The sequence below is a fragment of the Lissotriton helveticus genome, chromosome 1_2, assembly GCF_964261635.1.
Source record: "Lissotriton helveticus chromosome 1_2, aLisHel1.1, whole genome shotgun sequence".
Taxonomy (NCBI): domain Eukaryota; kingdom Metazoa; phylum Chordata; class Amphibia; order Caudata; family Salamandridae; genus Lissotriton; species Lissotriton helveticus.
The window spans coordinates 287,276,113-287,348,201 of NC_136058.1; positions in this window are offsets into that span (position 1 = coordinate 287,276,113).

A 72,089-nucleotide genomic window follows, 5' to 3' on the forward strand; every position below is an offset into this window, starting at 1 on the left:
CAACCGGCGTCAAAGTTATTCCAAATAGAATGTTGCAGATTTACTATGGAAACTAGGTCCTAACTATAACTACCCACTGGCGACTGCTAGTAGGTAATATATATATACACACATGCATATATGTATATAGGTATAAGTATATATATGCCTGTGTGTATATATATATATATATATTTATATTTATATATATATATATATATATGTATATATATATATATATATTACCTACTGGCGGTTGCCAGTAGGTAGTTATAGTTAGGACCTAGTTTCCATTCTATTGGGAATAACTTTGGAGCTGGTGGACGAATGTTTGCAAATTTCTCAAAGAAGATGGCTCGGTGTGCTGCGCTTATTCTGTGAAAGTTTTGGGGGGATTGGTGAAGTGGGGGCTGAGATAAAAGGGGGGTCCCAAAACGTGTTTTTCCCATGTTATTTTCCATAGGACGTTTAGACACGGCTACAGCTCGAACGGCTGAATGGATTTATAAGAAATTTGGTAGAAAGGTAGAGTGTGGGTCGCAGATCACGCTTTTGTTTAAATGGTGTAAATCCGTTCAGTAGTTGCTGAGAAAATTAAAGTTGAAATCAGTTATATATCTGTAAGCGAGCACGGGTGCGCACACCTATGCGGGTGTGCGCGAGCGGCATTGTGATTTGCTGTTTAACGTCTGTCAACATTCGATTCGGAGGAAATCAGGAAGTGTTGTCTTCCATTTTGTTAGTGCGAGTGAATATATAATACAGAACAAAGGGTTAGTACATGGAAAGGGGAGAAGCTAGAGATTGTCTGGCCGGGTAGGTTTTCTAAGGAGGTGCAGTATGGACCCTGAACGCGAAAAGACCATTTTTTTTTGGGAGAAAAAATTAGCGGGGTGCACGCATTCGGTCGCGCACCCCTATTTACAAGACTGTGAAAAACTATAGTGGTGAGAATGGAAAGGGAGCAGAGTGGAGAGTGTTTGATTTGGTAAGTTTCTTGAGGGGTTTATTAAGGATGACGAAAGTCTAAAAGTAGCTTTTTTTCTCAAATAAGTTACGTGGTGCGCGAACTCGGTCGCGCACGGCGATCAAAAAACATAAAGAAAGATGGAGATAAATTACAAGTTTGAGTGTTTAGATCTAAGGTGGCTCTTAAAAGAGCCCTTGTGTTAATTGAGTTTTTTCTGCACTTATCAGTAAGTTCCGATGCAGAGTCTCATGTTACAGAGGAAAATTCTATTTCCCTCATCCGTGAAATGAACACCATCTCTCCGATAGATGCCTTCCATGTTGAAACGCAGGTTGTTGTTGTATATAGAACCCATGTTATATTCTCTGAGGAAAGCAGAAACAGATTTATTTACATGTTTCCTTGCTTTCTCAAACTGTGGACAACGTTGATTGGACCAATTCCATTTTTGTCTTTGGCATATATTTGAATACTTAGATAAACACAGAGAATCCAACCAAGAAAGGGAGGGGAAGGGAGTGTTTTCAACGTGTGTTGAAGCACGTAGTCGTAGGTCGCAGCACGCCGCATCCCGATAGAGGGGTGCGAAGACCCCGATGATGAAGCATGACACCAAGGGGCCTTTTGGTGTGTGAGGGGTACTTTTCAAAACACTGAGTGCTTCAACACACGTTGAAAACACTCCCTTCCCCTCCCTTTCTTGGTTGGATTCTCTGTGTTTATCTAAGTATCCCAGTGGAGCAAGAATCCATTCGTTTCGCTCTACCTCCCTTCTTTGTTTTTGACTCATATATTTGAATACACCAAGACAGTTCGAGAAAAAAAGTGACATCAATTGACAAAAGGTGTCTTTTAGAAGCATTTCCAGACCTACCCCTGTTAATGTGCCTAGATCATTCCCACCACAGTGCACAATTATCAGGTTAGGTTCAGGGAGATGCATAAAAGTTTTCACCAATGGTATCAATTGGTGACATCTTAATCCTCTTTGGCCAATCCACGTAATTTGCACATTTGGTAAGTCAAGGTTAGAAATTCGTCTGTTTACAGCATATTTTTCACTCCAGTGAATATAACTGTGTCCTACAAGCCAAACCTTCATTTTCAAGGCAGATGCAGTAGTACTCCGATGGGTTCTGGAAGTGGAATGGGAAGTAGATGGTGAAAGTCACGATAAAAAAGTGTGTGAGGTTTGGTGTTGATGAAAAACTGAACATGATTGGTTGATTGTTATACCTCAAGATTCAAGACTACGTTGTATGTTACTGTTTTATTAAAACCAAATCTTCTATTGGTCGTGGAAAAAAAAGAAATGTAAAAAAACAGTGGATAGGCAGGTGTGTTTGCAGGGAATTGCGCCTTTTTGCTTTGATTTAGAACGTTGAGATATGAACTTTTGACCTGTGCCTTCAGCCAGGTGCAGAATGAGCTGTTACAATGGTAACAGCCAGAGAAGGCAGAGGGTGAAGGGTGACCTTTATGTGACTTTGAAAATATTGAAAGGATAACCAACTGAAATGTTAATTTGATTATGAAATTGTGCGGGAACAAATATGATTGGTTGGAGAGACATATATGAGTCTGTATTGACAGGAAATCTATGCCATTATTCTTTGGTTGCAGTGATAGAAGTATTATTGAGAGCTCCGTCAAACGGCTATCGTTTTGCTACTATCATTGTTCTACATCTGATAAAGCATTGGTAAAGGTGAGTGTATAACTGTTTGTTTTATGATGTACCGTAAAATGTGGTTTGATCACTATATTTGATTATTTGACTTACTGGGGCGATTTATGAAGGCCTTGCGCCGCCGGTGCATCATTTTTAACATGGGAAAAAGTGACGCACCGGTGGCGCAAGGCCTTCATAAATCTGCCCCCCTGTGTCTAAGGAACCACATTTTTGACTTTGATACGGTTTTATATGTTTTCAACTACTGTTCCATTTTATTACATTAATGTTTTTAAACATTGTTTCTTTGTAATTATTAGTTTAAAATTACGATTAATTAATTTGAATAAGGTTAGTGGACTTCAGTCATGTATTTATGCTATCAGCTACTGTTAGGTCTATGAATTAAATGTCAGTTAGAGACGGGTCTGCAACGAAATTGGGGGGGGAAGGAAAAAAATGATTTTTTGTAGGGGGACATGAACGTGTAATCAGTAGGTAGAGTAAAGGTGGAGGGGCTGTTAGAATGGGTAACACAAGCGCGAGGCCTAATTAATATTGAAATGGTTCTTTATAGAGATGTGAAACGTTCAGGTGCGGCTCTGTGTGTATCTGGGATGTATGTTATCTTGGGCTTCCACAGCAGACGTGAGAGGGGGGGAGGGGCTGAAGTTCTGTTAAGTTAATGGGGGTTTTGCGCCGTTTCTTCACTTTCTTTGAAGTCTGAATTATAATTTTGAATGTATTTGTGGTAAACTGAATAAACAGAATATAAAATGTAATAAAATAGACAGAAATTAATTGAGATTTGGGAGTGTTTGTATATAATTTGTAAAGTTGGTTACAGATCAAAAAAAAGGAATTGGCAGAGACACAGATAATGGAGGTAGAGAGAAAAATAGTTGATTATATGTGATATTGTCGACAAAAAGTGGGAATGCTTTAGGTATTTTGGGGCAGATTTATGAAGGCCCTGCGCCGTCGGTGCGTCACTTTTTCCCATGTTAAAAGTGACGCACCGGCGGCGCAAGGCCTTCATAAATCTGCCCCTTTAAACTTTAAGTTTGAGGAAAAAATTACAGTGTGGTTTGTGGCCCAGGGATGCAGTGGTTGGGGTGGGGTGAGAAGGAGAGGTCTCCCAGTACAATCAAATGAAAAATTGTGACCATGAGGTTGTACAGAGGTTCGTGGAGTATATGCCTTCATAAATTGATGTAGAAGACTGAATATATATAGAGGTTTCTGTGTTTCTCTGTGTGACTCCATTTTCATCTCACTCCTGCTTTCCATATCAGTTGCTTTGTGTTATGTTAGTGTGTGTATGTGTGTGTGTGTGCGTTCAGTCTGGGCTGAGGAAGTTTGTTCTGCAGGCAGACACAGATAGTCACATCAAAGTACTTGGCAGGGTTCGAAAATATTATTTATATAATTGAGATGGTTTTTGGAAGCGTTAGTCAGTGTATGTCGAGTTTCAGAATTACCGCTCGGTGGGCTCCACAGAGCTGAGGGTTTGTTGTGTTTCTGTCTTAGTCCGTTTGTTTTTTTACTTTGTTGTGTGATGGCTGGCAAAGAAGTGTTTGTTATAGTAGAGATGAAAGGGTGATAAGTACTGAAATACGAGATAGCGTGTGCTCTGTGGAAGCGGGGGAGCAGTGATTAACAGTCTGAGTGAAGCACAACTGCGGCGGTGCTTCGTTACAGTGATAAATTATTTTTTTGCCAGAGGTATGATTGATGCTATGGTTCACAAGACGCAAAGAAAGGCTTGAATGACCGTCGCAGGCTAGTGGGTTAAACTATGAAAAATTCAGGTTGAGAAAAGATAACATGAACTGAGTACAGCTGAGATTACGTCAAACACATGAATACAGTTTTAGTATACATTATTTCAGTTCTGAATATGGGTTAAAAGAGGGAACGTATATATTTCAAATTTTTATTCAATGATCCAGTGCTTTGAAGGGAAGTTTTTTATCTAATACAAGTAAACAAAATATAAAGAAAGTAGTGGGTATAGTTACTAGTCCATACAACACAAATGATGGAAATGTAGTATGAAGCAAAATGAATAACGTTTAAAAAACATATTGTACAGCCTCGTAATCAAATATATTTAATTATATTACATGCAAGAAGGTGTCTTTTGATTTTAAGTTCAGTAATCATATATGAAAATGCTAATGGTTAAACATCAATAATCATACAGAAGGGGGTCAGGGGTTATTTAACGACCACCAGTGCTACAGTCCCCAAAACATACAGAAAAACCAACTTAATGGTAGCACAGAGTCTACACCTCATCAGAGGGATGCCTAGTGTGTGTAAACTAACAGCGAAATCCTTCACTGGGTACTCTCAGTGTTAATGAAGTTTCCCATCAGAATTCCAACCTGTACCGCCCTACATCATTTGGGAGTCTGGTAAAGGGCACACAGAGAGTGACCCAATGCATGATTTGGCAAGATCATACCTTTCGTCTTCTATGTCCCAATGTATCTAGGTATGAGTTGGGTATCAGGTTGTATCTGACAAGCAGTGCTAAATAGTGAATAAAAGGTGTAACTAAGGAATGAAAAAGTGTGGATAAAATTGGGTATGGGAAGGAAAAAGAAGTTGAATAGAGACCTTCCATTGCCAACACTAAAACCAGTGCTAAAGGTAGTGTCAACAAATAGCTACCTTGACAGGCGTAATGGTCATGGTCGACATGTTTCTGCAGTTTTACCTTGGGCCCATAGGTCACCTACTGCTTCATCAGGACCTTCTCTGCTACTGCTTCATTAAGTGAATAAACAAAAATGGGAATTGAAATAATACTTATCACCATTAAATCTCCTATTGACGAGATCCCCCGGAAGTCACAGTGTAACACACACCAATATAAAAGAAGAGAAAAAGAAAAGAACTCATTAGCTCTTTTATCACATGCAGCAAAGGGTCATATTTTGTATCATACTTTAGCTGCTCATTTGTTCATGACAATCACAAGGTTGTGAGACAGTACATCATGTCCTCTAAATCTAAGTAACATGAGAGCGAAAACAGCTTGTTTGTGAAATACACTCACCCAACGATCTGGAGAATGTTGCCCCACCTCACCCGGCATCAGCGCAGGTATGACGGAGCCCCGCTCTAAGTGGGCAAAACATAAGCAAAATTGAGGGTCAGGGGAAGCACTAGAGGGCTGAGTAGAGCCAATGTATTATATTTTTTGCTTTTGTAAATGAGAAAAGATTACCGGAAAAGTTATGAAATTTAATAGTAACCACCGCTTAGATGTGTAGTTGTTTGATCATCACTCACATTCCAAACAAATTTCGTTCAATTTTTGAGTTTTTTAAGTGCTAGGATGAGCGACATTAAATTATGCAGATGCCTCTACCGGAATTCTGATGGGAAACTTCATTAACACTGAGAGTACCCAGTGAAGGATTTCGCTGTTAGTTTACACACACTAGGCATCCCTCTGATGAGGTGTAGACTCTGTGCTACCATTAAGTTGTTTTTTCTGAATGGTTAAACATCACCTCATTAACAGTTAGTTTTCAGCATACGAAGCAGTAACAAGCTTGTTGTACGGTATTGTGAAAGGAAATGAAAAACGCGCCAAAAGCGAGAATTTGGCTGGAGGTGCATGTATGTTATCTGCAGGGACGTTCGAAAATCAGTACTCTGAACAACTATTGTATTGAGATAATTTTTTGCAAGGTTTCAGTACTCGATGTGACATAGAGGTTGATAAGCAAGGGTAATATCAGGGTAATCATATACTTTTCAGTTATGAATCAAAAATCTTTCAATAGGCATAAAACAAAAGCAGCACATGTGTGTGAGGCGGAAATAAAGAACAGAAAGGGAGATGGTGATAAACGATATAAACAGTCATTGTAACTATACACATTTATCAGGGGACATTTAGCCATATTTTACTTAGTCTTGCTTCGAGAATATTTCAAATCAGATAAGATCACATAAGGTAGTGATTTGTTGAAATTAGAGCATCATGAAATGTTTTGAACAAAATCGAGTAGGTGTGGAAAAACAAATTAATTCCATATAAATTAAAAAATTGTCAGCAGCAGGAAATTGCAATGTCCAATGTTATTAAAGCCAATAGGTCAGTTTATATAAAATATAAAAATAAAAAAATAATAAGAAAAATTAGGAAGGGAAAAAATAGTCAAGATATCAATGGTTTGCAGAACAGTTATCCTTCCATTGAATAGGCAAAGTAAGTGGCAACTGCTTCTAAAAGAAAGTCATTGTTGTCATCCGAGAACAAGTCAGCCATCCAATTGAAAAGAGGAAATGAACATACATGGTCATTAATTACCGGAGCCTCTAGTAGCATCAGAGGAGAACTCGGTGAATTTTCAATGTAGCTGTGCGCCAAGAAATCTTGCGCCGCTGCGAAAATATTCCAATGACCCAGAACTCCATGTATCGCTGCAAAGGCCATAATCCCTCCGTAGGAACAAAGCTGTTCATGATCAAGTAACGGATTCATGAGATGATTGTAATTCACTTCAGGAGGTACTGAGTTGCAGAGACATAAGTCCAGGGCCCACATGAAATCACAGCTCAGGCAATGAAATACAGGTTGCACACAGGTGAAATAGGAAAATCGAAACGATAATCCATATGATGCACTCAAAGTCGCGAGTGGCAGAATGCCATACTGGTCAAGCATCCTGTGGCGAAATAGTTCTAAGTGCTCCAGCTCGTTTGCGAAGGCAGGACGGACATCCATTTTGTAATAACGAAAATAGGAATACAAAAGTTGCAGCTGCTGGTAGTAGATGAGGAAGTTCAGAAACATAGATCTGAAAGTATGGAGTGAGAGTAGCAGAATGCCTTTAAATGATTTGGTGCAAAAAAAACACCAAACCATTGGTTAGTAGCTGCAAAAAAAATAGTGTAGCTGGGAAGTGGAGGAGCGTTAAAGATAATGAGAGTCACCATAGAAAATTGTAAAGGAAGGTCACTATTTAATAAGGTATGCAGTTTTCTGCGAGTGTTAGCTAAGTGAATGAGATATGTTTGTGAACAGATGCTCGGGTAGCTTGATTTTGGGACAATAAGGCTGTTGTTCAAGTCTAGGGATGGAAGTTTGAGTTCAAGGCCGTATTTTGCGGCCAGATGAAAAACATCAAGGTTCCCATGCGTGGGTGGATGAAGTTCATTTTTACAGAGAGGCATATGCAGAGTGACTATTACAGACTAAAGTTTGTCGTTTAAAAAGTCATAGTAATTGACATTGCTTGAAAATAAATAATTACTGCTGAGTGTTAAGGTAAAAATCGGCATTATAGGAGATACCGGTGTACCTTTGAAAACACATGCAACATTACAGTGCTTCATGTAAAATAAGTCATGCAATTGGAAGTGCCTGGATGTGAACGATTATGTGCGGCATTGATATTTTTGACACTGTGGGCCTTATTTATGAAGGCCTTGCGCCGCCGGTGCGTCACTTTTTCCCATGTTAAAATTGACGCACCGGCGGCGCAAGGCTTTCATAAATCTGCCCCTGTGTACTTATGAGTAGTGGAGAAGTGACGCAATGAAATGATGTTAGGTGAGTGTAGTGTAGTTACGGAACGGAAAACGTTTACAGAGAGTTACATTTAGTATGGAATACTTTTTATTTTTTTCACAAACTTATGTATGAGAATATTGTTACAGTGTTAGCGGGACTGTAAGTTGAAGTTTTATAAACATTAGTGAGATAAGTAAATTAAGGTTTATTTAACATGTGCAGCTAATAATCTGTGAGAAAAGGCAATAGTCCACTGTCTTGTAAATAGGGGTGCGCGACCCAATGCGCGCACCACGTAACTTTTTACGGTGAAAAAAAATAATTTCTTTCACGTTCAAGGTCTAAACTGGACCTTCTGAGAAAACCTACTCGGTTACATAATCTGTACCTTCTCTCCTTTCCATGTTCTAACCCTTTGTTCAGTACAATATATTCACTCGCAGTTACAAAATGGCGGCTAATACTTTCTTATTTCCACAGATTTCAATGTTGACAGACGTTAAACAGCAAATCAGAATTCCGTAAAGTGTATATTTTTGCAATTTTAAACAATAGGCAAAATAAGTAAACTTAAAGTCATGAAACAATCTTCAAGTGTCGTGTGCCTTTGCACCATTAAATTTTACTTATAAAGCACGTGAATCACAGTCTTGTAAATAGGGTTGCGGGACCGAGTGCGCGCACCCCGTAACTTTTTCAGAAAAAAAAAAGTTGTTTTGGCGTTCAGGGTCTATACTGCACCCCCTGAGAAAACGTACTCGCTTAGATAATCTGTACCTTTTTCTCTTTCCATGTTCTCACCGTTTGTTCGGTAGATTATATGCACTCGCAGTAACAAAATGGCGGCAACACTTCCTCATTTCCTCCGAATGGAATGTTGACAGACATTGAGCAGCAAATTATAATTCCGCAAACTGTAAATTTTTGCATTTTGAAAAACAGTCAAAATTATAAAAGTTTAAGACCTATAACTATCTTCATGTCTCCTCTCCTTTTGCACCATTACATTTTAATTACAAACCACGTTTCCGTTTCATTACACAGGATTGTTTGTCGGTTTTGTACATTCAATACATAGACACTTGTTCTTGTGTGTGAATGGCATTGTGATTTGTTGTTTAACATCAGTAAAGGGGGCATATTACCAAGCAATAGCGATAATTATCGCTATTGCTTCGTTAGAGAGGAAATTTTACCGCTAAGCTGCGGCGATTTTTACCGCAGATAAACCTTGGTATTACCAAGGTTTATCGCAAATGCAATAAAAAACAACCGCAATGCATGCATATTGTTGAAAAGTTAGCGATATTCATGCAATACCGAGCTAATGCTCTTAGCCATGTTATCCACCTCCCATTGGTTAACATGGCTAAAAACTGCTCAGGGCAGGTGTTAGCTTTTGGAGATATTCACGCTTAGCACGAATATCTCCAAAAGTTGGTAATAGGAGATAGTGATGTTAGCGACTGTTTCCAGTCGCTAACATCTTGCCACGCCCACTTTAGGATATCATTAGTGATAATTATTACTGTTGTATAGCTCCTATATATCCTTATATCGTGTTAAGTTAGCATAGGTACATTTGAGATTTAAACGCCATTTTTCCTTTCTTGCAACTTCTGCACACGACCCTTAATTGTTGACTTAGCTTTCAACCTAGTGGTTTGCCGTGGTGTATGTGAGAATAATATGTTATTGCTCTGATATCAGTTTTGTTTAATAAACCATGTCTGCACGGAGAGTGCTGAAGTTTCAGGAGCAACACGATATGGAATTGTTATGAGGTCTGATCTCCACGCCTTCATAGTCATAACACAAGTGCAGCCTTTGCCAACTTGGGCTTGAGGCGGGATTGATATTGCTTTGCACGAGAATTGTTAAGACACTTGATGCGGTGCACATGCAGAGAGAGCTGGTGTATGCTGATGTGATTCCTTCATGCTAGGACACTAAGGTATGGGCCCGCCCTAAAACAACCCAAAGAGACCTTCTTAGCTAATAATATAATATATGTGTTAGGGAGGGTGAGATATAAGTGTTGTTAACTCTTATTCATTACAGCATGTTAACATGCTGTCACCATTCGCTTTTTATGTCTTAGTAACTATGCTGATAATTTTGCTACTGATAATAAGTATACTTGTATTATCTAAGATACTGCGCCTGAGAAGACGGCATTAGTAAATAAACATTTCAAATGCACATGTGTCTTCTTTACTCCATGTTCTGGTTTGTAATGATAATATAACGAAAGAGTGTTCATGAGTCCCACGTACCCTGAGGTACTGTAAGTTCATGTTCTGGTTTGTCTAAACATTGGGAGTTTGATATGTCCAATGAGACACTGTAGCTAGCTCGGTAAGGGGTGAGTTGGTTGCTAAGGTAAGTTTTGGGACACCCTAATTTGCCGAGGTTCCACTCCTCTGTGCACAGTTCTGTGTGAGTACAGAAACCCTGCAACATTACTGACATGCAAAGTGGCGCCCAAGATGGTTGCTATGTCCTACTAGCTGTCGCTAACTGGTGTTAGCGACAGCTAGATAATAGGGAGATAATTTTATCTTCGCTTTCTTGGCTTTTAAAGCCAAAAAAGCGGAAATAAATTCCCTTGATAATATGTCGAATTCGGGGGAATTCAGAAAGTGTTGACCGCCATTTTGTTAAAAAACACCCTGCACATAATCTATATGTATTTAGGTAATAAATATAGAAAGTAAGGTTGTGTAGCAGTGCATATCAAAAATATTGTATGTAGTATCCTGATAATGTATGGCAGATTATATTGTAAATAATGATTGATTTAAAAAATATGTAGGGGGAAAAATTTGGTAAATAAATGTGGTTCACAAAGAAATCTTAAACTTAGGCTTTACGATATATATTGGATAGAAAATTAGGGAATGTATCTGTTAGGCATGATATTTGGTAGAATGGGTGTATGTTGTCTAATACATATGTCTGTATTATGTAAACTAAAATTCAGTTGTGTACTTTTTTTTAAATAGTGTTTGGTGCTGAAAAGCAACAACCTGAACTGAGCGTGAGAGTATACAAACAGAAAATCCTTTTTAACAGGTGAGTTGATAATTTTTAAATGATAATTTATTTTTGAGAAGATGCATGTTTTTTAAGAAAAATTACACTGCTTCTCTTTTACATGAGGATTTTAATTTATATTTTAAACATGTCTGAACATGCTTGTAGTACATATGTATTTTGAAATACGGTTCTATTGTTTATTGGTACAACTTTTTTATGGGCCGGGTCTATGTGTTATTTTCTATGCAGTTTGGGTTCATCTATTCTTTGACTGTAAGAGTTTGCTGTTTACGTTGGTTAATTTTTGCTAAGTGATCATTATCTCTCTAACTTATGCTGTATCATTTGTGTACAGGAAGTTTTTAGAAATTATAGAGGTGTATTATGATAAGGCTGTTGGCGTGATGGCCATTTCGGATGCATTTTTGTGTCTGTAGTATCTATTTGCACTCTATTATAAGTATTTGCACAGGTGTATTATGATGAGGTCAGTTGGACGCCATGGAGGGAGTAACGGTAGGGCAGGGAGGGACGGAGGGGGAGGTGTAGGGTTGAGAGATCTAAAATGTGGGGTATAGATAAATGCAGGAAAGTATATAATTTAATTAATAAAATAAATTTTTTAGTGTACAGAGCATCGCATTTTGGAATGCAGTGCACACTGCAAAATTCATTTAAATAATTAAATTATGTATTTACTACAAATTATCTGTATCCTGGTTTTTAGGTCCCTCCAGCAAAGATCTTCCCCTCCTTCTCTTCCTGCCCCACCATAATTTTCTCCACGAGTTGCGGCTGATTGTGGTTTCATATGATTATGATGACATGTTTTACATTAGATGAAATGTACATGTTGAGTATGCTGTTAAAGGTAAAAGCAACTGTCTCTGTGGGAAGTAGCAATCGGTTTAGTGAATGTTTAATTGGTATATTGTGAGTCATTCCTTCAGTTTGCATACAGTTTGAATCACAGTTTGTAGTGGTGAAGTTAGAAATTAGATCTCTACAATAAAATTAGAAAGTGTATAAATAGTTATACAGCCCGAAATGCAGAAAGCAAATTTCACAGTGAAATGTGTTTTTACAGCACAATTTCAATTTAAGAAATTAAATAGGAAACTGTTAATGTCTAGGATGAAAGTATCTGTTTTTTTATAAAATAAAGAGGAAGGTCTTATATTAATCACTGTAGTTAATGTCTTTAAAAGTATGAAAATGTATGTAGTTGAAAGATTACTCAAGGTAATCATTGGTTAACTAATCATAAATAATATATAATTTAGTCTTTATATTTTTTTAAAAGGACACAGAAGATAGAAAAATAAAAAAACATGGAAGATTACTGTGAAAATAAGAATGTCCATTTTGAAATGGCAAAAGAAGTCCTTGAAGAATTAATTGAAGGACTATTTGAGGATGAAAATTCAACGGAAAATGAGGACTTTTTGGACTGCAGTTTTGATACTGCATACTTAGAGATGGTGGAAGAAGAGAATTTGCAAGAGCAAAATAATAATGAAGTATCAGATGAAATTATGCTAAATGTGCTTCTGGAATATGAATTAATAAATCAATAAAATTATTTTTGTTTAAAAAAAAAAGAATTTGAAAATAATATTGTTGTACTGTTAATCAGTATTCTCTTTTTTAAGAATGACAGTAAAAGTTGTGATGAGGTGCATAAAAGATTAAAGTTAAAAAAATAAAAAGCATTAGGAACACCGACAATGCTTGAAAGTTAGAATAGTACTTATATGTCTGAAAAATTACATTCATAGAATACATGTGCAAGGATAACATAGATATGGAGTGTCACAAATTTAGAAACAATATTCACTGTAGGATTTCCTACTCTGACCAGAGACTGTTTCTTTGTCTTTAATCAAGTTATAAAATCAAGCATTGGTTATAATTTGTATGTTATATGGTAGTAGGGGTGTATAATATTTTTTAACTTTTTTCCAAACAGATTTTCATTTATATCAGAAACATCAATCACTATGCCGACGAGAAATGAAAAAAGAAAGCTGTATAAAAAGACATACCATTTGAAGAGAAAAGAGGCACAAGATTTACCTAATCAACAAAGGACGGAGAAAAACAAGAGTGCTCCTGGTAAGAGCAGCAAGGAATTTTAAAAAAAATTGTGTCAGAGGAAAAGTCAATTGGATAATGTTGAAAAGGAAAAACAGTTTTCAGGATTTACAAGGAGAAATGGACGAAAAAAGAAAACTGTGTCTGAAAAGAGTGGTGAGGAAAATATGTACAGTAAAAGACGTACAAATCAGTTTGCGGAAATAAGGAAACGTATGTTTCATAAGAGAGTTGTTATGAATTTATTACAAAAGGAAAACGTTTCTAAAAGGAAATCTGCTTTTTATAAGAAAAAAAATATATAGAGGAAGTTGTGGATGATGCGTTCGAGACGAAAAAAAAATTGTTTATTTTAGTGCTTAAAAGAATAAATACATTAAATGAGGCAATCAGAGTTTTAAAAGCTAAGAGTAAATGGAAGAGACATATGAATAGAACTAATTTTTGTAAAATCTTTTCTGGTAAATGGATCCATACTTCAAATTCTGAGCCATTTTTTAATGAAGAGAGTTACTTTCAAAGTAACGATTTGTTGCATGCAGTTGACACCAGTGGTCGAGCGTATGAAGTGAAGGATGGCTGTCCTATTGAGAAAGAGAAAATTGAGGTCAGAAATACTGAAGGGGAAATAGATGGAGAAGTTTTACAGGGACGTGTTCATGCTCCTGTTTATAGTTGGAATTGTAGCAGTATTTGCAGTGTACGACAGGATTCAATTGATTTCTTTCGCAATTTCTTACGTAAGTACACTAAGGAAAGTTTAAAAAAAAAATTGTAATGTTGCAAGAATTAGATCGTTGCAGAGTGAGAGAAAAAATAGGTATGCAAGGCCATTCTTTGGCTTGTCTTTCAAAAAAAATATGCCAGAGTGTTTTTCATCACTTTAGGATGTTAGCAGTGCATCATACCAAAATGAGAAAATTAGTTCGAAATATGTATTATGCAAAAAGTCCAGCACTTAAACTTAAAGAGTTAAATAGTGCTCTTTTGCATGGATGTGTATTAGATGTGAAGAATATTTGTGCAGAAATTGAGGTAAGTTATTTTGGTCGAGATGAAGAGAATGTAGAAACTGATATAGTTATAGAAGGAAATGTGTTAGAAAATGTTGGTCATTTTAATACTGAAGAATTTGAACAGGAAATAACAAAATTTAAGGTCATTGTAGGTGAAAAACCAAATTTAACTTGTGTGTGTTGTCGACGCATTCATTACAAAAGTCAAACTAGGTTAGTTGATTTATATTTAAAAAGTGAAGATGAAGAAAATACTCAGTGGAGAGAGTTTGCCACTTATTTGGTGGTAGAAAACTATTTTGATTTGGGTTTTGAGCAACGTATTTGTAAATATTGTTATAATAAATTAAATGAAAATAAAATGCCTGCTAGAGCTGTTCATAATAATCTTGAGTTGATAAATATTCCATCGGAACTGAAGGATTTAAATACTTATGAGACTATTTTGATTCAATGTGTACATCCTTTTCAGGCTATTGTTCGTATGGAGCCTAAGACTGGGAAATTAAATCCTACAGATTTACAAAGAGGATTAAAGGGTAGAGTTGTATATTTGCCACTTGATTTAAAAAAAATATGGAGACAATTGGTATTGAAAATGTAGAAGAGGAACCTCTTGTTATTCTAGTTAATGGTGTACCTGCAAAGAGTAAGAAAATCTGGCAAGATTTAGTGGATGTTAGGAAAGTGAAAAAGGCAACGTTGTATTTAGTCAAAAATAATAAATACTATAAAAATGTGTATGTAGAACAAGAAGATGTAAGTGATGAAGAGAATAATGATTTCTCTATTGGACAAATTGAAAAAGTCGACATGTCCAGAAGTGAAGAAATGTATGAACATTACAGTGTTCATCCACTGCATTCCAAAGAAGCAATGGGGAATGCAATTGAGTTATTTCAGATGAAAAAAGCAGAAGGAAATCCTATTAGTGTGTGGGAAAAAAGTTTGGAAGGTCGTTGTTTCCCACACTTATTCCCAACAGGTGAAGGTGCGCGATATGATGATCGACCTATGCAGATTCCTGCATCTGAGTACCGGACAACAAGATTATATGCAGAAGATCCCAGATTTCGTCAATGTATCCCATATTTGTTTCATCTTCTGTTTGAGAGTGACTTATCTGGTCTTTCTTATGCAGTAAACCATGTCTTAAAAAGTGGAGTACATCTGCAAAATGTTTCAGCAAAGGATTTTATGGATAAAGTGCAACAGAAAGATAGTGTTTTGGATTCTCATCTAATTAATTTAATGGCATGTCAGCGTGGTACTAATGAATATTGGTACCGTCGTCATGGAGATTTAAAATGCATGCTACAAAACCTGGGAGCACCAACATGGTTTGTAACTCTAAGCTGTGCAGAGTACGCCTGGGAAGATTTATTGGAATATCTTCGAGAGGCAAATGTAAATATTAAAAATATAAACTACAAGACTCCAGGAGAATTGTGTTTGTTGGATCCGGTTAATGTTTGCAGATATTTTAATCATCGATTTGAAGCAATGATGTCGTTTCTTACAAACAAGAAGAATCCACCGCTTGGTGAAGTTTTGGATTTCTTCTGGAGAAAAGAGTATCAAGCTAGAGGTGCTCCACATATTCATATGTCACTATGGATCAAGGATGCTCCTAAATTTGGAAAAGACTCCGATGACACTGTACTGTCTTTCATTGAGGAATATGCCACTTGTGACATACCTAACAGTACAACTGATAAAGACTTAAGAGGAAAAGTGTTACGGTTTCGAAGACATCGTTGTGGAAAATATTGTCTGCGAAAATTCAAATCAAAGGATAAGTTCTATACAAAATGTCGTTTTGGATTTGCACGACCAGTGCTTTCAAGAGGAAGAGTGAACAATTTGATGTCATCTTTGCGACATAACATCACAAGAAGATCACCCAAAAATACATACAATTTAAGAAGAGGAGAAGAGTCCAATATAAAAATGACTACAACCCTGTAATTTTGTCCATGTGGTATGCTAACATGGATATACAATATGTTGCAGACAACTCTATTGCTGTGGCTCGATATGCAACGTCTTACATCACGAAATCTGAAAAGACGGAACTGAAGGAGATGTGGGAAGATATTTCTCATGAAAAGAGCCTAAGCAAGAAATTGTATACATACAGTTTGAAGATGTTGTCACATCGAGAAATTGGAGCATATGAATGCTGTGATCGATTATCATCAGCAAGTCTTTATGCAAAATCTCGAAGTATCCTGTGGGTGAGTTTAGGTCTAGCAGGAACACGAAACCGTGTTTTGAAAACTGTGCAAGAAATTGAATATTTAGCACAGAAAGAACCAAACAGTACAGACATTCTGAAAACAAATATGTTGGATACATACTATCCAAATAGAAGTACTCTGCTTGAAAATATTTGTCTGTATGAAGTTCTTGAAAAATACACTTTTAAAAGGAATATTTGAGAGAATGTTGAAAAAGGTATGCATGCTGTAATTGGACAGGAAGGATGTCTGGTGAAACAAACAAAAGGACATTTGATTAATCACCGAAAACTGAGTTGCGAAAATCCAGACAAAAGAGAATTTGACTATTTAGCTCTTTTGCAACTCTTTAAACCATGGCGTAGTGAAGAGGAACTACTTGGAGACTTTGTAAGTTATGAAGATTCTTTTAACGCATCTAAAAGTAGTATAGAATGTCCTGCTTTTAATAATTATCTCAAAATATTGAACAACGAAATAGAGCAAGAAGCAACAATTGCAGCAGAGATTGCTAGAGAAAGTTCACAAGATACTCAAAGTTCAGCATCGTTGAGTCAGGATCCACTGGGAGAACCAATTATCCGAAATGAAGCAGCCACTGCCATGGATGAGGTGGAAAGAGCAATGCAGCAAGCTCAAGAGGATATAATAAACTTAGAAGAAATGGAGAAGGAATTTAATCTTGAGCAAAGACAGATATATGATGAAGTGACAGAGCACATAGAGCATGGTTTTCGTCATGAGAAAAAAGAATGCTCATGTATGTCATTTCAACCTATTCGACTATATGTAAGTGGAGAAGCTGGGACAGGGAAAAGTTTTCTTATAAAAGGAATTAGTACCTATCTACAGCAAAAAACTCAGTCACCATTGTCTTGTATTGTGACAGCTCCAACTGGATTGGCAGCACATAATATTAAAGGTATTACTTTACATCGTTTACTGATGCTGCCAGTTGAACATGAAAACAAATTACAATATCACAAGCTATCTGGAGACGCTTGTTATGAAGTTTTAAGAGTTCTTAAAGAAATTAAACTTCTTATTATTGATGAGGTAAGCATGGTATCCAATTTAATGCTTGCTTTTGTACATTTAAGAATGCAGCAGATACTTAAAACTGACTATGATGTTTTATTTGGAGGGAAACATGTCATAGTTTTTGGAGATCTACTGCAACTAACTCCTGTAAAAGGACAATCTGTATTTGAAACTGTGACACATGAAGACACCAGAAAGTGCCTTGGCAGTATTGGAAATGTTAATATATGGTCACATTTCAAATATACTGAACTGATTCAAAATATGAGACAGGCAAAGGATACTAAATATGGAAATATTCTTCAAGATATAAGGATTGGAAGATTAACTGAAGATGCAAAAGAAACTCTACAAACTCGATTACTTTGTAAGTTGTTTCCCAATGAAGATAATGTACCTGAGAAAATATATAGTAAAGAGGTAAAAGATAAGTCAGTTATATGCTTGATTCCAACTCTAAAAGAATGCTCAGTTTTCAATGAGAAAATGTTGAAGTTGGAAAATCAAGAAATTAAGAAACTGGAAGCAAAAGATAAAATAGAGCATGAAGGAAGTACTATTGTTTTGTCTGATAAATTAAAGTTAAAATTGGATAGTCTACAGACATCTATATCTAAAACTGCTGGTTTAGAGAAGAATCTGTATGTATGTTTAAATTGTCGGATTATTTTACGGAGAAATTTACTTGTAGAAAGAGGTCTGGTTGAGGGAAATCAAAAATCCCATCTCAGGGGTTTGCACTAACACCTGATCCTTTAAAGCAGCATGAAAAAGTTGGCACAGAATCTGTAATCAAGAGAAACATATTTATTAAATTACAACAAGTGTGGCCATGTCACACAGAAGCCGCAGCACTCTGTATGAGATGGTCTGAGGACTGAAGGCCACAGTATCTCTTATATACCCTCACAGGGGCTAAAAAAGGGCAGTACAAGTGCACATAAGAAGAGTTACACACATAGATGGTCATACAGAAAATGCACAGTCGACAAGTAGGAGGAGCTAACAGTTTTGCCAATGCTAGCAAGCACATCCTGACAGTTACAGAATATTAGCAGCTGCAAGCACAACTGAGCATGTGCAAAGTAGGAGGAAGAGGCTAAATATACCGAGCAGAGAACAGCAAGATAGGACTGAGTACATGGTGAGCACATGGCCATCTAAAATGGCTGCCAAATACAAAATGGATTCCATAAAAAGACAAGATAGTCTCTAAATACAGGATGTCTTCTGCTAATGCTTAATCTAATCGCTGCTAAATTACGACAGACGACCCTTTCAGCATTAGCTGAAGACATTCCCATGATCCAGTAAGAACATAGAAAATATTTGTACATTCAATTTCACAATTTATCAATATCCTAATTTATTGCTAGGGGAGCATTTTCCAGTCTAAACATTTCACTAAGGGTATCAGCAGGAATCCAAGAAAAACGGGCATTGGATCATAATAAACATAGACAGTAGGGGAAAGCAATGGCCACTATTATAAACAGAATTATCATTTTTCTTGGCCTAAGCTAAAGCAAATCCTAAAATTATCTAGTAGACATTTTCAGGGCTCCTATGCATTTCAGTGACTATTCATTTTAAATTTCAGAATAGCTAACAGCTCATATCTAATAAAAACATTTTCCAATTGACTGTTACATTTTCCTTTTATGAGGGCTAGAACATCAAGCATATCTGGGACCAGGAGGACCACACAGGGCCATAGGAATTAGGGCCAAGAGCTGCAAAGGGCTGCTCTTCAAAAATGGGACAACTAAAGGGATACATTATTAACAAAAAGAGGAAGTCCTTGGGGAAATTGAATCTGCTGTACAACCAACCAGAGGGGGAGTCTTCTCCCTGTGTCCGTTTGAGCCTCACAGGCAGGCTCTTTGTTGTTTCCACGGTGGAGCTGCACAACTCGCAACTCAAGAATCACAGTCCAGTTTCAAGGAAAAAACGTCTCTTCTTTCAGGATAGGGCAGTCACCCAACAGGCAAATGCTCTTAGTGATCCTGTCCAGTGTCTCAAACAGTGCACCACTTTTCTTCACTTCAATCTAACAGGCACCAGAGACGCAGAACTTGAACCCTAATCTCAAGTCCTTCCCTATCTCCTATATTGCTCTGCTGGCGCACTGCTCATTCGTTGGGGCTACACATTTGCATCCAGTGTACCCAGGTATCTCTTAACCAACAAACAAAGGTGCAAACTTGTATTCACTTTAGGACCAGAAATCAGATGCCTGATTCTAGGATCTCTGAAGCAACCCTTGTTTCAGAAGGGGTCACCTCAAGCAAAACCTCCTTGCCATTCTGGTCGGTCTGTGACTCTCAGCTAGGCATGATCCACGATTTCTCCTTTCTGATTTGTGACCCCGTCTTTCGCTCAAAACAGTGGCAGGGGTACACACTTAATCACAGGGCTTCCGCCTTCACTGAGGTCCTAGTTGCCAGAAATGCTTGTGCTGGTTACCTTCACTTTGGTTTCAAGCTGCTCTGGTGCTGACGCTGACTCCCCAGGCTGAATCTGATGTCCGGGCCCCTCTGGTAGTGGTTTGTACAGCAGCAAATATCTATTGGTGGACAGAACAAATTGTCTTTAGACAAGGCACAGAAACAGTCTATCAACAGAGTGTTAGAAAATACTTCCTAGTCTTGGGATGCCCCATATATTAGCAAGGCACCCAAGAACCACTTCCATCTATCTATGTGAGAGTAAAGAAAAACACAGGCTGGACCTATTGGCAAGTATACAAAAAACAATTCATTGCAGGGGATTTGCAAGCAGGTGGCCTGCAATCTTCAAAGGAGTGGCCATACACCATGGGACTATAGTGATCTAAAACAAAATACTGTAATTGTCATAGAGTACAAAGACAAAAGGTAGTAGGTAAAACAGCACCTCTAGCCTCTTCAATTGGGTTTCCATGTGAGAGCATACCCTCATCCATCTAAAGGTAGACAACTACATAATGGATGTCTTCACACATAGTGGCATTGTCTAAGGGGGTAAGCACACTTTCCTCAATTATTAAGTGCAGGTGTTCCTAAATTCCTTATCTAGAACACCTCAAAATGAGAAATCACATAATACAGATTATCAGGGACATGTAGACTAATTGTGCGTCAGGTGGAATATACAATACAAAAGCTAATAGCAATGTAGAAACAACAGACAAGAACTAGAGTCCTGGTATTTCTATGATTAGGACACATCTGATCCCACCAAAAATTAAAGCAGCAGGGAAAAAGAACTAAAAACCAAATTAGAATAGGCATTTGAATTTGTCATACTAAATACTCGTGAAAGTATCTCCTATTGAGGTGGACAACTGATCTTACTATAATCTATCACTACCCTAACAGTCAGACTAGAAAACATCAGAGTAGGCCTGAAGAAATTTTGAAAACCAGTTTGGTCATACAAAAGGGAATTACACATATTATAGAGGAACCTGATACATCACTGTAGTCTGGAAATGTAAACCTCTAAATGGTGAAAGAAAAACGAAAAAGAAAATCGGACTAGAACACAGCTAAAATCCCCAAAAACTAGGCACAATGTGACATCAATCAGGGGAGAAGCAGCAAAAGAAAAATCTATAGGAAGGACAAAAAATGACTTGGGTGATAATCAAGTTTGTGACATAATGCCAAGAGCATGGGTGATACAAAAAAGTCAAAAATAGTACACATATTATAACTCTACCGCTGGCCACTACACCATCTACGGTAATCTCAGCTAGTGATCCCATTCCTTCCTTTCTCGGGGAAAATGAAACCTGGTTTCCTTTTAAGACAGAACATCATTTAACTAATACTATATAGAAATTAGGTCACCTTGCATAAGAGTCACAGATCTATAATTGCTTCCTTAGGTCCAATCAAGGAAATATAAATGTGAGGCTGCCTTTTCCTTAAGGGAAAAGAGCAGTAACGTGAGTAAAGGTGACACACTTTGCTGTATATATTATAACCACATAGGCATGCACTTGGTGAAGTGCTGTCTGTTCTTGCTCACAATATAACAATATCATATATCATAATTTAGTATCAGCAAGTTTTACCACTTAACAAGTTTTAACCACTGTTGCTCAAAGGATATACATAGTCATGTCATCCCTTCACAACACAGCAAAACTTACAAAAGCACCAACATGGATCACAAACATACATAATATAGGACATGTCATGCCAAGCCATCAGATATACTTTGCTGTATACCTAAGCACAGAAAAAACACAATAGCATGCAACACCATTTCATGCACTTTCTGCACAATAAACACTCCAATAACATTAAAAAAAACATTCGGGCCCATTTTAATTTTGTCAGACTTATACCTAAATAACACCTTCTTTTAATCCATCCTCACCCTTTTGACAGCAGATCAAGCAGTCAGTGAAGATCAGCTGTCAAATATAACTTACTGTGTCGCGTCAGACACACAGGAAAAGCAGGGAAAATTCATAGAAGAAATGCAAAAAACATGAAAATGCACAGATAATTCATTTCAAAGAAGTCATAAAAACACATCTTTGTTTCATCATACAGCCAATACTTCATATAACACGCAAAATCTCAAGTGGAACCACCCAGCTTTCGTAAATGTACGAAATATCTTAAGCAAAAACTCTTTCACAGCCTCTGCGTGTCCCTTACACCAACCCCCCAGGTTAGGCCCTGCTGTTTATAAAAAGCCGTGTCAGGAATGCACTCTTCAAATGTCGACGTGAATGGCTCCTTTGCGTGACGCTTTTCCAAGCAATCATTTCACCATTTGTTGTCACATACTCCTAAGCCCCCACCACACTGACTTAAAGGTCAAAATCTGGCTGGAGCACCAAGCTTTCTTGTAACCTCACTGTGAAACTGACAAAGACAATAAGTCTCTGCAAGTCTGTGCAATAATCAACCCTATTTAAAAAAATACATTTTAAATATATTACTTCTTTTAGAGAACTACAATTTATTTATTCTCAGAGCCTGTGAATAATTTATGGAACATAACAACACACCATACCAGCTTCATAATAAATGTGTGTCACTATCCCATGCAATATTGTATCAACCTTAAATAAATGAATGGCTCAGTAGGCCCCGCTGAAGTCAAAAACTTTCAACCCTGATATTAAACATAAGCCTCTGCGCTGGGCACATTAACTCACTAAGCTATGAAAAAGCAAACGTGCACATTTGTATTATACTTGAATGTATGCATTCACTGAAGCCTAAGGCACTATAAAACTAGTTTAAATGGCAAGAAAGCCTTTTAAAATGGTCTATTTAACACAATATCGACTTTGCAATTTGAGGCACTTAGAAATAAATAACCTATAATTGTGTTACATATTAATCATCCTCAAAATGTTCTTTAGAGATTGCAGAAATCGGACTTAGACATATCTCATGTAAATCTTTAAAAAAAATGACTTCTTACGCCTGCGCCAAGTGAAGGTCCCATACATAAATGTCCTCATTATGCAGTACTGCACAACTTAAATTAAATTATAATGCTAGGAGGTCACAGTATGAGTATGAAGCTTTATGAATATCAAAAAACGATTTTAAAAAGCACTTATTTTTTTTTTCTAAATATTTTTTTATGTCATAATTCAAAATTACTCTCCATATTTAGTTTTTGTAATAATCCTATATTTAAAACCAAGCTGCCTCCCTATTCTAAATCTGCCCCTTGCTTATGTTTTTAGAGCAACTATTCACAAGCCTAAGTACATAAGCTCGTCAACTTCGTGCTACTTTTGTTGGAAAAGGACAATGATTTTAGCAACAGAGACATAAATGCTAAAAGAGAAGGGAAACCGCAATTAAAATGTCTGTCTGTGATACAAATAATTAACCTTATTTTTGTAAACCTTGCTTTCAAAATAACACTCTGAGATGCAAAGTTGCACGTTTAACTAAGGAAGAAGTCCTGGCTAAATAAACTAGGCCTGCGAAAATAACAGCTGTGCATTTGACGGCAGGCCCTACCCAGTGTTAAATTTCCTGGAGGCAGCCTTACTAAAAACAGACATTCCAAGCTTTGAAATGCGTGTGCAAGAATACACATTTCGAGTTCAGAAAAATTCACTCCAGCTAAACTGTTTTGTCCGTTAACATCTAATGCGATGTATAGGAGTAAACATGTTATGAGAGTGTCGTCTACAAAAACACACCATTTCATTTTTCTGCTGTAGGCCTTTAATATTCCTAGTGAATAAGAATTTTAAGTTTATCCCTTAAACATTTAACAATTGTACATGTGCGCTATTCCTTACCCTATAACTTTAAGGAGAAACATATAGTTATGTTTAGCACATCACATAGGTCATTCCTGAATTTCTATCGAATTTGTCCCTAATATTAATTAATCTAACATTATGTTTAATAGACTGAAAACATCAAAAATAACTACAAAAATGCATCTGAGCTCAGTACAGACATAAACAGAAAGGGGTAAAACACAAAAGACACACAATACAGCGCGCTTTAGCCATGTTTCATAAATAGCGACGACGCAATGTACAAGCAAAAGTTACATGAATGGAAAAAAAACCACAAACCAGCTAGACATTTAAACACACCTTTTAAACCATGGGTCAACACTAAAGCCAGAAACAAAAGACAGCTCACAGACTGCATCCAAACCACCTATGTAAATCCCAGTTGTAAGTCATATTTACAAGGAGAAACCCTATTCTCAACAGTATTCTAAAAACTGAAGTAGAAATACCTTCAATTCACTAATTCAGGCTGGCAGAACACCAAAAACCGCTCTGCATCTCTTCATACATAAAATTGCACAGAACAAAGGATCCTCATGTGTATTATGGGCATATTTAAATTCCCTGGGGAAAAATTTCACCAAGGAAGAAATATGTTTTCATACCTAAAACCTATTTTAAGTTTTCCCTCTAGGGGAAGCCGGCTAATTCAATTCATATCTCACTATGGTACCTCTCATAAAACTACACATTTTACATGTGAGTTTGGAACAGGCATGCAAACAAACATAATGCAAAATATGCATTATCATAATCTAAAATGGCACTTAATCATTGCGCCGCTCATAACCATAAATGGAGAAACATCTCCACATTACCTGCCTACATGTGTTGCAACGCATATATCACATAATCCATATCATAAATATGATCGATCATCCATACATATCCATATCCATATCCATATCCATAAGCCACAGCAAGCGTATCCTAAAACTGCCTTGCGAGTCACTGGCTACCATAAGCTCACAGTAATTACCATACAATGGTTCTTACCAAGCACGAGCGTCCAGGTTCTATCTGCCAAGTTTTGAATGACCTAACAGTCTTTTCCTTTGAAATACTCACGCCAAATATGTTCTCAGTCAGGGGTGCCATCATGTGGAGGATCAAAAATCAGTAAGATCAGAAGTAGACTGGGCTACAGAGACTAAGAACCCCCAGAATAGTAGAATCCTGCCTTGTCTTCCTCAGTAAATTTCTGTCTCCTGACCGCTCCTTCAGATAGTCACCGCTCTGATGAGCCCCAAGTTGGCGCGCCAAATGAGGCTAAATCAAAAATCCCATCTCAGGGGTTTGCACTAACACCTGATCCTTTAAAGCAGCATGAAAAAGTTGGCACAGAATCTGTAATCAAGAGAAACATATTTATTAAATTACAACAAGTGAGGCCATGTCACACAGAAGCCGCAGCACTCTGTATGAGATGGTCTGAGGACTGAAGGCCACAGTATCTCTTATATACCCTCACAGGGGCTAAAAAAGGGCAGTACAAGTGCACATAAGAAGAGTTACACACATAGATGGTCATACAGAAAATGCACAGTCGACAAGTAGGAGGAGCTAACAGTTTTGCCAATGCTAGCAAGCACATCCTGACAGTTACAGAATATTAGCAGCTGCAAGCACAACTGAGCATGTGCAAAGTAGGAGGAAGAGGCTAAATATACCGAGCAGAGAACAGCAAGATAGGACGGAGTACATGGTGAGCACATGGCCATCTAAAATGGCTGCCAAATACAAAATGGATTCCATAAAAAGACAAGATAGTCTCTAAATACAGGATGTCTTCTGCTAATGCTTAATCTAATCGCTGCTAAATTACGACATGGTGAACGGAGCAATGGGTAATGTTGTTAGTTTTGTAAATTACCCAAATAGAGATGAGATTGAATTTTTACGAATGAAATTTGATGGAATTGAGGAAGTTCAACAAATCAGTCGCTGCTCAAGTCGTTTTTTACTTGTAAAAGACTTGTATGTCCGTCGGAAACAATTTCCAATTTGTTTGGCATATGCAGTGACTATTCACAAATCGCAAGGTTTAAGTGTAGATTGTGCTTTGGTAAATATTGGAAATAGTGTATTCAAAGAGGGTATGGGATATGTTGCTTTATCACGAGTTAGAACTTTATCTGGGCTTTATCTAATTGATTTTGATGAGACAAAGATCAGTGCAGATTTAAAATGTGTAAAGGAGTATAATAGGTTAAGAAGAGAATATGCTCCAAGTTTACCTCAATATCCTTTAATTAAAAAGAGTATAGTTGGTCAGAAAAGGAGAAATGAGGAACAATGTACTGAAGTAGTAGAGAAACGAAGAAAAAAAGATGAGACTGTCATTGATAAGAGTAAGAAAAAGGTTAGTACTACAGAGATTGTTGGATTTAAATTTGAAAATAGGTCTGGTGTCAACTGCTATGCAAATGTAGTGGTTAATGTGGGTTTTTTTCTACAAAGTTTACAGCAACAGATTAGAGAAAATCAAGAGCAAACATTTTGTTCTTCTTTAAATTCTGTGTTTGAAAAATGTACCAGTGGTAATAGTGAAGTAGCAAGTGTTTCAGCAGTAAGGAATGTTTTAGACATATGTGCAGAACTAAATCAATTTTCTCAGAATATTCAGCAAGATTGTTAGGAATTTATTATGTATATGCTTACAGTTTTGGAAGAAGAAGGTGTAGGTATTGATAGTCTTTTTGGCCTTTGTTATAAATGGGAACATATTTGCCATAATTGCTCATTTACAAGTAGTACTGACATACATACAGAAAGATTTATATATTTAACATTACCAGATCGTAAAACAGTGTCCTTTAATGAACTAGTTAAAGATGCGTATCAGAACATGGTCTGTTCTCAATGTAATTCAGAAATGTTATCTACCTTATTTATCCATAGATATGGACAGTATGTTATTTTAATGCTTCAACGATGCAGAGCTGATGGAAGTAAATTGTCAACTTTAATTAAAAATTATGTGGCTTCTCAAATATCTATTTCTAGAAGAACATTTGTCACTGTAGCAATTATTTTTCATGAAGGGTCATCTATATCATCAGGTCATTACATAGCTTATTTGAAGAGTCCAACTGGTTGGACGCTGTGTAATGATAGTCAATTAAGTTTTAAGAAACGTTTGCCTTCTGAGTTAAGATATTCTTATCTGATATTTTTGCAACCAAAATTTCAGTGAAATTACTTGGTGGAGTCAGAGTAATACTGTAAAGATATGAAAATGTGTTCTTTAGAAATATGATGTGATTAAGGGTGTTCAAATATAGAAATGAAACTTTTATGTGTCAAAGTGATAGCATCAGGTAAGGTTTCCTTAATGTTTCTGCTACAGGACATGTTGGAATTAACTTATACTATTTGGCCACGTGGAAAACAATGAGATATGAAAATGTTGACTTAAGATAAATGTTTTTAGAGTATACTTACTTGGAAGTTTGTTGAGAGGTACTCAAAAAAAACAAATTAACTCATACCATTTGGCCTTGCGGAAATGTATGAGATATCTAAATGTGGACTTGAGATAAATCTTTCTAGAACATACTTACTCGCAAGTTTGTTGAGAGGTACTCAAAAAATAACGACTTATCTCATAGTATTTGGCCATGTGGAAAAAAATGAGATATGAAAAGGTTGACTTGAGATAAATGTTTTAAGAACATAGTTGCACGGTTATTTGTGGAGCGATATTTAAAAGTGACTGGTATAGTTTAGTTAGTTTATAATTGTGGAATATGTCCTGTACTTACTCAAGAAATTGCGAATTAGAGAATAGTATTTAAGACATGTTTTTTCCTAGGTATTTATAGTATGTATATAGATCTTGTACGGGTTTTTTTAAATACAATCATTTTGATTGTGGGTTTTTTCCCCGCTGTCACATGTTGATTACTATTGAAATCACTGTTTATAGTGAAAATCAATTTATCTGAGGACAGGAAAAATAAACCAGTAAATATGTTGTTTAAGTTATTTTGTTACATTGGATTTAGAAGTATGTATTATAACAGATTTCTTTATATTGTCTTCCACAGATATTACATTTTTAAGGTAAGAACAATTAATCATATCTGAGTGTTTCGTATATCTGTCTCTTATCCTTATTTTTTTCATCCTCTTCCTTTGTTAATGGTGTTTAGATATGGTTATTCTCTTTAACTCATGCTTTTACTTTTACATCTTTTTTGTTAGTATTCTATTCAGTCTTTCTTACTCTTCAGTTTCTTACTTATGTTGCTTTATAGAGAGTCACCTTTATTGATCCATTATCACCTTTGTTTCCTGAATCTTAACTTCTTTGTCTTACTGTACCTTACTATTTGTTTCTTTACTTTGTTTCCTTTATTTATGTTCAATTTCCAATCTAAAATCTATAGTTTAGTTTTCTCACCCTACTTCATTTCTGTCTATCTGTCTCTCTTATACTCCATGTCTGTTTGTATTCCATTCATGTTCTGTTACTCTACCTTTTGACTCTTTTTCTCTTAGTATTCTTTCTACATTTTATCTAGTTCTTTAAGACATTTAGGTACTCTTAGTCTGTTTATTTGATAGACTGTTTGTTTTGTGTATTATCACTGATCATACTGTCATTTTGTCTGTCACTTCACTTTCCTTTAGACAGTCATTCTTTGAGTGCTTTTATTTCTTTCAAAATATTCTGTCTCGGTCTCTATCTGTCCCTCAGTCTTCTTTTCTTTCACTTTCTGCTTCAATCACTTCTACTTTGTTTTGTTTTATGAAATAACACTATAACCATATTTTTACTTTTCTTCACAGATAGCATGTTTTTCAAATATTTAAAGTTTTTCTTTATTACTATTTCTTAGGTAAGTATAAATAATAAAAACACTTTGCAACCCTGTGTTATTTCTTTGAGTATCCTGGTCATACTAGTGTTGTGTTTTATGTGAGCATTTCCATGGAGGATTAGCTGCACGGTCACAAGGAGCCTCTTAAAAATTAATATATCCTAAATCAGCAACATTTCAGTCTGTCAGTTCACTAATGTGGATGTGTGAAAATATTGCAGGTAAATGATATGTGTTACAGAAATCTTGAGCATATTATCAAGGGAGTTTTATTCTGCATTTTTGATTTTAAAAGGCATTATAGTGCAGATAAAATTGTCTCTCTAGTATGTAGCAGACGCTAACACCAGTTAGTGATAACTAATAACAGATAATAACTATATTGGCATTTGCTTTGTTTGTCTGTGAAATGTAATATAATTGACATACAAAGTTAACATTGCATGATGTTAGTGATTGGAAACAGTTTCTAACATTGCTATCTGTTTTTAACCACTTTGGAACATATTTGTGCCATATTCGAAAAAGTACAAAATCGAATAGCTGCCCCTGAGTAGTTCTTAGGTATATCATTTAATGGTCGGTTTATAACTTGACTAAGACAAACAGCTTTGTAATGGATGAATATTGTTCACTTCACAATAATATTTATTTATTTGGACAGATTTTTTTTCACTTAGGATAGTGGTTCGCATAGAATGTTCACCTGTGGGTTTCTTGACCTACTCAGCAGTTTACAGTGGTTATACACCATTTTATCTAACGGTTGGTAGGTGGTATGTTCGTCATGTTACCTTTCTTAAATTAATTGGGACACGTTGTATCACTCATTCAATCATTTGTTCACTGATCCAGTCATCCGTTCTCTTAACTATCCACCCTTTTATTTTACTGATGTATTTATGTTTTTGTCCATATACCCCCTCTCGTTTACTAATTAATCTTTGTAATCACCCTTTCAGTTAACTGTTCTTTCACCTTTTCACATATCAATTTATCTATCCACGCATTTATTTGACCATCATCTACACTTTCAATTATTTATCTATGTATCCTTTCAAAGATCCATTCACTAAATTACTGATGCATCACGTGCTCTTTTACTCATGCATCCATCCTTTAACATATCTATCCATCCTTCTAGCCATTCAAGCAGCCTTTCAGGCATACATACATCAATTTATCTTTTCTGACATCTATACTTGCTCTCATTCATGAATTCATCCATGTTTTCTGTGATTATATAACTATTCTCTTTTCATTCAACCTTTCACAAATCAATCTAGTCATTTAGACATTGCAAACTTATTTGCTCACCCACCATTGTAATTTATGACCTGACTCTTTCTCTGTAGAGTTGTAGGAAGAAGAGGCTTGTAAAGAACAACCTACAGAAAAGGGTGGGGTGCGGTGGGTGAGAGTTTACAATATCTCCTTACATAGGCAAACTGAAAACGTAGAAGTTATCAGTTATACATGATGTTCAGTAACAGCATGTGAGGTTACCTTTAAATGTTGTTCTTTTCATGGCTTTAAGCAGGGTCGGATTGGGATCACAATTCGGCCTGGGCACTGACGAAAAAAATGGCCCACATTCGGGAGGCGTGGCCCATATTTAATGGGTGTGGCTCACATTCAAGGGGCGTGCCCTTTCATAAAACACCATTTGCACATACAAGGAATGAAAGTGGGAGGATACTGTTCTTGCACAGGACACAGGGCCAAGGTGCCAATGGCGTACATGCTGAGCAACTAAAAAAATAGCAAGGCCCCTTTCTGTTACAAAATTATTCCAGCCCTCTAGCACAGGAGCACCTGAAAAGCAGCAAAGCCGCTGCTATTAGTAACCTCAGTCCTTCACAGGCCTTCAGCTCAGGAGCACTTGAACAGAGGTAAGGCCCCTGCAATTAGTAAATTAATCAGCCCTCCAGGCCTTGGGAAAATGTCCTGGCAGGGGAGCACAAAACACAGCTAGGTAGGCAGGGGGAGGTTGAGGTGAAGCTGGTTCATGGGAAGTGCACTCCCAGTGTGTTCTGGCAGTTTGAGTGTTTACCATTTACTGTAGTATTACTGTTGTACCTGTGTATGCTACTCTTTTGGAACTTGCACACGTCACTTTTCTGTGATATCACACTGTATGCTACCTCTCACTTTTGTTTGCTTTAGATACTTGCTGCATGGGCTGCATGGGGCCCAAGCGGGCCGAGGTGAAAATGGCTCAAAGGCCTGAGAAACACCTGGCCCCCAGGGAGGCCGATTCTTGCAAACAATCACCCCTCCCCAGCCCAGCCTTAGCTTCATTGCTTGGCAGGCCAGGGGTGTCCGGCCGCACAGCGACGTTGCTTTCATTTTCTCTGTCTGTCTCTGTGTACTCTGTGGGCCGTTTTTTTTTTCTCCCCTTTCCAAGTCCACTGTCTGTGGTTTGGGACAGGGGAGAAATAAACGGCCCACAGAGGGCACTGAGGCACCGGCCCTTCGGCCCATGCCCGAATGTCCGCCTTGCCAATCCGCCTTTGACTTTAAGCACTGTTTAAAAAAAGGGAGGAGTCTTTTCAAAGGAGGTGTTGGATGTTATTCTGTGGGCAGATTAAAGCACATAAACTACAAATATGTGTGTAGTATAGTGTGGTGCCCAACTGGAGGTATGTTGTATGTCTGATTGCATGCAGATATGTAGATCAGCAAATACCTTCACACAAACAACAAGCAAAGACTATTGGCTTTGAAAATAGGTGCTACTTCATTTAAGTACAAAAGCAGTAACCATGGTATTGTTGAATATGTTAATGAAAATACTGCTGTTTAAAATTCATGAGACAATGAAAGAACGTTAATCTGATTTCTTATTTTTCTTTCATAGCCTTTTTTAAAGAAACTGTTTCATAATATGCCATGCTGGTGGTTTTACTTTTTTTATGTAAGACAATGTCTTCTGTTCATTGAGGCAGGAAGCTCCTTTGAGAATTTCAATGGGCGCGTTGGGTGCTCCTGCTGCAGTACAATTCAAGGCCGTATCAGCAGGGTCTGTCAGCGTTATCACAGGGGAGGAGCGCGCAGCTCTCTGAGATGGATACAGTTACACATAACAGGGTAGTGACGTCTGTGGAATTTACGGACGATTAGGCAACCTAGTGTGCTGCGTGCCCTTGGTACCTCATTACGGCGGACTGGGGAGCCGCGGTGTACAGTTTGGGAATCACTAGTTTTAGAATTAAACTTTGATAATTCTATAACTCCTAAGCGTTAAAATTGGCCGCTGGTCTACGAAAAAATATTGGAAGTAAGCCAACATAGTGATAATTTTTGCTAGTTGTTTACGGTTACTAGATTTCTAAACGTAAAAAACGGGACATTAAATGAAAATAGAAGAAGGACTATACTTTCATTTCTAGTGATGAGAGTGCATGTTAGCAGAGAATTAATTACAAAAGAGGCAGTCTGAACATAATTTGAATACATATGTGATAGTACCCCTGTGACAGCCTGCGGCAGTTGACATTACCGCGTGAAAACACGCGTTGTTTTTATGCACTAATGTGTGCTTTGTAAGTAAGAGAGGGGGTTGATTTAGTTTTATTTTCCACACCTCCACGTTAACGCTGCCAAATGCTTCATGAAAGCTGCTCGTGGCACTCGTACGATAAACAACTTTATTTAAACTGTTTTTCTAACAGCCGCCGTGTACGAGATAGTATTTTTGCCTTTAAACAGATTTTGCTTCTAGTTTAACATATGCCTACTATGCATGTCATTAACTGTGTGTGCGGCACACATGCAAATTGCTTTTAGCGCAGGCGGTGTTATGACGTTCTCATAAAGATGTTCAAGAACATTTACAAAGATTCAAAAAATGTTATCGCCGCCTTCAACGGCAGGAAGTTGCCAATATAGCGGCGAAAACGGCGTCCATAATATGCTTTATAAATTGCAGTCAAACGCAATGTTAGATATAAAGGCATATAACATATGTTTCAATTTGAATTTTGAAAAACAAAGGGGCATATTATAAAGGACGGTCGATATATTTTCGCCGCTTTCATCGACAGGAAATTGGCAATAAAGCGGCGATAATGGGTTTCATAATATGCCCTATGGAAATCCTATCAAAGCCCATGTGAGATGCGAAAATATGTAGTATGGGCTACGATAGGAATTTCATACAGCATATCATCAAGTCCATTATCGCCGCTTTATCGGCAGTGTCCTGCCGATAGAAATGGCGATATTGTATCGTCCATCCATGATAATATGGCTCATATTACGAAGGCGATTATCGGCGCTTTTGTTACTGCGTTCTGCCAATAAAAGCGACGTGAAATGATCACGTCTTCTTCATAATATGCCCTAAGTATTGCTGTATTCTTTTATTATTGTTCTGAAAATGCGGCGATACTTTAGCTTATAAATAGAGCTCTTTTTGGTACAATGAGGTAGTTCTGAAAAGAACTGTTTTTTTGTGAAGTTTTTTTTTTCCAAAAGTTTTTTATTCTTTATAATTTGTAAAACTGGAACCAAATTTTTGAACTTTAAAACATGAACAATTGAAGTTGTTAAAAAATTAGATGCATTCGAATCTTTTATGGTCACGAAATCTTTTCTCAATAAGAATGAGGCTCTGCTCCCCGTATACAATCAATCCTTTGCACTTGTTGCATTCTTATGCAATTTTGCCATAAATGGTTTCAACTCCATATGTTCAGTCGATGGAGATGTAGGTCGTCTGGTCGATGAAGTACTGGCCTCAGATGGTGGCAGTTCTGTGGCCAGAGCTCTTGTCGCTGCCTGTGCATATTGAACAGGGTGGACTTGGCTCATATGCCTCTTCATAGTATGAATTGAAAAGGAATATTTTTTGGTTGGATTTCCTCTTGAAAGTACGGAGCCACAAATTGTGCACGTTACTTTCGGAGCATTTACTTTTTTTTGCCCCTCAGGAAAGTTAAAAAATTGCCAAATAAAAGATTCCTTTTTTTTTTTTTAAAGGAAGATAAACATTTTCTTCAGATTCCGAAGAAGAATTGCATGCGGCCGCCATTTCACCAAAGTCTCCGAAAAGATGAAAAAGGTTGTTTTATCTTCACCGCCAAAAAGATAGTGAGGGAAGTTGATGGTTTCTGGAAAATTGCAGAATAGAAACTACTATGAACCAATAGGAAGTGTTCTTTTCAAGTCACATGATTTTACATGCGCGTATTAGGACGTATACGCGGTGACGGAATCCGGACACGTACGTGAATTAGAAGTATCGGTCTAATGTAATGAAGTTTTAAAATGTGAAAAGGAGGAAAGGTATACATTCTCAAATGTTAAATACCTTCATATGGGGTCACAAGAACAATGCTGATACAGTATCAAACATTTTTTATTGTTTCAAAATACCGGTGTGCGCGCACTCGGTCGCGCACCACAGTACGTTTTTCAACATTTAGTGGCAAGTCTGAAAACGGTAAAATGAAGGTAAGGTAAACAGTTTGTAAAGCTTTTGAGACTTACAAGGAGTCCCTAAGCAATTCCAACAGTGAAGAAAAGTTTGTAATACTATGAAAACATTTCTTGAAAATCTAAAATAAAACTATAGAATACATTAAAAAAATATTTTATATTTCGCAATTAATAAAACCAATGAAATATAATGAAAAAATATAATTTATAAACAGCTTATAGTTAGAAAGTTGCCTTTAAAAAACCTATGAAATTCACTGAAAAAACCATAGGTTTTACACACATTATAGTTAGGAAGTAGCATTTAAAAAACCTATGAAATTCACTGAAAAAACCATAGGTTTTACACACGTTATAGTTAGGAAGTAGCATTTAAAAAACCTATGAAATTCACTGAAAAAACCATAGGTTTCACACCAGTTATAGTTAGGAATTAGCATTTAAAAAACCTATTAAATTCACTGAAAAAACCATAGGTTTCACACCAGTTATAGTTAGCTGCACAATTTTACTCGCATAAAACCATTGAAATTCCCACGTTATAGTTAGTTGGACTCACTATAACTTGCGCGTGCAATGCACTGCTGATGACGTCACATATTACATCACTCATGACATGGTCAGTGACATCACTGATGACATCACTGATGACACCATCCTTGTGACAGAGTGATAGACCTCCTTTCACTGTAATGTTAGCCTTGAAACACATATTCAAAAATAGAAACAAAAATTTTGAAAAAAATGGAGATACCCATACCACTTACAACAACCAATTTAGTAATTCCACCATCTATATACACATCCACTCATTCACCAACAGTTCTATATACTCACTCATACATATACTCACTCATCATATGTAGTAATACACCTATACATCCTGTTACACACCGACAGACATCCAAAAGTTACTCACACATATACTTACACATGCAAATAAACTATTGAACATCCATTTATTAGCATATAGAGCTATACACACACTACCACCTTACTTCTAAGGAAATGTACACATATTTATTCTCTTAAACAATCACTTATAGAAACACATACTAATCTAAACAGGAACTCTTACAATCCCTCACTCTCACATATACTCACTTATATACATCAATATTCACATATACTAGATTAAAACATATGTATTTACAGATAAAGACACTAGTGAAACAGTCATTCACTCACTAACACACACATATACACACTCATCCACCCATACAGTCCTGCGCATATGCTGTCTTCAAAAGACATACAAAGAGAGAGTGAGTCATTCATGCATCTATGTGCTAAGTAATACCCCCACCAAACCATACAAACACTCATACCGATACTAAGAAAAACATCTAATAACCCATATACATACATATGTAGCTACTCACCAACCCATGCAGCCACTTATACACAAACTGAAATACTAATCCATATATTTAAATATTTAAACATTACTCACTAATATTTAATTTTCAGGAAGACACACATTCACTGGATGGTGTCATCAGTGATGTCATCAGTGATGTCACTGACCATGTCATGAGTGATGTAATATGTGACGTCATCAGCAGTGCATTGCACGCGCAAGTTATAGTGAGTCCAACTAACTATAACGTGGGAATTTCAATGGTTTTATACGAGTAAAATTTTGCAGCTAACTATAACTGGTGTGAAACCTATGGTTTTTTCAGTGAATTTAATAGGTTTTTTAAATGCTAATTCCTAACTATAACTGGTGTGAAACCTATGGTTTTTTCAGTGAATATATATATATATATATATATATATATATATAGTTGGCGAAACGCATCTGTGAGTTTTCTGTGCTGTAGCCCATTAAAATGTTTAACCATATATATATATATATATGTGTGTATATATATATATATATATATATATATGTGTGTGTGTGTGTATATATATATATATGTGTGTGTGTATATATATATAATTAATTTTCACCGACTTGGGTTATTTTTATATGTGTATAAAACACGTAGACTATATCTCAACCCACAATGCAACTGTACGACGATCTCACTGTACAGAATGGTGTTCGAAATGTATATATTGTAAATATCTGTGAATAGGGCGTTGAAATGCCATGACATGCTGATACACAGCAAGATTGTTTTCATTTTTCATTTAATAACATGAAAAGAAAGGCATTAGTATATCTCAGGGTTACAACACACTGTAATTATGTCTATGTGTTTAGTTTTTACCCACTTAATAATGGCCGCCCTGTTGTAAATATTTGCACATTGTCCTTTTTCCTTTTCTTCCGCACTAAACAGGAAGTGAAATGTATATAGTGTGCCGGGTAACAAGGCACAAACTAACACTGACGAAGGACTAGAGGTCTGAAACGCGTCTGTTTGTTTTTGTCAGAAGCCGAAATAAACTTTATGCAACATACCCCCGTGAGTGCGTTTTCGTCTCGAAAGAAGGGTCGAATGGAGCTACTATATATATATATATATATATATATATATATTTATATTTGTACTTTGCATGGGGCATCGCCCCCCCTGGTGCTAGATTCCCACATGGAGATGAGTGGCGCATGGGGAGAGAGGAATCAGAATGGTTCTGCCTGAGAAGGGGGACAAAGGTCGGCTTTTACCTGCTGTCTGACTGCTGCAACAGCGTTGAAACACTGTCCAGCGAAATTGGAAGGCAGCACAGGCTGTCTTTGATGTCTCTTCATTGCAGGAGCTCAATCAGTGGACTTCAGCGCCCAGCATGCTGTTGGGCTGCAGGAGCAGCGTGAGGTGCCTTACACCTGTGAGGCGAAGGAGGGGCGAGTGGTCACGTGATAGGGAGTGGCCACAGCTTTAAACATCAGAGCACTTGACCCCCGTGAACAAGAAAGACACATCTGAAAGGGGCACTGAAGAAAGACAAAATAAGTCTGAAACACTTCTGTCTAGTGTTTCATGGACCCTTTGCTTGCCAGCGCTTTTAACATCAATAAACCCGACTGGTTGTACCCCCGGAGCTGGTCACACTCTTTCTTTTTGCGAAGAAGAGATTCGTGGTAGGGTGACATATATATATTCACTGAAAAAAACATAGGTTTCACACATGTTATAGTTAGCTGGACATTTCACTCATGCAAATCCATTGAAATTCCCCAGTTATAGTTAGTTCAGCTAACTATAACTCGCGCGTCCCGCAATGCACTGCTGATGATGTCACATATTACATCACTCATGACATGGTCAGTGACATCACTCATGACATCACCGATGACATCTCAAATGACATCACTGATGACATCATCCAGTGATTGTGTGTCTTTCTGAAAAATAAATATTTTTATATATGTATATCTAAAGGTCGATAGAAGAATAAATGGGTAAATAAGTGTCTACATGGATTTTCTTTTTGTAAAATTGATTGTATAACTGACTTATTAGGTGTATCTTAGTGAATACATGTATTAGCGAGTAATGTTTAAATATGTAAACATCTGTATCAGTGTCTCACTTTGTGTATAAGTGGCTGCATGGGTTGGTGAGTAGCTACATGAGTGTCTATATGGGTTATTAGTTGTTTTTTGGAGTATCAGTATGAGTGTCTGTATCGTTTGGTAGGGGGTATTACTTAGCGCATAGATGTATGAATGACAGTCTCACTGTTTGTATGTGTTTTGAAGACAGCATGTGTGCAGGACTGTATAGGTGGATGAGTGTGTGTATGGGTGTGTTAGTGAGTGAATGACTGTTTCAATAGTATCTTTATGAGTAACTACATATTTTTTAAACTAGTATGTATGAGTATTGATGTATATAAGTGAGTATATGTGAGAGTGAGAGATTGGAAGAGCTCCTGTATAAAGAAGTATGTGTTTCTATAAGTGATTGTTTAAGAGCGTAAGTATGTGTACGTTTCTGTAGAAGTAAGTGTAGTGGTGTGTGTATAGCTGTATATGCAAGTAAATGGATGTTTGATAGTTTATTTGCATATGTGAGTATGTATGTGAGTAACTCTATGGATGAGTATCGGTGTGTAACAGGATGTATAGGTGTATGAGTACATATGATGAGTGAGCACATGTATGAGTGACTATATAGAACTGTTGGTGAAAGAGTGGATGTGTATGTAGATGTTGGAATTACTGAATAGGTTGTTGTAACTGGTATTGGTATCTCCATTTTTTTGAAAATTTTAGTTTCTATTTTTTAATGTGTGTATCAAAGGTTATATTACGGTGAGAGGAGGTCTGCCACTCTTTCACAAGGATGATGTCATCAGTGATGTCATTTGAGATGCAAAGCAGCCCCCTGGCACATTTCCAGAGTAGGAACTAAATCCCCTTGAATACTGGGGGTCCCTGGGGGCCAACTAGCCCACCAAGAACCTCCAGTATGCCCAGGGGCTGCGTTGCAGAGAGGTGTTAAAAGGGGCATGGCCTCATTACACCTCTCTGCAACGCAACCCCCTGGCGCGTTTCCAGAGTGGGAACTAAATCCCCTTGAATACTGGGGGTCCCTGGGGGCCAACTTGCGCACCAGTAACCTCCAGAATGTGCCAGGGGGCTGCGTTGCAGAGAGGTGTAAAAAGTGGCGTGGCCTCATTACACCTCTCTGTAACGCAGCCCCCTGGCGCGTTTCCAGAGTGGGAACTAAATCCCCTTGAATACTGGGGGTCCCTGGGGACCAACTAGCCCACCGGGAATCTCCAGTATGCGCCAGGGGACTGCGTTGCAGAGAGGTGTAAAAAGGGGCGTGGCCTCATTACACCTCTCTGCAAGGCAGCCCCCTGGCGCATACTGGAGGTTCCTGGTGGGCTACTTGGCCCCCAGGAACCCCCAGTATTCAAGGGGAATTACTTCCCCCTCTGCAAACGCACCAGGGGGCGCGTTTGCAGAGTGGTGGAGGGAGGGGCGTGGCCTCCTGCCCATCCTGTTTTTTTTTATTTGTTTTTTTTTAAAGAAGAGGGGCTGTGTAGCCCCACTTCTTTTTCTTGTTTTTGTGCCCTGGGGACACCATCCCCCAAGGCCTGACCCACAATAATAATTTTTTTAACAGGAAGGGGGCCATGTGGCCCCCCTCCCGTGGTTAATTCCAGTCCCTGGGACCCCATCCCCCGAGGCATGGCCACATTTTTTTAAGGAGGGGGTTGCATAGCCCCCTCCTCAGGCCACTAAAGGCCCCGGGGACCCCATCCCCCTGGGGCCGGCCTGCCTACATTTAAAAAATGTTGTTTTTAATTATTTGGGGAGGGGGGGCTGCGTGGCCCCCCTCCTGGGCCACTTCTGGCCCCAGGGACCCCATTCCCCGGGCTTGGCCCTCTCCTTTGGCGCTCGCCAGTAGGTTATTTATATATATATATATATATATATATATATATATATATATATATATATATATATATATATATTTATATATATATCTATCCATACTAATATAATAAAGAGAGAGCCCAAACCTTTGAGGCGGGTAATCTCAGGAACCACAGCACCAATCACAACACCCAATACAGCGTTGGAAAGGGCAGTTGCAGCAGAAGGGCATAGGCTATGCAGACGCCCACCATATACATTTAAAAGGTAAAAGAACCGTGCCAGCAAAGTAGTGCCTTGTGGGCGTGTCTGCGTTGTGCTCTGGGCGTGTGCTGGGGGCGTGACAAACGCTGGAGGCGTGTGATAGTTCCACCCTTTGGGCTGGACTGTTCCCATGAGGCACAGGGTCAAGGCTGATTTGCATATGGCCATGTCTGAACTGGGGTGGTGTGGAGTGCAAAAAAACGATGGATTTAGGCCCAGATCTCTGTACTGGGGTAAATGTATGACATTGTTCTGCATTCTGTCCATCAACTGTTGTTTTTGCATTTGTCACCCCAAGTGGGATGGGTATGCTCAGGCATGAGTCCCATGCTCTCCAAACCACTGGAGTCAAGCTATCCTGGCTGAAGATGGCTGATAGCCCAAAACCAGTCCTAGGATGCTTGATTCCAGTCCAGGTAAGACATGGCTTGGCAACTCGGGCTGGACTATTCCCATGAGGCACAGGGTCAAGGCTGATTTGCATAAGTATGCATTGTGGAGTAGTGTGGCTCACTGGTTAGAGGCGGCAGGCCTGAGAGCAGAAGTCAGCCTGGTACCAGGGTTCAATTCCCGACGCGGCAGGGTCGTGGACCTTGGTCAGCGGACTCGATAATTCTCGCTTCGGTGCTTACTCTAATCAGGGGTTCCACTCGGCAACTCTGGGCATTAGCTTGCCTAATCTCCACAACGGCCCACCAATTCCGGGGATGCCTGGTTCCACCCTGGGGACTCCCAGCAAGGGACCATCCCACAGGGAAAGCCAGGACGGGTTCCCCAGAGTTATACAGCGCCGGGACGCCCCGTTGCTGGGGCAGCTGTGCGCTTTACAAGTATACTACACACATTTACATATGGCCATGTCTGACCTGGGGTGGTGTGGCGTGCAAACAAATGATGGTTTTAGGCCCAGATCTCTGTACTGGGGTGAATGTATGATATTGTTCTGCATTCTGTCCATCAACTATTGTTTTTACGTTCGGGTGTCCACCCTGCTTCCTTTAAATACTCTTGCACCCCATAATCTTAACCCACCCTTACTCCTTAAAATACCCCAACACCCTTAAACAATAACCCATCTTTACCCTATAAATATACCCTGTACCCCAAAACCCAAACCTATCCCTAAACCCTAAAAATACCCCTGTACCCGAAAACCCAAACCTAGCCCTGAACCCTATAAATACCCCTGTACCTCAAAACCCAAACCTACCCCGAACCCTAAAAATACCCCTGTACCCCAAATCCCAAACCTAGCCCTGAACCCTAAAAATACACCTGTACCCCAAAACCCAAAACTACCCCTGAACCCTAAAATACCCCTGTAGCCCAAAACCCAAACCTAGCCCTGAACCCTTAAATTACCCTGTACCCCAAAACCCAAACCTACCCCTGAACCCTAAAAATACCCCTGTACCCCAAAACCCAAACCTAGCCCTGAACCATAAAAATAACCCTGTAACCCAAAACCGAAACCTACCACTGAACCCTTATAATACCCCTGTACCCCATAACCCAAACCTAGCCCTGAACCCTAAAAATACCCCTGTACCCCAAAACCCAAACCTAGCCCTGAACCCTTAAAATACCCCTGTACCCCAAACCCCAAACCTACCACTGAACCCCTAAATACCCCTGTACCCCAAAACCCAAACCTAGCCCTGAACCCTAAAAATACCCCTGTACCCCAAAATCCAAACCTAGCCCTGAACCCTTAAAATACCCCTCTACCCCAAAACCCAATCCTACCTCTGAACCCTAAAAATACCCCTATACCCCAAAACCCAAACCTAGCCATAAACCCTAACACTACACCTGTACCCCATAACCCAAAACTATATCTGAACCCTTAAAATACCCAAACACCCAAAAACATATACCTCAGTAACCCAAATCATATACCCCTATACCCATACTCACCTTATCCAAACATAAAAAAAACATGCTTTTACCATTCATGCATTTACAACGAATTTCGTTGTAAATGTATGCATGGTAAAAGCATATAAAATGTAATGCCATGCGTTATAATGGCATTGTGGAGTCATGGTACTTTCGTAATGAATGTATGCGGAGTGATGGTATGCGGAAAGAAAGTTGCGGAATAATGGGTGTTTACCCTCCCCCGGTAAGTACATTGGTGGCACCGCGGCCCACGGGCCCGATTCACAGAACTAACTTAAGACAAAATACTAAACTTACTACCATTATGGTATTCACAGAAGGCACTTACTCATTTTGGTATTCACAGAAGGCACTTATTCATTTTGGTATTCACAGAAGGCACCTACTCATTTCGGTATTCACAGAAGTTAGGAGTCCTAACTTTAGGACTCCTAAATGCGTTCTGTGAATACCGAAAGTGTTAAAGTTAGGATTTTTCTCAATTTAGTAGTAGTATAGTTAGGAGTCCTAACTTTAGGACTCCTAAATGTGTTCTGTGAATACCGAAAGTCTTAAAGTTAGGATTTTTCTCAATTTAGTAGTAGTAAAGTTAGGAGTCCTAACTTTACTACTACTAAATTGAGAAAAATCCTAATTTTAAGACTTTCGGTATTCACAGAAGGCATTTAAGAGTCCTAAAGTTAGGACTACTAACTTCTGTGAATACCGAAATGAGTAAGTGCCTTCTGTGAATACCAAAATGAGTAAGGGGCTTATTTACAAGCCCCTTGCGCCACCGGTGCGTCACCTTTTCCCATATTAAAAGTGACGCACCGGCGGCGCAGTGGGCTTGTAAATAAGCCCCTAAGTGCCTTCTGTGAATACGAAAATGGAAGTAAGTTTAGGATTTTGTCTTAACTTAGTTTTGTGAATCGGGCCCAACATCTCCAGCAACATACTCATATTTTTTCACCACCGATTTGAAAAATGCACAGGTCTCTCTCATTGATGGCCAGCACCGACATACACTTTTAGACACACCTCCCGCCACAAGTTCTAGAATTGCGAATTTTAGAGCTGGTGAGCTACGTTCGAATATCTGCATCAGCTCAACATCCTGTGATTCCAGGGAAATCGCTTTGTCTCCCTGTGCTTACCACAAATGAATGTGTTCTTCTGTAATGTAAATTGTGCTCATGCCATGTTGTCGAGTTCGCGCTATATAATATTGCAAGGAAAAATAAAGTAGGGAAACTCGAGTTCACACACTACTGAACGCACACTCTTAAGTGCATCAGCAGTGCACTGTGAATCGGAGCGTTTCACAGGCCTGTCACAGATAAGAAATGCTATCAAAACGAAATCCTACAAAACAATATACTACTGGCCGGCAGCAATTCATACCCGGACAACGTCGGGACGGGCTGCTAGTATATATATAAAATATTTCTCCTCAGGCATTTCTCTTGCCGATATCTCTTTACAGGGAAATCAGACAATTCGTGCCAACTGTAAATTTGAAGCAGGGTATGTACTTTTTGAAGAGTACGGGAGGTATAGATTAAATGGTAGCAGTGGCTAGAAGAACCCATATAATTTAGATGTTTTGGAGAGCACACTATATTCATTGTTTGTCTTCCAGTTCCCACAAGAATTTAAAAGAAAAAAAATCTATTTGGTAAAAAACAATGTAGCCTCTTTGGTTTGTCGCCAATTATCCAATGTGACATGCTGGGAGGAAAGTCATAAGGCCAAAACATAACTGTCAGGTGGTTCAAAACACTTAAAAGGGGGTTACAGCTGTCATAAGACCATTACGAGGCAAAATAATGAGTAATTTTCTTAAATTCCTACTTTGTTTTGCTACTAAAACGTTTCACTCAGTATCACACATATTACATAAAATGTCACACGTAAGCGAACTGAAAACCTGGACATGTCACTCGTAAACACAGAACTTGGCAGCTATTGACTAGTTTATTATCTTGGGTATGAAGTCTGTGATGGGACAGGTGACAGCACAAATGAACAGGCACAAGAGTGCAGCAAAATTGGGAGAATAACTGACAGCATCTCTAGTACAACAGGAAAGTCTTCTGGCTCACCCCCAAAATTGAGGATTATTAAACATTATGTTCACATGTGAAATTGACAGAAACTTCATAATCATTGTAGTCTGAGCAAATGTGTTTTGGAAAACATATTTTATTTGTCAAGTTACATATGTCACGCAGAGCTCTGCACCCCAGAGTCATCTTCCAAATCAAACCAAGTAGAATCATGACAATAATCGAGTTTTACAGGAGCAATCATAAATTACATATGATCATTGAACAATTGTATACCCGTTCCCCAACTCCCACCCTCCCACTCCCCCCTAAAGATCGCACTAAACCCACACTGTGTCATCCGCAACTTATAGAAAATTTCCAAATGTCCAAGTCCAAACACCCACACCCACCCAGCTCCCTCCTTCTCTCCCCTTGCATCGGCCCAAGCACATCATTCTGGTAACAGAGATTCCTACATCGGCCGGGGGCTCCAGCCAGAGGCCCCGATACTCCGCCCATCGCAGCCATATTTTGTAGTGTTTGCCCGGGCACCCCCAGGCCACAAATAAAGGTTGCTCCAGACCCATGCAAAAGTCAAGACCATTTTTCCAGGCAGCCACTGAGGGGGCCCTCGTCGCCTTCCATGCCTTAACAATATCCCGTTTAGCCAACGTGAGGCCCAGACACAGTCGCTTATAAATATTGCCACCCACACCTTCTATGACATGGAGCAGCGCAAGCTGCGGCGTGCGTGTAAGCTCCCAGCCCAGGACCTCAGACAGACTTGCAAACACCCCCCTCCAGAAACAATCCAGCGACCTGCAGTGCCATACCGTGTGGATAAACGTACCCTCTGCTTGACTACAGCGGAGACAATCCGGGGACGCAATCATCCCCGCCCGCAACAAATGAACCCTAGTAAAAGACCCAGTGGAGGTATTTAAACTGGACTAGATGGAACCGTGCTGCTATGGCCACCCCCCGCAGATCTGCCAGGGCCTCCGTCCAATTCTCCTCCTCCAGCCCACCCACATCTGCCTCCCAGTCCCCCCGGAGCTTCTGAAGTATGGGGGAGCAGTGTGTGACCAAGAATCGATAAATGCGAGAGATCTTCTTGTCTGGCAGATCCCCCGTAAAGACTTTGGCTTCGATGGGGCTAAATTCGGGTACTGACTCCAGGCCCCACAGACTAGGGGACAGTGCGTGACGCAGCTCTAAGTAGCAATAGAATTGTGTTTGGGGCATATGAAACTCCTCCTGCAGATCACGGAATGACTTAAGTGTCGTGTCCCTCAATACATCCCCCAGAGTGGAGATGCCTACGGCATCCCATCCCTGAAACCCGGCATGGTCACCAATTGGTGCAGTCAACCATTGTTCCATAGTGGGGTCTCCCGGGTCAAGACATTCCACCAGCCCATGCGCCACAGTGCCTGCCTCCATACCATGAACACTACCTGTGTGGCCGATAGGAGCATGCTACGGAGCCGCGCTGAGTACAGCAGTGTGTGCAGTGAGTGGTTTCCCATTAAATAGCGTTCCAGTACGTACTCCGGGTCCCCCCTGTCGCCATACCACAACTCGTTGACGACCAGCAGGTGCGAGGTCTGGTAATAAGAAAGAAGGTCCGGAGAGGCCAGATCTCCACAATAGGTGGATAAGAAGCATGTGCAAATGGCCACGCGCACCTTTCCCCCTTCCCATAGAAACTGCCCCAGCACAGAGTTCACTAGCCGGAACCATTTAGGCTGGATCGGTACGGGTGGTTTTGCAGCTGGTATAGAAGTCGGAAGACTGCCACCATTTTGAAAATGGCCGATCTACCATACAGTGTCAGGGGCATACGTGACCAGGACTTAATGTCTGCGCAAACTCGCTCCCATAACGTTGTGAGATTACGTTCCCGGGCTATGGTCGGTACCTCTGAAAGCAACACACCTAGATATTTCAATCCGCCCGCGGCCAACTGGACTGCAGATGCCCACCTGTCCACTCTCGTCTGACCTCCTAAAAAACACAGCATGGACTTGCGGGGATTCATGTACAGACCCGATGTCTCCCTGAAGATCTGCATAATTCGCAGGAGCCGCGGACCTGTCCTGTCACTCGCCGTCAGGAAGAATAGAACGTCGTCTGCATACAGTGCAATTCTATCGGACAGACCCGCGGCCCACTCAAATCCCTATATCTGGGCGTCTATGCACATCCAGGCCGCCAAGGGCTCCATGGCCAAGCCAAAGAGGTATGGAGATAACGGGCACCCCTGCCGCGTGTCCCTCTGACTAGGAAACATAGAGGAGATAGCGCCGGCGACCCAGACCGACGGCGTAAGCCCCGTGTATAGGAATTTTACATATGAGAGGAAGCGCAGGCCCAGTTAAAGTCTATGGAGCAGGGCGAACAGATAGACCCAGCTCAGGAAGTTGAAGGCCCTGTCCATGTCTGCCAATAGGAACGCCGCCGGTTCCCGAAGCTGTTGGATCGCCGCGACCACCACCTGAGCCCTCCTAATGTTGTACCGGGTTGCCCGCTGGAGCATAAACCCCGCCTGATCTGGGTGTACAAGCATTGTGATATGGGGCAGTAAGCGATTGGCCAGCGCCTTCGCCAGGATTTTGGCCTCCACATTGGGGAGGGAGATAGGATAGTAGGAGGCATGCTGTTCCGGGGGATGCCCGGGCTTGTGAAACACCGCCACCTTCGCATGTCTCCAGTCCAGGGGGAAGCAGGCCCTCCTCCCGGGCCTCTTCCACCACTGCCTGTTAATGCTGGGCCAACTGCACCCTGTACCGGCAAAATAACTCACTTGGAAACCCCATTAGGTCCGGGTGCTTTCCCAGGGTTAAGTTCCCCCAGGGCTGACCCCAGCTCCTCGTCCGTCAAGGGTGCCTCCAGCTGGTTCCTCATCTCGTCTAGCAGGGCCTTGGGTGGCAAATCAGTGATGAATTTATCTATCGTTGCAGCTAACAAACACTCTCAGGGGGCATACAGATCCGCATAATAGGTAGCGAAACTCTCCGCAATGGCAGGGGGGTCCATGATCGGGGCCCCCGTCTGGTCCAAGATTCCCGGCAGGGCCTACGAGTGAAAAGTGCCTTGACATAGGCGATGTAGCATTTTACTAGACTTGTCCCCCCATTGATACACTCTACCGCGCGTCGCCAACCAAACTTGACGAGCCTCGTCCATTAGAAGTGTTGCACACTCCTGTTGGGCCAACAACAATTGCCGCACCCCTAGATCACTCTCTTTCTCACGGTTCTGTCGCTCGAGCATCTCCACTTTCGCCTCAGCGCGAGTCAGTTCCTCCCTATGCTTCCTATGGGCCGCTGCACACCAGGAGATATCCACTCCTCGCAGAGTGGGCTTCAGTGACTCCCACAAGATGGCCGCACGAGAGTCGGACCCCACATTTGCAGACAAGTACTGGGCAATGGTTACCCCCATATGAGCCGTGTATTCCGCATAATGAAGGTGCCACACCGCCAGGCGCCACTGAAACGGTTGTCTACCCCTGCCCAGGCATAGGTCTATATACACCGGGGAGTGGTCCGAGAGTCCTCGGGACAAAATACCTGCAGCCTCCACGCTGTTAGCCATCACCCAGGGCACAAAAATATAATCAAGCCTGGAAAAGGATTTATGGACTGCTGAGAGGTATGTGAACCCCTGAGCCGGCTCGTGGGCGCGCCGCAGGTGTTGACCCAGTCCAGCCCCCTCACCAGAGTGTACAGCTTTGTAGGGACAACGCTCCTATGACCTCCCCCAACCCCGGACCTATCCGCAGTTGTGTCCATGACATCATTCCAGTCCCCGCCCACCACGGACAATACGTCTGGCATCTCGGCCCACAGTGATTGCAACCTCTCAATCAGACTCCACTGCAATGGGGGAGGGGCATATACACTACCCAAAATCAAAGGTCAAAGGATCCTCCCCAACCCTACCCTGGAGAAACAAGTAGCGCCCCTGCAAATCAGTCCACTGCTGCTCAAGCTTATAGGGGACCCTATGATGTATCAGAATGGCCACCACTCGCGACCCCCTCATAAAACCAGAGTGATAAACCTGTTGGAACCCATAGCGCTGTAAGCAAAGGGCCTTTGTACCCATAAGGTGTGTCTCCTGTAGCATGAGGATATCAGCCTTCACCCTCTTGGCATAGTGGAGTATGGCCCCCCGCTTTATCTTGTCTAGGGCCCCACGGACATTCCAGCTCAGAACACGAAGGCAGGTGCGTGGCCCACTGTCAGGGATGCTAGCCATAAGGGGTGGTGCCGTAATACAACACAAATACTGAGCCTCGGTGGTGCAAGTGTAGTCTGTGGCGGACATGCAGTGTAAGTGCGACCTGGAAACAAAAACAATTCCCTCCCAACAAACCCTCCTCCCCATACCTCAAAAACACTGAAGTATCTGTCACGGCAGGGCTGGTCCCCAATCCCCAACGGGGGGATGGTCACTGCCCCAACTAATGGATCCCCAACTCATAGCCCATGTCTCCCTGGCAGGGCTCCGGCCAGTACGAACCTGACGATAAAATACGCCCAGTTCAGGACATCCTGAGAGTCAGTAAATGTAGAACTGCTACTCCTCTCCAGCATCCCCCGCTACAGTTCCAGTGTTTGACTCTCGGCAGCCAGTCCCCCACAGCAACTGCCGCCGTAACCTTGACCTTCTGTTGCCCCTCTATCGCTGACCACGCCATCCCCCCGGGCCACATCACTCAAGGATGAGTCCGACTCTCTGCCAGGCGGCGTGTGGGGTCGCACCCGAACAGTTTCGCCGGTCCACTTAAATACTTCTTCCGGGGTATCAAAGAAGTGGGTGCGGGAACGAAAGACCACCCGAAGGCGGGCTGGAAACAGGAGGGCATATGGAAGCTTGAGCTCTCGCTGGCGGGCCTTAGCTGCCATAAAAGATTGACGCTGCTGCTGGACCTGCCGCGTGTAATCCGGAAATACCAGGATACGAGCATTGTTAAAAAGCAAGGGTTCCTTGGCTCGGGCTTGTTTCAAGTTCAAGTTCAAGTTCAGAAATTTGTATAGCGCACTACTCACCCAGAGGGTCTCAAGGCGCTTGAGGGAGGGGTGGGAGCTTTACTTATCGAATATCCAAGTTTTTAGTTGCTTTCTGAAGGAGAGATGGTTCTGTGTCAGGCGGATGTGGGTGGGGAGAGAATTCCAGGTCTTGGCCGCTAAGTAGGAGAAGGATCTTCCCCCCATGGTGGATCTATGGACGCGCGGAATTGCGGCGAGGGCTTGATTGGACGATCGTAATTGGCGGGTGGGGGTGTAGAAGGACAGTCGCGTGTTGAGGCTTTCGGGTCCTAGGTCGTAGAGGGCTTTGTGTGCGTGGGTGAGGAGACAGAACGTTATTCTCTTGTTGACGGGGAGCCAGTGGAGGTCTTTCAGGTGAGCGGAAATGTGAGCTTGACGGGGGATGTCCAGTATGAGTCTGGCTGAGGCGTTTTGGATGCGTTGGAGTTTTTTCTGTAGTTTGGCTGTTTCCGTAATCCAGTCGGCTTGTGACCAGTGCGTGGGTGACCGTCTTTCTTGTTTCGGTGGGGATCCAACGGAAGATTTTTTTGAGCATGCGTAGGATGTTGAAGCATGACAATGAGATGGCGTTGACTTGTCTGGTCATCGAGAGGGAGGAGTCTAGGATGAATCCCAGGTTACGTGCATGATCCGTAGGTATGGGTGCGGTCCCCAGGGCCGGAGGCCACCATGAGTCGTCCCAGGCAGAGGGGGATGAACCTGAGATGAGGACTTCCGTTTTGTCCGAGTTTAGTTTTAAACGGCTGTCCCTCAGGCTCTGATAAATTGGAAAAACCTATTTCTGAATCTATGATTGCATTGGAACATTTGTTGGCATCCATTTTATTGTTACTGGGTAAATTTGTGGGTAGCTCTGATTGTATTTTGGAGTTGGTTACTCAGATATTAAATGTCTTACTGTTAAAGCTTCCGGAAAAGGGTCGTGATTTAGATCCTAAGGGTGGATTGCATGGGCCTGAGTTGAGCAGTGACCACTTAGCCGGAAATGCTAATCCAGTTCAAAATAAACATGTGGTTATCTCTAAAAATTAGCCCTCTCTAGTACCCACATCTTCTGCATTTAACTGTGTAAAAAACTCTGTCCTTGAAATTGAAGAAGAAAATGTTGATGTTACCGCTCCAGAACTTGAAAAAGAGCTATTTCCAATTTTTGTGCCTGAAAGTAAGGTGGTAGGGGGTGCAGAAAAAGTAAAATCTGGAAATCACGGAAAAAATAAAGTAAAAAAGAGAAAACCAATCCGCAGATATAGGAAAAAAAAAGCAGAGACAAATAATTTTTGAGGATTCCCATGTTCCTGATATAATTGAACCTAGTTCTCAAGAGCACGTGAATGTGTCCTTGAGTCAGGAAGTTGCCACTCATTCCTCTGACAATTTGAATCCCCCTGCAGCAGATATTAAAACTTCTCCTAGTTGCACTATCCTTCCTGCGGGAGACCCCTCCTTAAATGTAGCAGGTTTGACAATCCCTCCCCCCGCAGTAGAGTTGATGGAGTTAGGTCCTACTGTACCTGCGGTTCTTAATCCATTTGCCCCCGCTTTTCATGCTACTGGTGACGACGCTATATGGCCTCACCATCTGCCCACAAAAGTATCAGAAGCTTTCGTTGATACATAGACTTTGGATTTTCTATCGTTATTTGACTCTGATCAGCCTTTAAATAGAGCATGGTTACTCAAATGTTTTAAGAGCATAGAGAGTTTAAAGTTAATCCAAACAAATGATATTGACTTAGTTTTCTTATCCGGAACAGCTGCCTCGCCTTATGCTAGGGTAAAGTTCTATTCTAATTTTATAGTAAATCTTATATTGCAACAGGCTGAGAACTTCCAGTGTAGGGGAATTGATGTTTTACCTGTTTTTTCTTCTCGAAGAGATAGTCTCCCTTATAATAGACTTCCCCAGCTGGGTAATGGTAAAGATGGTCCCTCTACCTCTTATGATGATTTAAAAATATGGGTATCGAAAAACACTCGTCTGGTGACACATGTAATGCCCCCCCCGTTAATTCAAAATAGTCTTCCAATAGAAGATAATCAGCGGTGGAATTGGCTGCACGGTGCTTTGTCTAGTAAAGCCACAGACAACCCTAAACTTTTTCAACATCTTTAGCAGTAATTTGAAAATTATCTCTTGGAATGCCGCCGGGGTAAACAGTAGCCCTGAGAAATTACAGTACTTGTTCTCTCTGAACGCTAGTGTGATTTGCATCCAAGAGACCTGGTGCGCTAGTAGATTGTGTGCAGGGAGAGATTATTTTGTTCTAGAGGCTGTGGCTGCTCCGTCGAAGAAAGGGCGTGCAAAAGGGGGAATTGCGTGCCTTCTGTCCAATAGTTTGAAGTGGAACTTCACTCATTATGTTGATTCAAGCAACCTATTTCAGGCAGTGTCCCTTTGTAGCTTAACCAGTAGGGGAAACTTTAATTCCCTGGTAATAATAAATGCTTACATCCCCCCCGATGAATGTTTTAATAATCTATTGAAGCAAATGTTTTCATATATTAAACAGATTAAAGATGTAGAATTTCCCCCATATGTTCTGCTAGTAGGTGATTTTAATTGCAAAGTTTCTAATTCAAGCTTAGAGCTATTTAGAAACAAATTTAAAGAAGAAGCTCTTCTTATTCCCCAATCCCTCTTCCCCAACAAAATTAAAATTAATAAGAGAGGGAAGCTGCTGTTAGAAGAACTTTCAGCGGCGGAGAAATTAATAGTGAATGGTAGGCTTCCCTCCGATGTCCCTGCTAAATATACTCATAGATCCTCCCAAAGTGAGTCAATATTGGACTATGTAATCACTGACTATTGTACTTTCTCCCTATTGAAGGATCTGGTGGTCTCGTCGACACTATTTAGTGACCACAATGTGATTACTATAAGCCTCTCATTTCACCCTCCTAAATCCGACTCATGGTCCTTTAGCAGTGACATAGTTAACTTTCATAAGGACTCGGGTAGATGCTTCTGGAATTTTAAAGCCAAGAAAGGCTTAGAGGGTATACTTTGTAAAACAATACTAGAACTGAATGTTTGGCAGGGTTTCGAAATAATTCACTTTGAGAATTTTATGAAGGAGGTTATCTCTGTTGCCAAAAGGTCTAGCTTCTTTGTAAAAAAAGATCTATGTTCCCAGACCAATTTTCCTCCTAAATAAGGAAATAAATAAATTAGTGCGGGAGCAATTTTTATGCAGAACTATCGAAACAAATAAGAAAATATACTTGCTAAAAAGAAGGAGAAACAGAATTAGGATGAAACTTAGAAAAGAAAAAGAAGACTCTCTCTGGATAAGACTTCGGGAGGCCGCTGTTTATGGTAAAGTAAGACAATTCTGGTCTCTCATTGGCGAGGGTTGTGGAGCAAGAGTCAGCTCTCTCCCCATTCCCATTGCTGAATTATCATGGGTCATCTACATTTCCAACCTGTATGCTGGGAATATTGCATTGGTAGATTGTAAGGAGATTATTAAAGAAGATGAGTTTCCTATTGATTCCCCCTCGGAGAAAACCATTGAATTGGCCATTAGGGATATGCGCTCCTCTGGAGCAATGGGGCCTGATGAACTTCCCATTTCAGTATTGAAGCAGGATCCTATTTCATGGAGTAAGATTCTATTCCCTTTATTTAGATCTTGCTTCATTAGCAAAAGTGTACCCTCTTCTTGGAAGGGGAGCATATTGGTCCCTCTATTCAAAAAGGGCGATAGGGATAATCCAATGAATTATCGCCAGATAGCCCTCCCTGATGCCATTGGAAAAGTCTTTGCCAAATGTCTCCTCACTTTAATAACGGATTGGGTTGATGTGAATCAGATATTACCCCTTGAACAAACTGGCTTCCATAAGGGACATGGTACATTGGATAACCTTACAGCCCTTCAGGTTATTACGGACAAATATATAAGAGTTCGGGGGGGAGGAGTGTATGCTGCCTTTATTGATTTCTCCACAGCATTCGACAAAGTTGACCGTCCCTTGCTGTGGAGAAAATTGTTTGATTTGGGCATGCCCCCTCTCCTACTAGATCTGGTGCGATCCCTATATACGAACACCTGGTGCCGAGTTCTACAGGGAGGAGAAAGGGGTTTATCGCGGGTTATCCCCTCCATTAATGGATTAAAACAAGGCTGTCTTCTTGCCCCTCTACTCTTCTCCCTGTACATTGCTGATCTTCCTGCTACCCTTTCATCTTGTGTTGGCATAGCCCCGGTAGTGGGGGGATCTCCCATTTCCTGCTTGCTTTATGCAGACGACATTCTTTTCCTGGATCTAACTCCCAAGGGATTGGCCAATCGTCTGCAGGCTTTACATCTTTTTGCAGAGTCTCATTATATGAGGATAAATGCCTCAAAAAGTAAAATCATGTGCATTACAGGGAAGAAAAAATCTAAATCTGAGAATTTTGGTTGGGCAGTAGGCGGTCAGAAACTGGAGGTGGTTAAGACATATACCTTTTTAGGAAAAATAATTTCCGCTAACTTGAGTGAGAAGCCTCATATTGATAATAATTCTCGTAAATCCAGATCCCAAGGCAAAAGTCTGAGTGCCCTCTACTCCGCCACAGGGAGAAGACATTTTGCCTGTGTACTGGAGGTTTTTAGGGCAAAAATTCCTCCAACTCTCCTGTATGGAATGGAACTGGTTGATATAAAGCATTGGGGCTTTCTGCAGACGGTAGAAGGAAAATTATTAAGGTCTATTACATCCCTTAACCCGGCCTGTACTATGGCCGCCTGCAGAATGGAATTTGGTCTCCGTAGCAGCTGGGCGCAGGGCCTATCAGCTTTAGTTCGATGGGTTGTTAGCCTTGCTAGAGGAGAAACGGGATCTTTGAGATTCCTTCTTTAGGGGGAATTGTTGGGTAATTTAAAAGAGTACTCCCAAATTGTTAAGAACTTTAGAAAGGCTGTGGCACTTCTTGAATTAGAAGAGAGTACTCTCTTTACTATCTCTCCTAACCAGTTAAAATCCCTTTTGAAACAGGCGTCATGGGATTTATGTTTTACGTTGGATAAAAAGTCTATGCAAGTAAAGAGGGGAGGGGATCTCCTTGTCAACTCATATTCTATGAAGCTTGTCCAACCTTATGTCGCCTGGAATTTACCTCATGGTATTCGGAGATTCTGGTTCCTTTTACGGCACGATTTGTTACCCCTGAACATTCTCTTGGCAAAATGGTATGGGTCTTCTCCCAGATGTAATTTTTGTAATATATCTGTTCAGGATCGTTCCCATATATTGTTTACATGCCATGCATTGCGTCCACTTCGGTTGAAGTGGTTAAAACCAATATGTCTGCAATTGGGTATCCTTAATATGAATTCTTTTCTACAGGCCTTATATACTCCTCCAAATGAAATGTTTTGCTTCAATATTTTTAACTTTTAAAAATGTTTTTTAGCTATTTATTGATGAAATATGGAGGTATGTGACGTAGATTTTCTTGTCTAGTGGAAAATGTTGTAGTTGTCATTTTATTTTGAGAAATGTATATGTGTACTTGTTGTCTCTTGTCTTATGTGGCCCTCTTTTGAGAGCCAAAACATAATAAATAAATAAATAAATAAATAAAAAATAATAATTTTTAAACGGCTGTTCTTCATCCACTCGGCTACTTCTTTCATTCCTTCGTGTAAGTTGTTTTTGGCGGTGTTTGGGTCTTTGGTGAGGGAGAGGATCAGCTGGGTGTCGTCTGCGTAGGAGATGATGTTGAGGTTGTGTTGGTGCGCGATGGATGCGAGGGGACTCATGTATACGTTGAAGAGGGTGGGACTGAGTGATGATCCTTGAGGTACGCCGCAGATGACTTCGGTGGCCTCTGATCTAAAAGGGGGGAGGCGGACTCTCTGGGTTCTTCCGGCGAGGAACGAGATGATCCAGTTCAGTGTTTTTCCTTGTATTCCGATGTTGCTGAGGCGTTGTAAGAGGGTGCTATGACAGACTGTGTCGAAGGCTGCGGAGAGGTCAAGTAGGATGAGGGCGGTTGTTTTTCCGTTGTCTAGTAGAGTTCGAATGTCGTCTGTTGCTGCGATGAGGGCGGTTTCGGTGCTGGGTTTGGCTCGGAAGCCCACTGTGGGGGTTCAAGATGGCGTCCCTGTCCAGATAGTTCAGGAGTTTGGCACCCGGGGCTTCTGCATGAGCGCCCTGTGGGCCCGCTCTATCACAAAACATTTGGACATAGCCTCGGAGGGGGAGCCAGCCCTCCAACCAGGTCGTGAGGAAGCGTTCCATGTTTCCCGCTTCCCATCCCTCCAGAAAGCCAACACATCAGAGATTATTGCGCCGGGCCCGTCCTTCCGCATCCTCGGCTCTGAGAGTGAGGCCCTTTTGGACGGTCTCCAGAGCTGCCACCTTCCGTTTCAGCTCCTTCATGTTATCCTCTACCCCTGATATGTGAGTCTCAGCATCTGTAATGCGGGACACCGCGTTCCACAGGTCCTGCCGCTGCAGCATCACGTCCGGCCCAACCGCCCCTAACTTTGCATCCAACATGTCTCTGGATTGGGTGATCGCGGCCATGAGGGCCGCATTGTCCAGTACCACTCCCGGTTGGCCCCCAGAGGCTCCAGCCGCCGCCCCCGGGCCGTTAAACTTGTCGATAGGCCCCTGCTTGGTCGATCCTCCTCCTCCCTTATCTCTGCCATAGCTGCGTCCCGAGCCTCCCGGGTACCCCAAATCTGATCCAGCGGTGCCCACAATCAGATAGCGACAGATCCCGCCGCCGAATGTACACCAGCCAGAAAAATGCCCCAACGCCCAGGCCCTGCGGTTACACCAAGGATTCCGTCCCGTCTGGGGCGCGCTGAGTCACAGGCCCAGCCCCACCAGTGTCCGGGGCGGCGGTGTCACAGGCCACACCAACTCTCCCTCCACGTTGAATGTTCAGCACGTCGGCCGCTGCAGGCCCCCCACGGCCCAGCGCATGCCCCTGCGGCCCGATCCCGTGGCGGCCAATAGGAGCCCCTGACCAGGATCGCCCCGAGAACAGACGGCCCGGCGCAAGCCGAGGGAATAGTCACTGCACCCTGCCCTGTGGCTCGAGAATGCCACCGATCTCCCCCAATCACACCCAACAGAGCTGTGGCCTCATGTGGCACCAATTCCTATCAGTCGGGGAACAGCAGAGCCAAAGAGGTATCGCTAGAGTGTTTTCAACTAACGATCACCTCAGGATGTCAGGATAATTGTCGGATAGATGCGGGCTGGACAGAGCCGGCCTAGCACACGTCCGCCATGTTGGCTTACCAAGCCACGCCCCCAGCAAATGTATAATTTGATCAGGAAATCAAAGCACATGGAAAAAAATGTCACATTGCCTTAACACCTAAACAGTATTTCGGTACATGAATAATTATTCAGCACCTTCTATGCTAATGTCCAGGGATGCTAGAACAAAGTAGAAACATGAACAATAGGCAGGGACAATGGCATTATGTGATTTTGTGGCCGTGGTGATTTTCACATAATTATAGATTAGCCGCTTTTGTCACATAATCCATCATCTACCGCATAATTGCAGATTTTAACAAAAAAATAGTTTCTAGCTCAAACTGTTTCAAAGTTACTAAAAACACAGCAACACATGGTGCCACACGGTGGAAAACCACTTGAAAAGTTCACTGATTGTTTATTGCTATATGTGAGTGTTAAAATAAGGTGCAATGAATACCCAAGCAGTTTTAACAAATGCAAAAATGACAAAATAATGAAGCAATGCTATTACAAAACGTGCCGCATTATGTAGCATTAGTTACCTTTTCTTGCCGCATAATTTACTCAACCCAGCCGTAAAAGTTGGTTCTCCCTTGCCACATAAATCCAGTGGACCTGACAATAGGGTGTTACATGAAAAAATTGGGAACAGTGTTGATGCGCTTAGCCACACTTTAATCTACTCTAATCAGCGCACTGGTATCAGATCTGGAGCACTGGTTAATTTGTAAAATAATAGGTGCCAGGGCCCTCCTCAGGAGGACACAGCGGCTTGAACCATTGCCCCTGCCAGTACTGCCAATTGCAGTATCAGCACAACTACTAACCAACACACTCCTACAAGTGGGGACAATGTCGGGCTAGGCGGGGGTCGGGCAGGCGGGGGACGGGGAGTTACAACAAAACAGAAGGTTACAATTTACATCGGCTGAGGAAAGGCTCCTGGGGACAATGTCGGGGCAGGCGGGGTCGGGGCAGGCGGGGGACGGGGACTTACAACATCTGCCATGGAGATTTATGCAGAACGCCTCAACACTGGGCCTTTGTGACATCCGGGGGACAATGTCGGGGCAGGCGGGGGTCGGGGCAGGCGGGGGACGGAGCGGCCGGGGGCCCGGGCTGCTGGGCAATGTCGGAGCAGGCGGGGGTCATGTCGGGGCAGGCGGGGGTCGAGGAAGCCTGACTGCTCCCGGACAAGGCCGGGACAGGCTGCTAGTTAAATTAATAAACAGCTGTTGTTGTGCTCATACCCAAATGTGCAAATATCACAAGCGCCGGTACTAAGAATTAAGTTCCAGTGGTGAGTCCCAGACACCATTGGCTCAAATTAAGCACTAGAGCTGTACAATACCTATCGGACTTTGGTACTCCCCGCTGGACCTGTCTCTCTTAAGTAAGAAATTTGGAGATACAGGAGGTGTTAGAAATTAGAGTTTCTGGTTGGCAAAAATATACACCCAGTCCAAGGAACCACAATCCTAGGTCCTAGGCAGTTAGGTCACAACACAACCTAATTTATCCAGCGCTCACCTTCTGGTCACTTGCCTCAGAGCAGTCAGGCTTAACTTAAGAGGCAATGTGTAAGTATTTGTGCAACACTTCATACAACAACACAGTGAAAACACCACAAAAAACTCCTCACCAGGATAGCAAAATAGATTATTATATTATAAATAAAACAAGATCAAAATGGCAAAAATCCAATGTTTAGAAGACAAGATATGAATTAAAAAATAAGTTAATGTAAAAATAGCGTTTTGAAGCAATAAGAGCTCAAATGAGGTATCTGGTCGAACTAGAAAGGGGCAAAGTCAAACGTTCAGGTTGACCGCGATGGAGCATGGGCCGGATACAGGGACCCACTGTACCAAAATACCTTGATCAGAGATGCGTCATCGTCGACGAGGATGCAGGGTGCAAGGAGACGATGCGTCATTGTCGAGCCAAACAGTGAAAGAGATGTGTTGATTTTCTTCATGCAACTGCGGCGAAGCATCGGTTCCGAGTGCTAATGCTAGTTCTGGATGCAATGTATGGCTGCTGCTCCAACAGTAGGCAAATCGTCAATGCCAAAGGCGATGTTCTGGTTCCAAGGATGATGCACAAGATCCGCTCTACACAACAACGAAGAAGCGCTGGTTCTGAGGGCTATGCACAAGGTCTGCTCCCTGCAACAACAAGGATGCGCTGGTTCCAACTCACACAAAGGGCAAAATGCACCGGTTTTAATTAGGATGCTTGGATTCTGCCCGAAGAAGCACCTTAGGCCACAATTCCAAGGGTCCAAGACTGGGGTGGCACCACTTGGCAGGGCAGACATACAGCTTGCAGAGTCCTGGTGAGAGATGCGGGTGGTTCAAGTATTTGATATCCCTGAAACTTGGGAACAGAAGGCAAGACAGCAAACTCTTGGAGTCACTCTGGGTTTAAGTAATGCAGGTCCATTCCTTCTCACCCAGGCAAGAGAACAGCAGGATGCGGGCAGCTCAGCAAGGCAAGAGCAGAGCAAGGCAGAGTTTACCAAAGCAACAGTCCAGAAGAGTAGCAGTCCTTTCAGCAGCACATCAGATTTTCTTCCTGGAAGAGTAGTCACAGGCCCAGATGTGTACTGATTTGGTAGTTCCAGAGGTCCAGTACTTATACCCAGCTGTGCTTTTGAAGTGGGGGCGACTTCAAAGAAAGCTTTTGTGGGAATCGAAAATAATTGGCGTTAGCATGAGCTGAAGAACTCTTGTTTGTGGCATCCAATTTGTCAGCTATGTAATTCTTCTGTCTTCACTGTTGCTTGCCTTTCTATTCTGCATGTGTCATCAGCTTTAGTCAACTCCTTCTGTACTGAGCCAAAGCAATGTCGGAGAAAAGGCCTGTAGCTGCTAGAATGCACCTGGCTAAAGATGTAACTGTTGATTACTCTTTGCTGCTGTAAGCAGTTCTGCTTCCCCTCCCACTTTGCTGACTAAGTGATCTCCATCTGCCCATGTTTGTCATTAGTTATTCCTGTGTATGCTTGTACCTTCTATTTGTAACTACATGCCTACAGTGCAGAAAAAGTTGTATATAAGGGCTATGTTCTGTGACTTCAGTGTACTACCTCAGGCAACATCCGAGGGGGCTGTGTGGATGTAGTCCAACTCATGAGTGAATAATAAACTTGTTCTTTGAACTCGAGCTTCAGTGCCAATCTCTATTTTGTTGGTCCAAGGACCCATGGACAAAGATAAGGGTGAACCCTACAATGGTGTGCCCCTTAAAAAGGCACATTTCCACAGTTTGGCACCCGCACATGTCTCCTCATCGGAGACGAGGCCATCCAAAGGAGTGGTCTTGATGGAAGAATGGAATTTTGCTGAGGAAACGTCCTGCATGAGGAGACTCTTGTCTTTGCAGCCGAAGTGATTTTTCCATTTTTCTTGATCTGACCCTCTAGGTGGTGGCCGGTCTCAACTGAGGTTTCCTTTGGCGCAAGTATTTGCAGTGACCATAAGGTCAAGCAAGAGATTGGCAGTTGGAGGTTGGAGACTCTTATTTGGTAAGATCGCTGAACCGGCACTCTTGATTTGCTTGGCCAAGATTCTGGTTTTCTTTGTTTGATTTATTTTTTGCAAAAGATAAAGACAGGTAATGAGGAGATTTTTCTCTACTTTTGAATACTCTTGAAAAGTAATATTTTACAACAAATTGGTAGCTTGTTTCCAGCACGCTCCGTAGTCTGTGTTGCAGTCTTGGAGGTACCAAAATGGATTTAGAAAGAAGACATCCGGCTCCCCCATAGGGGAAACCTAATAGGCATATGTACATTAAATACGGTATTTCTTCCATAAATGTTTAGTACACTGTGGAACAAATATATGAAAAAGGATCCTGATTGACGATGGCCTGTGAATGGGTCATATGACTTAAAAAAGATTCAGTATGTAGAGCAGTGTTGGTTTAAAAGAAAAAGCCGACAAGATATGTTTGATTGTGTACGAATGTGGGAGAAAGAAGTTCAAGAGAGCGTGAGGAAAGAAGAAGCTATAATAGAAAAAGAACAGCGAAAACGATATATCAAAAAGCATTGGAATTGAAAAATAAGGAAATAAAAGAAATTTAAAAAAAAGAAGACAGGGAATGTCATTTAGAGGTAACTGGCCAGTACCCTATTAGGCGCCCTATGTATCCCATACTTAAGAAACATCAAGATGATTCCATCTTGTTACCTAGACCTCCACCCCCGTATAAATTCTCTAGTGCCCCTGAGAATGAAATTGCTATTGAGGTGCATTTGTCTTCAGATGAAAAAGATAAAGATAAGCAAGGTGGGCAGCAAACTCGCTCTACTTTGAAAGTAAGAGAAAGATAAATTATGGGACATTGCCGGAGAGGAATCGCGTCAGACTACTACAGCGACGGTCCTCACAGTTCTCACAGTTACGGTTCAGACTTGGGAAAACGCCAAACGGTTATATTTTTTAGAAAAATTGCCTCGGGAGGTAATATATGGTTGGCAGCATAATTCTAATGAAACAGAGCCAGATGATATAAATATTGATTGTAAACATTTAGTAGATGGGACTTTCCTTTTTTAAACTTACCTGATATGAGTGGTCAAATTACGAGATGAAACATTCCGTTTACAAAAAGAGAAAGAGTCAGCTAGAAAAAATAGCATTGTAGAAATAGCTCCATCTCACACAAAGGAAGTAGATGCTTCAGTAGATGCAAACAACCTAGTAGTAGTGAAGCTGATATGAAACCAATGCGTGAAGCAGCACCTCTGTATGTCCCTTCAAAGGGTACAGGCACAGAAGACGATAAAACCTCAGATAATGCAAAGGGATATTTTGTCTATAATTGGGTCTATACCCCTTGGAGTAGAGCAGATGTCATGGCTCTTAAAGATGCTTTGCCTGATCCACGGAAAAATCCGGCTGCTTTTTATGAAGAAGTAAAAGGAACTATTAGCTCCTGCACTATGACCCTGACAAATATTGATATGTTTTTTGGGCTTATTTTGCTCCCTGATATGTGGAGAACAATTCCGAAGATAGATGATAATGCAGCTTATGGTGATACTTGGGTGCATTTAGAGGAAATAGATGTGGCTAGAGAGCCTGCGCAGAAACCGCAACAGGTGATATTAGATCTTCCCAAAGCTATTGTGACTGAGTTAGAAACTATTATACCCCGTAAGAAAATAGATTGGACAACGTTAGCATCTTGTAAACAGAAAGCTGCTGAGTCAGTTTCTGATTTCTTTACAGCGAGAGTTCATGGACTACGTCGTTCCCAGTCTCCCTTTAGACTATGGCCCAGTATTATGAGCGTCAGGAATTGGAAGCAAAAGGCAAAGAGGATAAGAAGGTTAAGGATTTAAATACGAAATGTATTTTATTTTTTATCTTTTTTTAAAACAGATTTTATTGATTTTCAAGAAAAATAACAAAGGGGGAGGAACAATCTCACGGGGAATGCAAAGAAGCAGTTAAGTAGACAATACGTTGCAAATATTATCCTCAATGCCCCTAAAGTCCTCACATACCCAGTCTTGGCCAGGTGCCCCGCAACGGCCCTTAAGACCTAACAGATGGCCCCTCTCCCTCCCAGTTGTCTATACAACCCACAGGTTATCAATTCTCCCCACTCAATACAGTCTAACAGAGAGTATCAAATCAGAATCCCTACCCCCGCCCCTCCACATCCCCAAATACCCCAATTCGAACCCCCTACCCCTACCATCCCCCCCGGCATGTCGTTGATTCCCCGAGGTACCCATACGGGCAACTAAATCCCCTACAAACCGTACCAGGAAACCTGTCATGTAGACCGCATCCAATGAGGTCCAGGAACACCAGAGGTAGCCATTGCCCAGTCAGCCCGGGCTCATCTCATTCTACCTCCGTCAAGTACCCATCTTGTCATTCAGCCTCGCTCAGCCTGTATCCCCTCGGCCCCTACTGGCACTTCCTCGTCGTCTTCAATTTGGTGCCTAACTAGTTCGACAAGCGCCACCCATGCCCGGGCCATTTCCAATGCCTTCTCACTCTCGCTGAGCTTAGCCTGGCGTAGCCTGCAGTTCCCTTCGCTCTTTGCCTACTTCTCAAGTTCCCTGCGTCATTGCATAAGAAAAGGCCCTCTACACGCCTTCCAATGGGTAGTAAGCTCTCCCTTTGCCAGAACCAGCCCCAAATCAATGAACTTGCTGGTGCCCTTAGACTTAGCAGTGTGTGTAAACCAATGGAGCAAACAAGCCCCTGGCGTCACAGCTATCTCCCTCTCCATCACAGACGTCACTGTAGTCGTCACCCCTTGCCAGTAGGCCCTGGGCAGTCCCAAAACATATGTAAAAACCCCACCCCCTCTAAAGCACACCAGGGACATGAAGTCGACACCCCAAAATAGTCATTGACCTTTCCGGGAGTTAAATATGCCCTATGTAACACATGGAATTGGATCAGTTGAAAGCGCGCATTCCGAGTGCTTTTCCATGCTCTCTCAACAACCTCCCCCCATGGTTTCTCCGCAATGGACATCCCCAGATCTGCTTCCCATTTAAGGCATAGTGCCGTCAGCGGTTGGCGCAAGTCCTGGGTGATCCTCCGCTAAAGACAGGTCATCACTTTACACTTTAACAGTTCCCGCTGCCATCACTATGTATTGACAGGCAAGAGACAGATTGGGCTCCACCAACCCTCCCCACAAGTGTCTCCTAATACCCGCCGTTAGGGCCGCGCGAAATAGGAAGTCCTCCCTCTGAAGATCATGACGCTCTGTGAGATCATTGAAGGGGAGGAGGTTTCCATCCTCGTAGAGATCCCTGATTGCAATGATCCCTGCTTCCTCCCAGGTTTGCAGCTTGCTCCAATCCCCTCCATGGGGTAGCACCTCGCACATCCCATGCGGAATCTCGGGTGCAAAGACGAAAGTTATGTTGGCTCAAGTCTATGGTCGACCATTCAGCGGTAGTGGTAGAGGCGGAAGTGCAGCATATACCCATGGTGTACCCCCTTTCGCTCGAGCAACTTTGTCTTCTGATCAGTGTGCCTATTGTAAAGAGATTGGACACTGGCATTCTGAGTGCCCCCTTTTGCGAGGTCAGCAGTATCAATGGGATAGAGGAAGCATGAGAGGACGCCCAGGCAATTCTTGGGCTCTACTGATCAGTTTCTGGTTGATACAGGAGCTACTCATAGAGCTCTGTCTACAAAATTGGTTCCTGGGGGTTCCCTGTCTGGCACAATGATAAAATTGATAGGATTCGATGGGACACCTACACTTAGCCCACTGTCACAGCCACTTGCATTTAGTCTTGATAAATTCACTGCAGCTTGTCCATTTCTGCTTTTCACTAACACGCCGGATAACATTGTGGGTATCGATATGCTTAAACATTTCCGTGCTACAATACGTTGTTACCCAGAAGGTGTGCATGTTATTTCCAATGATAACTATCCCATGGTTGAGTGGTCTTGTCTCATTAAAGAGGATGTTGCTCTGGCATCGTTACCTTGTACTTTCTGGGCTACATCAGATACTTATGTGGAACAAATGGTTATTCCACCAGTACGTATTCAAATGAAGGAAGGTGCTTCGTTGCCTCGACTGCCCCAATATAAAATATCCCGGGAAGGCGAAGAAGCATTAATACACATTGTTCAGGATTTGATTAGAGTGGGGGTTGTGAAAGAAGCCCCTTATAATGTTTGTAATAGCCCTATTCTTCCAATTTTGAAAAAAGACACTGACACTAAAATGTACAGATTCATTATTGATTTACGAGAAGTTAACAAAATTGTAGTACCCAATCTCTGACATCACAACACTTTTTTACTAAGGTTTCTCCTACTGCCACTACATTTAGTGTGATTGTCTTGAAGAATGCATTTTTCCTCAATACCTATTCACCCTGACAGCCGCTATTTGTTCGGCTTCACTTTGAATAATCGAACCTTCAGATTCTGTAGAGCTCCACAAGAGTATACAGAGAGTCCTATAATTTATAGCCAGGAATTGAAAAGGCAGCTTGATTCTTTTCCTGTACCGCAAGGAGTGGCTCTTATTCAATATGTTGATGACATCTTGTTGGCTGCCAATAACCCTGAACAGTGTGAAGAAGGAACACTGTCCCTATTATCATTCCTTGCCTCTCATCATCACAAAGTGTCTAGAAAGAAATTGCAATATTGTAGACAGCAGGTCACCTACTTAGGTCACCTTCTGTCTAAGGAGGGATGTGCACTCACACCAGATCGCATTCAAACTATTTTGGACACGTCTGTGCCCCGTACTCAGTAGGATGTTCATGTATTGATTGGCCTTACTTCTTTCTGTAGGCAGTGGATCCTTAGTTTTTCTCACATTATTAAACATTAGTTGGCCCTTTTGACTAAAGACACTCCGATGCCTCTCCCATGGACCACTGAATGCCAGAATGCTTTTCAACAGTTACGCCACGTTCTTTGTTCTGCACCAGTATTAGGAACTCCAGAATCCACTAAGGCCTTCACACTCTATGTACACGAGAGGGACGGTTTTAACACAGACACATGGTGATAAGCAACACCCTTGTGCATATTTCTCAGCTGTCCTTGATCCAGTTGCTCGTGTGTTGCCTGGGTGTTTTCGAGCGGTGGCAGCGATGGCTGTGTCCATACGTCAGAGTGAGGGAAAAGTCTTGTCACAAAGATTGCTTGTGCTAGTACCCCATTCAATTGATGCTTTATTAAATCAAATGAAAACACAACATTTGACAAGCGCCCGTTTGACAGGCCATGAATTGACACCTTTGGCTCTTCATTTCACACTGAAAAGAAGTTTGACTTTGAATCCTGGATAGATGACATATTTTGGGGATCACCACAACGGTGGCCTTGTCTAGCGGTGAAGAAAAGGCACCCACCTCAGCTGCTTCCTTATAGAAGGCCATCAGGTGTGATTACATGAGGACATTACATTTCCAGTAGTATGCGATCGTAAAACCATCAGGCCCCTGGGTTTTCCCTGGGGACATATCGTATAATGCTTGTACAACATAACAAACCTGAAGCACACCATATAATACAGTCTAAGAGAAAGAATATTTATTTGACCATGACAAAGTATAATAAACAATACAAAAAAAAATTCTAATTCAAAACAATTGTTTTTAACTTAAGAGTCCTAATAATTTAGGTAAGTCCAATTTGTATTTAGAAGCAAATCAGCTGATTCGGTTTGTATTGTCGAAAAAAATCCAATACAAAATACACAGAAATCCAATTTGTTGAACAAGGTACCATGGACAAATACATGGATATGTTAAAAGTTCATTCTTTATTTTTGTCTTGAAAACTACATAATAGATATGGACACAACCAACGTGTTTGTTCCCTAAATGTTGGGATGTCTTCAGGGCTGTTATAAAACATATTGGGGACGATTCACAGAACTAACTTAAGACAAGATCCTAAACTTACTACTTTTGGTATTCACAGAAGGCATTTAGTAGTAGTAAAGTTAGGATTTTGTCTTAAGTTTGACTTAAGACAAATTTAGGACAAACTTAAGACTGACTTAAGACAGACTTAAGATAAACTTAAGACAAAATCCTAACTTAAGTCTGTCTTTAAGTTATAATTTTTACAAACCAAACTTGGGTTTTAAATCAGAGTTTTTAGATTAACAACCAGATTTGAGAAGCCTGCTAGTCCTAAGAAAAGATAGAGAGATATGGCAGGATCTCAAACAATAATTAATTAATAACTATTGTAAGAGATGAGAACTTTGACTCAGAACTCAATTAAAATCATTTCCTACCATGAGAAATCCCCACAGCCTACATACAAAGAAAAAGGTATTGGATGGCAGAAAATCATTAGAGTCTTCCTAAACATATCAGATAAAGCTTCTTCAATGTCTTCAGTCGTGATTAGCTGGTCTAGTTGCCGGGCAAGGTACTTGAGGAATGATGGCACTGGTGCCTCCCGCAAAATGGGGTGTGTGACTACGTGAGGTGGCCTCAGCCTACATTCGTACAATGTCTAGAAGTTGTCCGCTAACACTCCAACTATCTCTGAGGTGTGGATCCATATTCGTCCCTCAGAGTCACTGATCCAAGGGACCACCTCGGAAGCAAACTCTTTGGTGGCCAGCCAGTAGAGCAGCTTCCTGGTTAAACCCTGTGTTTATTAAACCCGCTGAGTTGATACTCTCCAGCATTGGTGCTACTCCTCAAGAAAGAGTTGTCGCATTTGTGTCCTCGCCAACGTCAACCGCCAGTCGAGCTCTGCAGATGGATCCTGCAGAATGCAACGCTCCAGGTTAAGGATATGGGCCTATTTGAAAGTAATTTGCTCTAGCTTCCTTTTTTCCCTACTTCAGATATGCCCCTTTAGAGACTTCTGAGTGCCGGTCTGCTAGCTGCCCACAAAGTGCTGGCTGATTCCAGTGCCAGACTGGGAACCCAAAGCAGCCCATGTCAATTTCGTCAGATCAGCTTCAATATGGTGTGACCCCTGACCCTCCTGGTAGATCGCTCCCCCTCCACGCAGCTCCGACTGTGTGCCCCTGCTGCCGCTGCCACTGCCGGTGGTAAGTGTCCTCCGTCCTTTTTGCTTTCTGTGCCACTGTCTCCCCCTATTGTGCCTCGTTTTCTGCCCTCTGTTCCACCCGTTTTTCCCTCATTGTTTGTGCCTTTCTGCCCTCTGTTCCACCCATTTTTCCCTCGTTTTTTATACCTTTCTGCCCTCTGTTCACCTGTTTTTCCCTCGTTTTTTGTGCCTTTCTGCCCTCTGTTCCACTTGTTTTTCCTTTGTTTTTTGTGCCTTTCTGTCCTCTGTTCCACCCGTTTTTCCTTCGTTTTTTGTGCCCTTCTGCCCACTGTTCCACTCGTTTTTTGGGCCCTTCTACCCTCTGTTCCACTCGTTTTTGTGCCCTTCTGCCCTCTGTGCCACTCGTTTTTACCTTGTTTTTTGTGCCCTTCTGCCCTCTGTTCCACTCGATTTTTGTGCCCCTCTTGTCTTCTGTTGCACTTGTTTCCCACTCCGCTGTGCCCCTACAGACCTGCCCCCCTGACTGCCCACTGCCCAATCGCTGCTCCCGCCTCCCAGCTGCTCCTCCCTCCCACCTCCCCATATATGCCGGACGCTGCGCGGTGAGGTGAGCGACCCCTGACCCTCCTGGTAGGTTGCTCCCCCTCCACGCAGCTCCGACTGTGTGCCCCTGCTTCCGCTGCCACTGCCGCTGGTAAGTGTCCTCCGTCCATTTTGCTTTCTGTACCACTGTTTCCTTGCCGCAGTGTCCCCTGCGGCCCCGCCCCCTGCCCACTCACTGCTCACGCCTCCCAGCTGCTCCTCCCTCCCACCTCCCCATATATGCCGGACACTGCACAGCCACGCAGCGAGTGTGCCGCTGGCACGCCGAAGGCGCGCCTAAGGCAAGCCCGTTTGTGCCCGTCCACGCCTGGACCGCACCCAGCACCAGAACCCCTGGACCCCGCGAACGCCACAACACCAGGCTCCACTACGATGCCAGCACCCTCCATGCACTCAACGCCGGCCGAAACCACACCTACTTCCAGGCCACCCCGAAACGGACCCATCTCCTGCCGCACCTGGAGTTTCACCTGCGACGGAACCACCAAACCTCCAAGGACTGGACCCAACTACCTCCGCTGCATACTCCTCAACACCCGCTCCGCACGCAAACACACCGTCGAACTCTGGGATCTGCTCAACACCTCGACCACCCGGACTACGCCAGACTCCACCTCCCCTGTGAACACTACCAGCGCCAACCGCCTGACCTCCTGGTCCAACGTCAACGACGACTAGACACGCAAGGTCATGAACTCCATCCACTCAGGATCTCCGTCAGACCCGTGCCCACACCACGTATTCAACAAAGCAGATGCAGCCATCGCACCCCAACTACGGAAGGTCATCAACATCTCCTTCGAAACAGCGACATTCCCGGAAAGCTGGAAGCACGCCAAAATCAACGCCCTCCTCAAGAAGCCCAAGGCGGACCTCAAGGACCTCAAGAACTTCCGGCCCATCTCCCTGCTCCCGTTCCCGGCAAAGGTCATCGAGAAAATTGTCAACATGCAATTGGTCCGTCACCTGGAAGACAACAACATCTTGGACCCGTCCCAGTCCGGATTCAGACGAAACCACAGCACTGAGACAGCCCTCATTGCAGCCACAGATGACATCAGGCGCCAACTAGACAACGGCGAAACATCAGCCCTCATCCTCCTGGACCTGTCAGCCACCTTCGACACGGTCTGCCATCGCACTCTAAAGACACGCCTCCTAGAAGCCGGAATCCAAGAGAAGGCGCTTGACGGGACCACGTCCTTCCTCTCCGGCAGAACCCAGAGCGTACCCTTCTAACAAAAGTGACAGGTTTCAATATTCATAAACAATAATAAATCCATATTGTCACATCAATATACTCATCTTTTTATAGGGAAACACTCATACATTTATCATCCACAACACTGTCAACACACTGAATCCTGCAAAAATGTCTATTTTTATTACATGACTTACTTACTTACATGCCTGAGCCTAGCGGATTGGATTTTTAAGCTATTTACTCGGTTGGTGGGAGGTAACGATCCCGCAATTCCGGGGACCGGTGCTATGACCATGTGAAGCAGTATTGTCCTATCTGCCCGCTAGGAGTGACATCGTCTGCTCCCTCCCTTTTGCCTTACGGAAGGAGGTATTCTAATATCGTGGAGAAGGACTCGTCAGGAATTTGTCTGAGTCTTGTTTTTAAGCCCCATCCTTCTGGGCCGGAAGATGCTCCTTTTTTGTTGTTGAAAACACAGCCTTTTTTGTCTGCATTTTAACAACGGGTGTACTGTCCCACACCACTCGTCCATCTCCGCCCTGATAAAGGTGTAGCCCCGGCTGGGGCGAGACACCGAAACACGGGTTGGCGTTGTTCCTGCGGGCCAGCTGGATTGTATCTACCCCTACCCCTGATGACTATTCCTAACCTGTCATCCAATCATTCTGTGGCCGTTGTGTCTACCCTGATGCATTTGTTGATGTAAAGTGTATGTGTTATGTTGGATATCTGATGATGAGTTTTTGAATATATGATAGTATGACGTGGTGTGTTGGACACGATCAATGTATTTCTTTTTTCTTAAAGTTTGGCTATGCACTGTATCTAATTCTGGTTGAAAAGTTGATTAAATTTTATCTGTGAATCTGAAAAATAAAAAAATAAAAAGCCTACATACTTTGATGCACTCAAGTTGATTGTTGATTATAGCCCTGGTCTGCTCTGGAGTGTGCTTGCTAGTATCAGGTCCCTCTTCTAGGGCCTTTTTGAAAGTGCTGGGCAGGTATTTTCTTGTTGTTGGTTACGATTGCAACTTATGAATTGCAGAGTAACAAAAGGATATCTGTAGGAAATGTAGTACCCCATTGAGCTATACACATGAAATACAATTCTGTGATATGTATAGTAAATGTTTTTTGTGCAGCCATAATAAACCTCTGCGCTACCTTAGATGAGCCAAATCTGAAACTAGACAAAAGTCTGATCAGAAGGTACATTAATCACCAGAGATATATTGTCACTTTTATTGTTGCCTGAAACTGTTGTATATAGAAGGAACTCTGCAGTGCTTTTAAAACTGCTGCACTGCTACAAAAGGGGCACCCCACCCTACTAACCTCCCGGGGAAATGCCCAATGCTCAGTGCCCGGTACGGCCAGTCCGCCCTTGGCTGACTCCACTGTCCTTTATTAATCTCAAAGTAGGAACGAATCTCCAACTCTATGTAGTCAAGGCCGTCTGGATTTTGAAGGTGTCACGTGTTAAAATGCCACATTGGCCAATGGGTAGCCCTGGGAGGCCAAGTTGGGCATATACTGGTACGTGGTCGGAGATCCCCAACGGCAGTATGTCCATCGCTGACAACCCCAGGACATCCGCAACCGGGAGTCAAAGAAAGTCAATATGTGATCTGGTCATGTGGGCCGCTGAGGTATGAGTTTAAGAAGAATCAAGTGCGTGCCATGAGCTCCATGCATAGAGCCGCAGTGAGTCAACCCAGGCCCCAAGCTGGCTGGAACAGGCAAGCTGCCTTGGACCTGGTGGGCTTGTAGAATCCAGCTCCGGATTCGGGACCACATTAAAGTCCCCTAAGAAGCAGTGGTGCCCTGTAGGAACTCCAAGAGGAGCGAAGTGAGAGCACTAAACATATTGGGGAGCAACTGGTGCGGGACGTATACCAATAGGAAAGTGAAGTGCATGACCTCCAAGGTACCCTACACCCTAATGTATATTCCCAGTGGGCCTGTGTGTATGCTGGTTACTGCCAAGGGGAAGTCTCTATGAAATAAAAAAAGACACCCAACATGATCCCCAGGTAAATCCTGAGTGATAGACTCTGTCATACCTATGCCGTTTAAAGTAGGGGCAGTGTTCACCCTGGAGGTAAGTTTCTTGTAGCCGGAGAACCATCAGCTAGAAATGTATAGCATAATGCAGGGCGGCAGACCGTTTAATGTGGTCCAGCATGCCGTTCACAGTCTATGACATTTCTTTAATTACAGTCATAGGGGTGGAGGTAGGACAGTGAATGTGGTATGTGGTGGAATTGTGGGTCTGATACAGGGGATGGTGGTGTGTCCCAACTCAGCATTTCCAGGACTTCAGTATCAGAGAGTGTCTAGCATGTCTGTGTTCATGGTGACATGGTGACTATGAGCGAGAAGTGGTGCATACCAACAAGTGTTAACAAACTTAACTCCCTTAGCACCCAACTCCCGCCATACTTCTACCCTTGAAGCATCTGTTACCCTAGAACCTACCATAACAGTAGCCGCAACCAATGTCCTAATCTATACACTAAAAGGAGACCTCAAATACAGGATTGAATATCAAGGAGCTACATAAACCTTGCTGTTGTGGGCAGTACACCCCCCTCAGCAGAAGTGAGTGAGCACCCAGCCCTTGTTACTTCATAGGAACAGATTATCATAGTGGAGGCCTGCCTGTGACATCCGGCCGGGACCCAAATAGTTTGGTTGTGTCCATCAAGTGCTCTGCTCGACTGCACCTACCCATCCCCACTCCATGATCTCGGAATCTGATGAATCTTGATGCCCCCAGGGCGCCACTGATGCTTGCCCAGCCTTGTCTGCTTCTTTCTCAGCTGCAGCGAATAGGAGCGCATGGAGGACCTTGTTGTTCTGGATTCAGTTTCCTTAGAGGTCAGCACACGACAGAGGTCCTTCCGCTCCTCCACCCAATCCCAGGCCTCTGCTGTCTCGAAAAAGTGAGCTGTGGATTTGAAAATCACCTTCAGTTTCTCAAGATAGAGAAGCATGTACTCAAGACTGAGAGCACAAAGCTTCTTTTTAACATTGACAAAGGAGCACCTGTGTTGCTAGACCATGTGTGTAGTCAGGGAAGACCAGGATGTGCAAGTTCTTGAATGAAAGATTCTGTCTCAACTCGGCCACTCTAAGAATGGTGTCTATGTCATGGTGGTTGAGTATCTGAGCAATCAGTGGGTGGGCCGGGGCCCCCGGTGGGGAGTTTGAAGCCAATACTTATTTGCTTGCTTCACTGCAAACCATGGTGACAGTTTAACAGCCGTGACCCAGGACCTTATCCAACCTTCTAGGAAGGTTTCTGCACCTGAGACCTCTGCACCCTCAAGAAATCACACAAACTGAAGGTTGTTCCTGTGTGATCGTTTTTTTTCATCCTCTGCACACCATTCGAGTGCCGTTGTTGTTGACAGCAGCATAGAGACCTGTTTCTTAAGGATGGCCATGTTATTCGATACAGAGGATTCCCGGTTCTACACCTCTGTCACCTGATAAGCAACATTTCGTAGGTCCTGGCACAGGAGTGAGACATCAACCCTAACCTCGCCCCCTTTAGTTTCAACCGCTTCTCTTGAGCTTTGGATTGTTTACAGAATAGTGGCCAAATTGGATTTCACTAAGGCCAGTTGTTGTACACCAAATCTGCCAATGCTACCTGCATTGCCTGTGGCCGGCGTCGTAAATTGATCAAACTTGGTTTGAGTGGGTGCTGGCGGAGGAAGTCTGTCTCTCCCCAACGGCAAACAAGTAGGCATGGGCCCAAGCCCGCTTGCCCAGAGGGCAGCAAGACCAGCCAAGGCTTCCAGCTGATGCACCACATATGTCCCCAGGCTGGGAGTACTTGTCCTCAATCAATCAATCAATCAATCAAGTGACTTG